The sequence below is a fragment of the Anomalospiza imberbis genome, chromosome 1 (assembly GCF_031753505.1).
Source record: "Anomalospiza imberbis isolate Cuckoo-Finch-1a 21T00152 chromosome 1, ASM3175350v1, whole genome shotgun sequence".
Lineage (NCBI taxonomy): Eukaryota > Metazoa > Chordata > Aves > Passeriformes > Viduidae > Anomalospiza > Anomalospiza imberbis.
Genome location: NC_089681.1, coordinates 29,496,180 through 29,568,268, shown reverse-complemented (window position 1 = coordinate 29,568,268; position 72,089 = coordinate 29,496,180). Strand labels below are relative to the sequence as shown.

The window sequence follows — 72,089 nt, the reverse complement described above, 5'->3', positions numbered from 1 at the left end:
CAACTGCACAGCACAGCAACAAAGCTACTGGTGAAAGGAAATTTAATCCTATATAACATTCACGATATATTGTATAGAAAGACTCTAACTACAACTCTTCACTGTCCCTGATACATTCACTGGACACAACACAAAGAATATAGAGAAGAATGTCAGTCACATCCAGACAGGTGTAAATTGTGGCCTTGCAAATATTAGCTGAATATAAGATTTAAATATGAAGACTTCATTGTATTTCCCTTTGCTAAGAAACCTTTTTTGAGTATCTAACAAAGATACAAACTTTTCAAAAACTTTGCCAGGAGCTTTTTTGATGTATTTGATGACAAAACTCAGTAGCCTAACATTTGGTGGTTATGCTCTACAAAAGAGCGATCCACCTCTGGAAGTGTCCAAGGCCAAGCTGGATGGAGCTTCTAAGCAACCCAGTCTAGTGGAAGGTTGGAATCTGCTGGAGCAGACAATCTTCAAGGTCCCTTCCAACCAAAACCTTTCTAAGGTTCCATGAATGTCTGTGGACAATTCAAGCACAAATTCAGTGGATCTTTTTGTAATAGTAGTCTCCATCTGAAAGAACTTTTTCTGGTAACAGCAGAAGTTACACAGGTATTGAGACACCATTGTCAAGGATCAGCTTCAGAGACAAAAATAGTTCTCTTTAAATAGTCTCAGAGTAAAAAGCCAAAGCCTCTAAAACAGAAGTCCAGAAGAGATTCCACAGAAGGAATTAGGGAGTAACTTTCTTTTTAAATCTGATGAAAAATTGTAAGTAAATCACATTTCAGTTTCACAGACAGGCAGATTCAGCCAATCCACCTGAAAATATCACAAGATTCTAAGAGCAGCTGGACAACTCTCACTGGTACTGAAAATCTGAGTTTCTAAAAGACTTTTCCAGTGAACAAAAGGAGATTTGCCCTTTAGTCTGACAAAACCAACAAGACTGACAACACCCCTACCAGCATAGATGTCACAACTTGTGTCTGGCTCTCAGCAGCCATGGGATGGAGGTTGGCCGGTCGCTGTCCCGCTTGTGGCCGCAGGGCCGACACGCGTGTGGCCGCCCCTGAGTCTCTGCCGAGACTGCTGTGGGTGGTGGTGATTGCTGCGGCGTGGGTAGCACAGCAGAGGCACAGGGCACGAGGAAACCGAGGCAGAGGAATAAGGGAGGGACACTTGTCTGAGTGTCCAAGGACTTAATTCCCGAAGTGGGGCAGAGCAAATGACACATGTGAATCTGAAGGGATGGGGGGAACACGGGGAGGACACAGCCTTTGACCAATAGCAGGGCATTAGGGGAGGGGTGCAGGGTAAGGGCTCCCCAATAGAAGCCAACATGGGGAGGAAGCAAACCTTACAATCCAATTCTTCTTTGAGGAAGGGATGAGAGACAGGGAACACTCCAGAACCAAAGGAGTGTGCTGTCTTTGACAGACAGTGCTGCATTTCCCTGTGGAATGGTATCACCCTCCTAAAAGACCCCTATAGCTGTGACTGTTAGAATGATCCTTACTTCCTCTTTGTACCCCATTGGCCCAGAGCCAGATAACCCAGACCTCTCAGACCCTAGATAAAAAACCCCACCGCCATTGTCCGTTCTCTTTTTCCTCCTTCTCCACAGAGAATAAATACTTGGAAACTGAACCTCTGCAACTATCTTGCCTAGTTTCTGAAGCTTTGTATCCCTGCAGGTCCCCCAAGGCTGGGCTAGCTTAGCAGTTTAGGGGGGCTGACAAAGGAGAAAGCTTCAAGACAGGGGTGAGACAAGGGAACAAGGGAGGTTTACAGGTGGATTGATATGAAGATTGACATGAGGATTGACATACATTTTGGCAGGGAAAACTGTGGTAAACAACTCAGGACTGAACCATTAGGGAAGCCAAATGGATACATAGAATGAAGCATTACAAACTTATAACAAGGAATATCAAAACATACTACAGAAGAATAAACTGGAAAATAACAGACTACCACAACAACTCACTTTAGAGTCGAGACTACAGGCAGATGTAATACTCTCATGAAATGCCATATGTTTTGGCCTATCTTGTTTTGCTAAAGTTTCATGATGAAGAAGTAGAGTCTTTAGCATTACCAAACATTGGAGCAATACAAGTGGTCAGGAAGTCACAGTCCACTTCTATTCAAATTCATTCTCTTTCTTCAAGACTCTTGATGGAAATGCCAGTAATATTACCAGTTTCAAAGAACACCTTCCTAAGTTGTTCAACAAGTTGACTTTTTCAGGGGACATATTTCCATTTTTCTAATGGCCTGCAGCATTGTGTGAAGCCAAATGGCAGATGGTCTCACAGTTATATTGTTGCTACATTCCCAAACTCACAGACCAGTTTTGTTTTAACCAAGATGTTTCTATTCTTTGCTCATTACAGCTATCTTGGGCTAGCTTTGCCTTAATATTCACATTTCATTCCCCTTATTCTTATACTGCCAGTGTAAAAGTCTGAGTGTGACTGTCAGTGAACTGCCTTCATGATTCATAATTTTGCACCTGCACACAGGACAGCATGAAGTCGGTGCCACATAGTGCATGGCAAAACCAAAATTTTGTCTTGCTCAATTTTCACGTGCATTTGGAAAGACTGTTCTCATCAAAATGTATTTCCTAGTTAAAATGTATTTTCCTAGTTTAGGAAATAAAAATGCTTAATTGTCACATCTTAATCATTCTAAAACTTTCTGTGATATAAATGTTTCTCTCGCAATAATTTGTCATGACATTTGGAATGATTTCGTGTATCAGAAAACAGCTGGAGGTAAGAGGTAAAATATCCCTTAATTTATACCTAAAGCAAAGCAAAAACATTAAGAATGTATTATTTTAAAAAGAAGTAAAAGTGCTTGTGTGTTTGAGACAAAGAAAAGGCACATCAGTGATCCCACCTTCTTGTCCAGATCTTCGTGATTCTTCCAAATGCTGCTTTTGTCAGGTTGTTTGTGCAGTGTGACAGGGACTCACTCCCTGCAGGGGCATTGGCAACCCTCAGCAGTCACCTGTTCTGTGTGAAGGGTGATGACAGCTAAATGTTGGTATCTGTGAAGGCTGGCAAGAGCTACAAAAGCCTAACCAGCAGGCAGTGTTGACTGACTTCCAAATTCTACCACTCCCCAGGGACTGCAAAATATGGGAAGTGCTATGAGGAGGTGAATCCTTTCATTCAAGGTTCTCAAACCTACACCATCTTCCAGCAGTTTTGCTCCAAGATCAAGGCAAAAATCACAGTTTATGGATTTAAAGATAAATAGCCATTATATAAAATGCAAAAGTCATCAAAGAAGCTAGCACTGAAATTCCATTCTGTTTTTAACCAGCCATGTCCTAATCATGGCCAAAGAACCTGATTTATTCTGGAAACTCAGAAAAAGTCCAGTGGTTTTATGAGGATCACCAAGAAGTTTGGATGTAGGTGCTGAATTTATGAACCATATTCTGATTATTTGAGAAAAATAAGAAAAAAAAATAAAGCCAAGATCTACATAGTTAGTTTAAAATTTATTATTAAAATGGGTCTAGTGACCTACTTTATGTGTTTGTGTTGCTGTGTCAGTGCTAAATGTTCTATATTCTTACTCATGCCACTTACCGATGCACAGTGTTATGCAGTGCATTGTCTGTTTTAATATGTTAGCTAATCATATGTGCAGACAACCAGAAACATTCTTGAAAGAATTTTGGCTCTTTGATTTTTTCCTCCAAATGAAAATTAAAATTTTTCCACTCCACTCACCTAGTCTTTTAAATGTTAAATTACATATAATGTTTCTCACAGGGACTGAGATGTTAGCTGGTATTCACAGGCTCCTAAAGCAGTTTCTGAGAGCTGCTGACGGTAAAGTGGAGTGTCCTTGTCTTGGTTTCATTCTAAATATTCACATTTAAATGCAAAAAATCCATCCTGCTGAACCCAGGCTCAGACATGGAAAGGAAGGAAGTGTCCCCAGCAGCAAAGCAGGAATTCTCCTGCAGCCCAGGGAGAAGACCATGGAGGAGCAGGTTGCTCCCCTGCAGCCCATAGAGGACCACGATGGAGCAGATATTCCCACTGCAGCCTATGGAGGATGCCATGGGTTCTTCAGCTTCTCTCACTTCTCCCTGGTTTACAGCCACACATGGATAGCCGCAAAACACCAAACTTCCCTTTCCACACAGCGCAATATTTTTTGATTATATTTTTGTCCTGATTATATTATTCAATTCTTCCACATTCTGTTTTCTTTTTCACTGTGGAAAGGATAAGAAATACAGGTATGTTGTATTCTCACAGGCATTTTTACAGGAACAAATGCCTTTATAATTTCTGTATTCATAAATTAATAATAAGTACTCAGGCACACTTCAGACTGCTGAGCTTTCTAGCACTAGTAACTGTATGTTGCTCTTTAGCACCAAAAATTATCATGTAGTTTACAAAAAAAATTCGATTTTAACAAAACCGTCTTTTTAGAATAAATTTTAACTTTTACAACAAGTTTCTGGATCTCAGATGAAGAAGTCTGTAGGAATCTGTGCAAAATTGAGACATTTGTCATGAAATTGCTATCAACTTTATCAATATAACCTTTCAGTAATCTTTCAATCATCAAAAGGATGCATTTAATCTGAGCAGTATTTGCAGAATGTTCAGATTTGTGAAGAGTCTTAAAATGGGTTTCATCCTAATTCAAGGTGGGTGGGAGCAAATTTCTGAAATTTCAGCATCTCCTATAGGGCAGGATTTCAGTACTTTGACCATGCTATTGACTTGACATTTCCCAGAAACTACAGTTCCAGCACTGTATTATAGTATGCATTGAGACTAAAGGCCATAAGCATTTGAAAAGTATTCAGGAAATGCCATTGCTCCTCTAGAATATATTTAGAATGTTTTTGTCAAAATTAAGTATTCCTACAAGCCAGTAAGTGACACTGTGTATTAGAGGCTAGAGAGAATGACAGTATGTGGGGTCTTCTATCTAAGAATGGTAATAACAGATTAGTAACAAAACCATAGAACAAGCTCTAGGATAAATTCTTTTGGGGAAGTTATTTGTGGTGATGTGATTCACATCAATGCAGTGACCCTCTCCATTGTCCTGGGTCTATAATGCATTTCAGCACAGAGTCATGAATGTGAATTCCATTCAAAATCAAGCATAAGTCTTAACCATATAGGAATCCAAAATTCAGGACAAAACCATGTTGCTAGGACCTCAGCAGAAATGGCTATGAATCCTGCTTCTGGGTAATGCCCCTGGAGCTGATCAGTTAAACTCCCTGCTTCATGAAATACGGCACAGGTCTGTCCTTCTAACAGAGACATTCAGAAAATTCGTGCAGATGGAAACTGATAGCACTTCCCAGCTACCTTCCCACTACAGCTCTCCAAGGATAAGGAGCTATGTGACTAGAGAACTGGGAGACAATATACCAAAGAAATAAATTACAAGCTGATTACACATGGCATCAGTTTCATGTCTGCTCATTTTACCACCAGGAGACTTGGACAACAACAGCAGATCTCAGTTCCTGCATCCATGGTTTCTGGTAACAGCTCCCATCATGCCATATTACAGTAGGAGTGCTTCAGTCTCTTTCTCTCTCTTTGTTTTTTAGTTTAAATATGACTATAGAAGCACTTGAAGCTGACCTAAAAAGTGGGGTTAATGAAAATCATGCAGATATTGAATGTCAGAAGAATGGGTTGAGGATTTGCATGGATCCTACTGGAGCCACTGCATACATTTCCATAACAGTAAGTGATGCATAATAAAACCTTCAAGTTTTATGTTTTTATCATGTCATCATCTCTAATTTAATATTCTTTTTGGTGCATTTTTTTCTTTCTTGCTCACAGTGCTCCTTCCTTCATTATTTAGTTCAAACGATAAGCCTTTTCTCCACCTTTTATTTGTATGTTTTTCCCTTCCTGATGCAAAATAGAAATATGCATTAAGAAGCCATCCCAGAGGTGATTAGAGTCATTCAAATGTAAAGTAAAAGGAGGACTCTCTGGGGAGGACTACTAAGCTGGTATCACTATTTAAATATTGCTTGTTTTTGTCTTTTTTTTCCACTATTTTGCATACCTCCTTCCTCCCCCACAAAAACAGAAAACCTCACACATGCCAAAAATTTATGGTGCTATTTGGTCAAGGTCTTAGAAAGTTGTTTTCTTTAGGGAACAGTGGTAGTTTTTGTTTTAGGTCTTACCAGGCAGATGGTCAGTCCTTGAGACAACCTGATCCTGTAGTTGCTGAGTGCTTGCAGAAGTGCTATTAAGTCTTAAGTCTGATCCTTTCACTCTGAACCCAAAGACAATGTTCACCTTTAATTTCAAAGCAAATAAAAACAACATTTATACTGGAGATTATTATCTCTGTTTTACAATTAAGATTGGTGTAATAAAGCCTCAGAATAGAACACTGCTGCCTACCTTGCTTTTGGACAAAATCTTACGTTCTCCTGTTAACCCCTGCAAAATGGAAACTGAAGGGGACCTGAACTGCCCTTAGCTATCACCTAGCTAGAGAGACATCAAAATTTCCTTCAGCAAGATGTTTCATTTTTTCTTTTTGTGGAACCTGAGACATTTTGCAGCAAATGTCATAAAAATGACTGTGGGACTTGGCCACTGTCAGCTTGCTTTAAGATTCTGAGTATAATGCAGGGATTCCCCAGGGTGCTTTGGGTGCTTATTTTTCTAACAGAAAAATCCTCCTGTTGTCTGGCTGTCTCTGACTAGGAACGCCTATGTGTCAGCGATATTGAATTATTTAATACCCAACCTTTATACCTGCTTATCTCTTAGCATAATTCAGACACTTTGTGCTCAGTTCCACTGTTGTAGCTATTTCCAATATATTTCCTTTGGTACTTACCTACTGGAACAGATCTGAGCAGAAAAAGAGAAACATTCAAATATTTTGAGTTAGACCAAAACTGTTTAAATGCAGCCTTACTGGAAGATTTTCAGTGCCCTTTAGAACACACCTTAGCCTTTGCAAACTTATTCTCTTATTTAATTCTCAGCACATTTAGATACCAATGTTGTGAAATCCTGAACAAGCTGTATTAGCCAAATGTGACTAATATATTTTCATGAGTTTTAAGCCTGTAGTTATGACAGCCTCCATCAAAGGCTAAGACAATTATGACAGATGCCAAATATAAAAACAACTGGAGACTAAAGAAAGAGAAAACTAATACATATTTTTATAAGTGACATTTGAATTATTTACACATTAGGAATTTATTTAATACATAATTTTACCTTCCTGAAGGTATCTTGATCAATCTACAAAATAAATAATTTAGACTTTTTCCTCTTTAAAACAGCTAAAAACGAAATTCCTTGCTGAAGTGTTCTGTTTGATATACTTGATCTGCTTAATGTTTATTTAAAAGCAAACAAAATACCCTAAAATGCTGTCAATTAGGAGTGACCTGAAATCTGGTAAGAAAATCACTGTAGAAGATCTATAGTCGTTTGCACTCCTTTTTTTTAATTGTAGCTTAAATGAAAATATAAGCAGAAAAATGAGAATAATATGCCAGAAATTAACTTTTTGCCCTGACCAGAGCGCAAAATTCTCATTGAGATTGGAATTTCAGCCCAGATGGCTCGGCCAAGAAACATATGACAATAGTGTGAACTGCACTGTATATGATTTCACATCTTGACATTTAGCAGACTTAGAAAAAAATTATTACAAGAGACATAGACACTTTAAGGATAAGCCTTACTAACACCACTATACCTATTTTCTGCTACTGTTCTCCTGGATTATGTGGCAGTGTGGAGGGCAGCTCAGGCTGTATGCAAAACAGCAAATTCACCAGCACTGCACCCTCTCTGGCACACTTTGCACAGTCTTGGGCATTTCTCAACCAGATAAGAATTAATCCAAGGTAAAAGCTCATGGAATGCATTCAGTGTGGACATCAGGTGGCATTTCACCATGCAGACCTTGCTCGCTCTGGACCACAGTCCTGGCTGGTGTAGACATGCTAGCAAGCACATCAGGAGAAACAAAAAGCCTTGGAGACCCTCAGGTGCTTCACCTAAGCATCTGAGCCATCTTGCAATTGGATTTCAAAGTACTAAATATTCATCACAATGAATTCAATCAATCAATGGTATACAGAAATGCAACTGAAAAGCAGTCTGCAGGCAATTTCTGAAAGCAATTTTTATTGAAGCTTCCATTACAACTGCAAATAGAAACTTGTTCTTAATCTTTTCATAGCAGTCTCCCACTTGAGCTATTATCATGAAGTGTGTCTTCTGTATTAAAGGACTGAGGACAGCATAGCACAGATGGGATGAGCCATATAAAATTATTTAGGAATTGGATCCTATTTCCAAACAGTTGCCATATTAAAAATTAGCAGAAAGGGTGTAAAAAGATTATTTTACATAGGATGCAGAGGAAGATTAATTATTTCTAATGAGATTTACCCACTTGTTTTTCCTTAGAGTTGAGACTTAAAACACCATAAAAATAATACATATTTTTTAATTACAGAGAAGACTTCTTTTATCATAGGGTTCTGTCAAACTTCAGGAGACACCAAATGGAGCTATCCAAAGATTTCTCTATAACACTCCATCAAACTTCAATTGAAAACATACTGTTATCTATCTAATGACCAAATTAATGATTGTTCTCCTCTCTGAAACATAATTTTTGAAGGAATTCCTAACATAATGTCCTTTTGCTTTCTAATGTTATTCATGAAGGGTGCTAGTTTAGGCTACAGCTGGCAAAATAATTAGTTGATTAGGCAGAGTAATTCTGGAACATTCACTGATCTGCTGCCTGTGATCTAAATAATGAAACATTTTGTCCCTCCAAATGAGAATGCCTTTCAAGCACATGCCAAAATTAAAAAACATGTGGTTCTGCTGTGGTAGTGTTCCAGAGATGCACCAATGCTTACAAGATGCACCTTGTACCTTGCACTGGCATGAAATTGGAGTTCAAATGATGATTCAGTACAAATTCTTCTGAATCAGAAAACAGTCTGCAGAAAAGGTATAAATATGCCTTACAGAACAAAAAGATCATCATACTATATTTTAGCAAAGGGTCACCATCCTCAGTGGAAACATATAAACCATAAAAATGTCATTGTAACTGGCAGAAAAAGAAATATCTCTTTGTTTTAATTCATATAATAATTTTATATTTTTGGTAGTAAAATTAAAGCAGCTGTGTATTTCCCCTCTCTCCTCTTGAATAGGGAATTGGTTCCCTGGAAATGCTAAGACAGAATTTTCTGCAAATACAAATTCTATCTGACAGATTCATTGGGAAAATTCATATTGGATATGATAAAGAAGACTATTTTTGTATCTGTTTTCTCTTTCTCCATCAGTGATAGTGAATAAATAAACTGAATAACATCTCTCAGCCCATCAGCAGTAACAAGAGTTACTGATTCTAACATTAAAAATTAAACTTTCTAAAATTAAAAATTTTCACTCCAGATAAAGTCTTTGCTTCATTATTAACAGTTCTAGAGAAATGCATTCAAGATTTTCTGGTTATCCATTGTTCTTATTTACTGATACATGAAAATTACTACAGATTTCTCCTCTGGGTTGTTCATTTACTTCTACTGTTAATGTGAAAAAAGTGCCTGCCTACATATCAGTCCACATGGTAAATAGTCAGTGTTCAATCAACAGTCCCTAATTAATATTCACAACATTTCTCTGAGGTTTTGTTTATTTCATCTTATCATCAAAAATTAATGCAAGATAGAAAAAAGAGAATGAATGGATCAAGATTTCATCACATTCATTACTAAAGCTTCAATTGTAAGCTGCACCTTCCTGCCACTCACCATATACAATTCTTCCAATGTCCAAGAGAGGTCCAAGAGCTATCACCTCCCTTCTTGTCAAATATCCCATGAAAAATCAAGGATGACCCCTAGAATCAGAAATTTTCTGTGTTGTTTTGGAAGAAGTAAGCATTTTCCCTTGTTTTCCTGCCTAGCTATGAAAGATTACCTGCACTCATTGCTCTACACAAGTAAACTTGAAGACTACTCCCAAAGTCCTTATACAGAGACATTTTTGACTAAAATGCATGGATATGAATCACGGAGGGAAATCAATTTTATGTCAGCAAGAAACTTCCTGACCTCCTACTATCTGGCAGCACCACATGTTCCCATTATGCAAAATGATTCAACAACCCCCTGGAAGCATAAGAACAGCCTTCCCCTGCAAAGGGAAATTAAGAAGGCAGAAGAACCTGGGTTGTTCTATAGAACTATGAAAATCAAGATCCAGTAGCAACAGTAAGAGAAAGTCTGAACACAGATGGAAGCTGAACCCGTAAAGAGTTAAGCCATATGAAATTATAATGTTATTGACATCAAATGGGGAGAAAAAAGAAAACAGAAAATCAGAAGTATTGATAAGCCTCTTGGAAATGTTTCATAAGAAGCTTGAAAGCAATCCTGAAAGCAATTTGCATAGATTACACATGGGAAATGTTCCAAAAATACATGTAAAATAATGAAAAATACTAAGAATACAAGCAGAATAAAGAAAAGATTTAATAAATGGGAAAGCGTAGCAGAAACCAAGCTAAAAACATCCAGCACACATGATGAGAACTCAGCTTTTACTCAATTCCTGCCTTACCAATTGCATTTTATCTGGTATTTGTGGACTTATTGCTATAAAATCCCATGTAACAACATATATCTACATTGCAGTTTGTGACTTACAGCTAAAGATCCCTCACCACAATGGTCTCAGAGGTGAGCCAAGACATCCTCTAAATGTATGAGGGCCTGGGAAGCATTTACACTGAAAATATTAATATGTTGACAGTGGGGAGGAATGCTTGGTATGCCTGAAGGGGTTTGAGCAGGGGGTCTGAGGAGGAAAGGAGAGACAGAAGTCATTCCTGAAAGACCTTGGATGGAAGGCAATATCCTGAAAATGCCACAATGTCTTTAGGAAGAACAGGGCTAATTTACTGATGGTTTAGTAATTCTCAGGTAATTGTTAGGCTCCAGTGAAAGCCACAGAAAACCTTTAAAATCCCTGTAAAAGGGGCCTGTTTTAAAGAGGTTGTCATTGCTGAAAAGAAAAATAATAGACTAATGGGGCTAATTCTAAACCCAGCAGGTCAGGAGCTGAGGCCTTGCAGAATAGAAAAGGAAAATAATCATGTCAGATGAAAGAGAACTTGTAAGGAGAGAATATTCTGCTGTGTACTGTCAAGCCAATTGAGGTCTAATGCACATCTCTCATTGCTGTCACTAATTTAAACAGGCTGAACATTCAATCACTATTATTGTGTTATCTTTTTAGCTGAAGGTCGAACAAATGGGCATTGAAACCTTATGACTTCTCCTGTACATGGAAAAAATCTCTGTGCCTACATTTGGTATGTGACATTGCATTTTGTAGCTGGAATTTTTACTTGTAAGTAGAAATGAAGGACGTATCTGAGAAAAAGCAAGAAGGAAATGCTTTGGTGGCAATCCCTACCCAATGAGTAGGGACAGGGATCAGCCAGGTAAGGAAAGGCATGCTCCCTTCTCACAGACTTTCCCAGTATGAGCACACAGATTTGGGATGCTGGGCCAGGGCTGTGGTCACCAGGGAGCAGTTCTTGTTATTGTGGGTCCTATGATTATTTCTCATAAAACTGTATGTGAAAAACAACATACCTTTACAGGGCTTCTCCTTTATTTATGCACTCCATGATGTAAATATTGGAGAAAAAAAATTACAAAGCAAATTACAAGAGTTATTAGCAGGAAATATTAGTCATAATTCTACAAAACAGGAGCTACCTCTGTCCTCTAAGTTTCTTAAAGAGTCATACAATAATTTAAGTTGGAAGGAATTTAGACCATCTAGGTGGACCTCCAAGAGCAGGGCCAGTTTCCAATTTAATGAAGTTGTTCAAGAGTATGTCCAAGAAAGTTTCAAGTGTGAACAAGGATGGCAACTCACGAAACTTGCTAGGCAAATATTCCAGTGTTTCACATCCTCATTGTGCAGAAATATCTTTTTTCTATCTATCAGGAAAGTTTAACATTTTTGTATTGAAAGCAAAAATTGCTAATTCTGGTCTTTTCAGTATGCCAAATAAAGATATATAAACAAACAAATGCCCAGCTCATTACTAGAACCTTCAGTGTAACCTGAAACACAATAATAAATTTTTAATACCATATGCCTTGCAAAAAAAATTTTAAAAGGGCAAAAAATTCAAGGACTCAGGATTTCTGAGTTATTACTCTCTCAAACTGAAAAGAGGGAACAGAGGTGAGATATCATAGCTTTCTATTCTCCTTTTTAAACTTAATAAATAAAAAAAAAAAAATAACCAGCCCACAAAACATTTTCTTTCAATTCTTCCAAGAGGAGGACTTTGATGCAGCTCTATCTCCACATAGTATACACTAGTACACATAGGACATACACCATACTTCATCAGGACTCACCAAACTGAAATAGATTCAGGTAATGTATAAGAAATTATTAAAGTTATAGTTACTTTTATATGTATCCTAGTGTTTTAAAAGACAGTTCTGCTATGGGCTATGCAGCACAAAATAACAGAAGAGTTTTTGTTAAATTTAAACAATAATACCTCCAATAGAACCCTCATAAGCACGGACTGGTCAAGACAGAAAACAGTAGGAAAGAGGAGCTCAGATCTTCACCTCCTGACTTCTGTCCCAGCATTGGTCTTTCCAAATCCCAGTCCCAGCTGCACTGGGTAGAGACCTGCAGCAGATGGAATGAAGACAGCAGCGTGGTGTGTCTCCTTATCCCACATTACAGCAGCACAGAGTGAAAGGACTCCCTCAACATGCACACACTGCGATCACCTTTCCCTCCTCCTCCCCTGCCACCCAAGCAGGGACTGTGGGGATCTCAGAGCCAGATGCCACTGGTGGACAACAAAATAGATGATAGGGCAGAGACAGCCCTGGCATTAGAAAGTGCTACACAGCAACCAATAACTATTGTGGTTACACAGAAATGTCCTTCTCTCTGTGACTGGTTTTAACTAAGCAAACTACCCATGCTCAAGTCACAATAGGGCAACACTACACAAGTCAATGCACAAAATGCCATTGTGCCTCTTGTCCAAAAACTGTGAGTGGTTTGACAACTGCCAAGCAAGCCAGTAGTGCTGGGATTAAGTAACACAAACTTCTTCTATGACTATAACTATTTTTGGAACTCTGTAAGTATAGATGCTCCCTAAATTAATTTACACTGACTTGTAAAAATGCCACTGACAGTAAAACCATTACAGCCTTTAAGAAAAAAAATGAGATGATTAGTAACCTCCATGGTTAAAAAAGTAAACCCTTTCATAGGCTGAAATACAGGAATCTTTCAGCTTCCAGTATGTTTTTACACCTGGATCTGCTAATATTATGGTCCCTTTATCAAACTTCTGTTCTTCACTTAAAAACACACTGAAGTCACTTTTTTCCTCCTCAGGGAGCTCAATGGATTAGTTGGCCTTATTTTTTAATGAATGGGTCCTGTCCTTACAGCGGTTGATGTTTTCACCACTCCATGTTTCCTCAAGGACATTTACATAACAGCTCTCTTGAACTGTGCTTGTTAGTCCAGCAGCTGAAGCAGGGCACGCCATGGTAACCAGCCCACAATCACCTCTATGGTCTCCAACAGTGCTGCAACAGCCCCTGCCATGTGAATGGGATGAACACACTTACTGACAATCTCAGGGAGAAACCTGCAAATGATGGTACAAACACACATCATGGTCTTCCATCCTAAATTCAAAACCATTCAAGACACTAATTGAATAAAGTATTTGTCATTTTCTTCACTGCTATGGTTATATGCATACATAAAGAAGTAATATGGTTCTATCTTGTAAAAAGAGTGATGCACAACAAGTCTAGGGCTACAATAGTGTAAGAAACAGACATATTCACCCTTAAACAGTACTCATTTTTCTTTTTCTCTCTCAGTCACACACAAATGCTGTTCGAAGACATGTTACAGAGTGAATCAATGCACCATTGTGGTACTGGTAGTGGGACTGGCACCTGAAAGCCTCATTTTGAAAAATATGGATTGCTCCCAACACTTCTGAAAGGTGTAATAACTCCCCATCCAAGGCTATGAAGATACTCGATGGTTCCAACTGCTATTACTTCAATGTGAGTCATTCCCAATGCTTCCACATTATAGAATTTATGAAGAATCTGCAGAAGGTTTCAAATTAACTCCAAATTTCAAAGTGATATCCAGGGGGTATTGCACTGAATTCATTAGGGTTTGCTTTGAAGCAAAGACCTTCAGGCATGAACTCCAGAACTTCCTAAGCCTGAGTGAAGCTTTCAGAAACCACTGCAAGCAGTTTAAAACAGAGATATGACAATGCTCTAACATAAAAGTAAAACAGCACTGTAAAGTGTAATCATTCATACAAATCCAGACGAAACCATGGAAATACGTCTGCTAATTGCAGCTGGTCAGAGGTGTCATAAATGGTTTTATGATATTTAGTGAGGGAACAAACTGCTTTTAAAAAACTACTGAGAAAGCAGTGGAGCTGCTAAGCATGACAATTGTTTCCACTTCAATGAGATGAGGGAAACAAACACAGGAGACCCATGGAAGACAAGCTTCGCATCCATCTTGGGAAGTTCAGCAGATAGCTTTTTGGAATGCTGCTGCCATAATCCTTCTGACACAAAATTCTTCAGAGATCAACTCTGCAAGCCTTGGCCAAGGAGGCTGTTTCCTCTACCTTCTGCTGGGAATCAGATAAAGTCCTGAGGGTTGGCAATTCTGCTCATCAACTGCAGTGAAAGAACTGTGGTGTAGCCAGTCCTCCCCTCCTCCCTGACCCCTGTTACTCTGCCTGAACTCCTGTTGGGACCAGGTCTGTTTCCAATTCCTCAGGAGAGCCCAGAAAGCCACTTTCCTCCAGCTAAGCAAATCATCCACATTCCCTGCCCAGGCCTTGGCTTTTCCCACCAATGTCTACAGCCAGCAGGACTGAGCCAAAGCTTGTTCACGGTGTGCAAGACTTTGGCTTGAAGGTTGGCACCCTAATGTGCAGAGGATTTCTGGCACATGCCAATGTGCATAGCAGAATCAGACTGCTATTCCGAGAAATTGGACCCATCTCATCTCATCTCGGCAAAGCTAGTGGTAATTTTCATAATTAATGAATTAGGAACAGTCCTCACGAACTATGCTGAAATGTAATTTTCCATTAGCCTCCACAGGGCGGCAGTTTTACAATGTGACAATTATTCAAATATCACTTCATTGTAAAAATTACAGATTTAAGCTGTGTCATGGGTTTTAACATTTGATAAATTCATGTTACTTTTTATTACATGTTCCTACTCAGGTGCTAATGTGCAAAATCTCATAAATGCAAAAAAAATACAATAAAATATCTGACTTAAGATATTAATTAGGTGATTAAACTGTCACACAAGATTTGTTTGGCCTTTATAAATTAGTAACTCAACCCTCACAATTTATAAGTAGAACAAATAATAAAACAAAAGGCTTGGTTGAGTAGAAAAACCACTAAGGTTTTGCACAAGGCCAAAGCAGCCATGGAAAATTGATTTTCCACGGCTTACTCGGTTTTGAATAGACACTGCTTTGTAAAAAAATTTTTATTGAGTGGAGCCAAAACTCATTATAGCTTAGACCATTAGAAACAGTGTGTGTTTGCACCATTATTTCTAATGTCATCAACATCACATTTTAATCTCATGTATTAAAGTGGAGAGAGCTCAAAAATGTAGTTGCAGGGTAAAAGAAGGGAATTGTGTGAGATCTTTAGTAAAATGTGGGCTGTTGTAAAAGGAAAATAATTATGCATTCTCAGAGGATGAACTGTGGGTAAAGGGCAGGTTCAAGGAAAAGTGAAGCAGCACATTGCTGAATAATCTACAATGTACCCCTGTGGAACTCATTGCCATTGAACCTAAGGACAGCCAACATAAAAACAGCACTGGACAAATTTGGAGAACACAACATTTCACACAGCATTCCAGGTGCTGCCTAAGAAATCTCTTGACCAGTGATCACTGGAAGCTGGGAAGCTCTGACCAGCATGGACTATCCTTTCTTCAGAATATGGCCTCACTGTGGGAAGCAGGTTGGACCACAGACCTCCTGGGGAAGTCCTCCAACTTGAATTACAATACATCCCTCTCTCCATGCCCTTGGCTTACACTGTTAACATCCCGGATGGTATCAGAAAATATGAGGGCTACATGGACATTTGATTTGAACTGGTATGGAAGACTTTATGCTGTGTAAATTAAAAAAAAAAAAAAAATGGTGTTACCTGATCCAAGATACATTTAAATCAGCAGTCTTCAGTAACTTCTCTAGTCATTGAACTGGTCTAGTTGATTTTGCCAGGATTATCATAAAGAAACTAATCTTTAGCATATTGTAACAGCTGAATAATAATTGCATAGGGCTGGGCAACCTGCATTTTACAATGGATACAATTTCTGATCCCTGCAAGAACCACCAGCTACTCACCCAGCTCTTGGTAGAAACCTGATCTCATGGAGTCAAAGAGTTTAAATCCAGAGTTGCCATTTGTGATCACCTAATCTGGACTACTTTTCACAGGCCATTACCTTTGTACTGAGCTCAGTAACTTTGTGTTTGACTTAAATACATCTTTCACCATGACATCTTGTCTTAATTTGAAAATGAGAGATGGGGAACTCATCTCTTCCCTTCATCATGTATTTCAATGATTAATCACTCTTTCTGTTAAAAACAGGCACAGAATTTCTAATTTTAATTTGGCTGGTGACAGCTTCCAGCCACTGCTTCTATAGTATTTGGAATTTTCTTACAGTGAATATGCTCACACATTTTAATGAGGTCACCTCTGAGTCTTGTTTTTAATTCACTGACATGCCAATTCCTTTATTTCTCATGGGATGAGGTATTTCTTACAGCTCATTAATCATTTCAGTAGTTTTTTCCCTTACTCTTTTAAACCTTTGAACCATTTTAAAAATAAGAATATGAACTCGATATAATATTCCATTTCTCTGCAGAGAAGTAAGACATCTCCACACTCCTATCAGGAATCTGTTTTTTAATGGGCATCCTGCCATTGACTGCAGCATCCAAAGTGAATTTGTTTGGATGAAATAAAGTCATATTAGAAGACTGACAGTTACTGTATGAGTGAACTTTCTCATATTCAAAGGTTTAGTTGAGCATCCAAATTCCTGAATAAAGATAGAAAATTTCTTAGTGAAACTTGTTGGCTGTCAAACTGTGACCTTTCAAAAGTCAGATTATCACCTGATCTCAGTTTCCATAACTATAAAATTGGAACAAAATCTTGTTAACCCTGGCACAAGAGGAAAAAAAAAATGGTTGCCGTAATACTGTCATAGCAATCCTGTTCTTCACCACTACAGAAATTTTTTAAGAATTATGCCACATTAATGGGATTGTTCAAACTGGAGAAAAGAAGGCTCCAGGGAAACATTACAGCAACCTTCCAGTACCTACAAAAGAACATGAGAAAGACTTTTTAAACAGGCATGACATGATAAGACAAGGTGAAATGGCTTAAAACTGAAGGACGGTAGGCTTAGATTAAGTATTTGACTGTAAGGGTGCTGAGGGTACTGAGGATGCTAAGAGAAGTAATGGATGTCCCACCCCTGGAAGTATCAAAGGCCAGGCTGGATGGAGCTCTGAGCAACCCGGTCTAGTGGAAGGTGTCCCTGTCCAGAAGAGGGAGGCTGGAGCTAGATCATCTTTCAGGTCTATTGCAGTCCAAACCATTCTCTGATTCTATGAAAAAATAATTTTATGAAACAGTTCTTTCTTCTCCATGGGCTATTCAAAGCAACTTCTTAGCCTGTAAAATCCCTATATCTGTAAGAAAAGCTTTTATCTTAGTGCTACAATGGTGAGATAGATGATTACTGAGGTAAAAAAAAAAAAGGGCATGGGCTGTACTGTTAGTTCAAACCTACTGAATTTTGCAAACTTTAGCTGACAATTCTCATTTTAGAATCACCGCTGCCATAACAGATGTTTAATAATGCCAATTTAAATGCATTACCAACTTGAAAAAAGAGCTCTGTAAATGTGCATTATTTACTTTAGAAATTATTCCTTTTTAGTGAGAGAGATACATGGTTTCTCAGAAGTGATGGCTGCTGCATTCCTTTTGCTGTTCAGGATTCTTATCATCCTTTCAGACAATTGAATTTCTTCCATTTGTAAAATCTATTACCAGCAAAAAGACTTCAAATAAAAACCAATGACTGGAATCAGAAAAGTTTTGGCAATACAGTGAATGAGTACTTCACTATTCCATATCAGTACCCAGGAATCCCATTTAAAAAATTTAAATGGTATTTACTTACACTTAGAATTCAAGCAATACCATGAAAACGCTCACAGGGGATAAGAATTCATTATATTCATACAACATATTTCTGTAAAATACACTTTAACTTGGATCAATTTGATTCTTTGATTTTTGGAATTGCACTAAATAAATACAACTACATTAAATGTCTAAAGGCTGATTAACCAGAGAAGAAAGCAATAGTAGGCTTAGCAACTTTATCCAAAGAGGTACTTTCTAGGTAGAATCTTCTTTAAATCAGATAGAAGAAGCATTTCTTAGCAATCTAAGTGGGACTATTAAACTGATGCTAGTAGATATGAAACTACAAAAAAATTGTGATTTCGTAAATAATCATTTGCAGAATGACTCAGAGAAAGCAACAGTCCTTTCCAGACTTAAAAAAAACTGATGACATTCTTTTGATTGGAGCATTTACTGCACTTTCAATAGGGCTAATTAACAAAACTGCTCACAAAATTAAACATAGTACTTAGCAGGATGACGCTATGGCCCAGCTCTTTGCAAACATCTCCACAGTCAAACACTTTCATCCTCATGGAGGGGCCTAAGGAGGAGCTGACTGCTTGTCCTAGTGAAGCCAGAGTGTTTCTCATTAACTTCAATTATTTATGCTTACCTACATATGAATATAAAGCTATCTAGAAGACACAAAAATTGCATGATCTGACCCTTGATGAAACAACACTGCTAAAACTCAGATGTAAAAGAATACATGGTTTGTTTCCTCTATCATTTAACATTAAATCGCTGCTATAGCACTGAATATGCGGGAAAATATTTTTTTTATTTTTCAAGTACTATCAATTTGAATTTTAGTATCTGCCAAGGCAAAGGTATAGATCCAGCAACAGGCAGTCTAACACAGCAGAGACCAATAACCTAGAAAGCAGAGTCTGAAAGGGATCTGCAGATCCCAGTGGAGAAATGGCATGAACTCTTCAAAGCAGCTATATTATGATAAGCTAATACAGTTTTTGAACATGTTAAAAGAAATGAGCAAAAACAGAGAGGCAGTTTTTGTTTGTTGATGATGTCAATTTAGAATAATATATTTCTACTACATTGTTTTTAAAGATGCTAAAAAAACAAGGACAGAAAGAGAATAAGAAGAGTCACAAAGCTAAGACTTAAGATAATACCTTAAATCAAAAATCTTCAGGGACCAAATCATCTTGGGTTTGCAGAAAAACAACTGAAAAGAGACTGAAAAGCAAAACAGAAGATAAAAACAGAAGACAGGTTTAGAAGGCAGAGAAATTCAGCTGCTGAACTGGGAGTTTTCACCTAATGTTTGGTTATTACAATGGCTATGTACCATGGAGCCATTGACAAAGATGGACAGTTTTTTCCCTTTTTTTTGCTTGTTCTGACTAAAGGTCTTACATGACTTGAATCTAATAACATTTGAGTGAACAGGAAATCAGATGTAAGTTAGGAATTTTTCAGTCCTAGAAAAAATAAAAGTGAGTTACAGCTTTAATTGGCCATTGAACTAGCTCATAAGAATAGTAGCTCACAGTCTTTTCAAGTTCTGTGGCTTAATAAGACTCCCTTTTATTTCTTTATCTGAAGATTTACTGGAAAATATTCATTTCTTCTGAACTTAGTGATTACATTCAAACTTCAGACATGAAAAAATAAATAGCTATGCAAACCAAAAAACACAAGTATCATAAGCTGCTGGGAACACAGGTTTTTTACTACCTTCTACATGTCTGCCACAGGACAAAAACTGACAGGGCACATTGTGACATGGGATTGCACCAGACAGGCTTTCCAGGGCTGCATATGAAAATAAGAAAAGACAAAAGGAGACATCCAGGTATGCACCAGACAGCAGAACCATCACCCATGTCACAGAGGTGGAACTCAGGTGGTACACTGGCTTTTGTAAGTTCAGAGCCAAACTTACAAACATAGGAGAAATTTTATGCCATTCAAAAACTAAATTCCTATTGAGCACCATACCTACAGTGCCCACAAACATGCACTAACAAAAGCCACCTTGTGTGAAACAATAATCAAAACAAAAGGTCAGTAAAGGAAACTGTTCTTTATTGTCTATCATGAGTTACTAAGCCTGTAACTCCCTACCTGCACAAACTCTTCCTAAAACACCATTTTCCTTGCAAACAGTAGCATTAAAGATATTTAGTTAATCTCTGACCAGTCACAAGTTGTTAATGCATTGTCATTATTTTCCATGACACAAATTAAATATCTACCTAAGTACTATTCATTCTTAGTGTATCTCATCACACTACTCAGAGGCAGTGACTCTATGGGACATATTTTAGAGTAAGTTTCCATGAGAGACAGGAACTCCAAAAAAAAAAAAAAAAAAAAACCAAAAAAATTCGAAAACTCCACTACGTTCTACCCTTAGCACAAAGTGCACTTATGAACCCTACATATTTAAAATAGGAGTATTGCCATTAAAGTACCCATCACAAACCTGAAACTCCATACTATCCAAACAAACAGCCCTGCCTACAGACAGAAGAAGCACATGGGTCATCAGTACACCTTTTAATCCCCCTCCTGGAAATCTACACTGTACAAGGGTAATAATAACTTCCTGTATCTATGTCACAGTCTTTAACTGCTATTTCTGCATATGACCACTATGCTATATTCATCAAACAGTTAATCAATACTTTGCTTTCACCTCATAATTCACTGTGTGGCCTGTGCTTTGTTCACTGCTCTTTATTCAACTGCCTTATGATACCAGAAATGTTAATTTCCTCCAGAGCTTCTCAGTGCTGCTCATCATTTCAACATCTGATTTTTTTTTTAATTTGCTGCACAAATTTAAAATAATTCACAAAAATTCACAGCAGCAAAGAAAAGGTACTACTGCTGTTTAAAATGCAGGGCAAAGAGGCACAAAATAATTAAAGGCAGAGGTATTCACTGATTTTAGATCTTATTTCTGAGGCATTACAGATGTAATTTTAAGTACTTAAAAACATTTCAAACACAGACATTGCAACATCATTTGCAGGTGTGATTGCTGAGGAAATTGGATTTAGGGCTCTAAAAGGGGTCATTAAAAATTAGATAATTAGAAACTATTACACCATTAGAGGTTCTACACAGAACTGGTTCAAGCATCTATATTAGCACTACATAGCAAAAGTATCTTTTGTGTAACAGGGCATTATTACAGTTGCATGACCTTTCTTTCCCCTCCCATTGTTCATTATTGTCTTCCCAGCTCAAGTAATAAATGAAGCAGGAGCCACACGGGCATCACTCGTCTCTCCTGCACAGCCCCAGTACATCCCCAGAGCAGGTCCATCCTGCAAAGAAACAGAAATCCTGCATAAAAACAGTATGTGATCACCCATGTATAATAAGGGGACCAAATTAAGGTTGCCAAGCAACCACCTCCCCACATTATGCCACAAATCCCTGTTCTTCATCTCTTCAGCAAACACATGCCAGGCCTGTCTCACAACCTGACTCTCCCTTGTCTGCTTCTGTGACCCTAATTACCCATTCTCCCAAAGGCTTCTTCATTGCAGAGTCTTTGTCCAGCCAGTGCCCATTTTCTCTCATTATTCCAGTTGTTACCCTGTCTTTCTGTTCTTCATAATTCGCATTTTTTTCATCCCATTTTCCTATTTCCCTGACCAGCTCTCAGTCCGCTGACATTGCTAAAAAAATAAGGGGCAAACAACACTAAAAATATCAGATTAAGATAATGAAGTCTGGTGAAGCCATAAGCAAAAACCGTTGTTCAATGAAATTTCCTGTAAACATTTTAATGTACTAAAAGCAAGACTAGAACTAAAAAAGTTCTTACACTTCATTCTCAAAGTGATTTTCTGCTACTGTTTCCTTCTAAGTGTGAATTTCACACTAAGATTTCAGCTAATATCTTCAAAGTCTGTTTTATCTAACCTCAGCATATTTTTACTTTACCATCATCTGTTGTTTTGCATGCTAAATCACTAAGTCAAAACAAATTTTAGTTGCAGAAAGAACAGATGATGTGCCTGGTATCAAGAACCTTATCTTTATTTGACAGCCAACAATATAACACTTATTGCCCAAAACACATATATCTATGAATGTGCCTGACTACATACAGAAAAATGGTCTAGAATCCACTTCAGGCAGCAAAAGGTCTGCTGGTCTTCTCCAAGGCGTGTGAGAAAAAGCCATGATGAAACAGCTGATAACCAGCCAATGGTAACAAGAAATCTTTATTCAAAGAGCAAAAGAAAGTTAAAATAGCTCAGCACTTTCTCACAGCAAGACAGAGAAAAGTGAATTAGGCACTTTAGAGCATAATTTTGTGGTTGACTTCACATAACATGAGGCATTTTGTTGTTCAGAAAATTACAATCCGGAAAGCAAATCACAGCCATGTCAGGATACACCTCATTTGGATAGAGCACTATGAGGACACTTTCCAACTAGGCCTCCTGGTCTTGAAGTGACTTGTGATTTAGGTCTGCTGAACATTGACATCTTCTGTTATTCTAGGGAAATTTCACTGTGAACCTCTGAAGTGCAACAGATGGTGTTGTTCCCCATCAGCCTAATCTAACTCCTTCTGTATCATCTATTTCTCCCATTTTAAAGGTATAGTTGGATCTGATATTCCTCCCTCCGTTAACTTTTACTTTAAAGAGGGAATGACCCTATGATTCTAGGGCTGAAAGAATAGTTGGTATCCTACATCAAGATAAACAAAACAGGTCTTGGTAGGACACATGCTCAATACAAACAAAAGAAGATGCTTCTTCACACAGCAAGGAGCTGCTCTGTGGAACAGAATTCCATGAGACACTGTGGATACCATAGAAGGAAAAAGATTGGGTCAAGGGTTACTGAGTATCAAAACTGCATTAAACTCAGTTATTCCTGAAACAGTCAGTGACTGGAATGATCCCTAGGGAAATTCTTCATGTGCTTTTCCTACTGTCAGCCTTCCCCCAGAGTTCACATGCAGCCAGTGATGATAAAGAGGAGCTGCACTAGAGGTAGGCAACTAAATGTCTAGAGATTACAGGAAGGCCTCAAAGTGCATATACTGGGAGAATAACAGGGGCTTGCCCTTCGCTGCTGCTCTGTGGCCTGTGCTTGTGGCTGCTTTTCCTATACATTTTCCCATTTCAAAGACAAGCTCATCCTGTTACAAAAGACAAAAATAAGACTTTACCTGTGAAGAGTGAACTGAAGAAGAACAATTATGGATTAAAAAAATATTTAAAATAAGAGAATACAGATGTGGAAACAAGAAGGCAGGGCAGAGTCAAAGAATTACAAATGTGAGGATTCTCATGGAGACATCAGGCTGAGTGGTGGCTAACACAAATACGGGTCAGGATGAGAAAACCAAAACTGTTCCACAGGCACAGAGATTTCCCTCCAAGCTGCCCTGTCCAAGAGCTGGTCATGTGGGGTTCATCTAAGTTGAGAATGTCACTGACTAGAAAATTCTGCTATCTGGCAGGGCCTTGGAAAGGGAGGATATGCAATTTACAGGCTACTGGATAGATGGCTCCTTGGTTTAATTCCACACAAGAGTTCTCAGGGTCTCATGCACATGCTATCCTCATTCAGAATGATGTAATTGCTTTCTACCTTAATACGCCCAGTCTTTGCCCACCAAGTCTATGGTTTTGGCACAGCACAGATATACCTGCAACCAAGTCACTCCCATCCTGTGGCCTTGCACAGCTCCAGCTCACATCTCATGGACAAGGCTGTTGAGGGAGATGTCATTATGTACAATACCCGTGCTAGCATTAAGCCATTGCTTACAGATTTCCATGAAAATTAAAAAAAAAAAAAAATCCACAAATGCCACAATACCATTATGCAGCTTCCCCACAGTGATCCTGAATGCTGCTGAAAGGAGCACCACGTGCAGCCGTGCAAGAATAAAATCCTGCATGAAACCAGGCGAGCGCTAAAGCTGCCTTGCTCCAACATGTGTGTGGAACAAGCAGCAACCAAAATCACTAATGGTGACATTGTTTGCAGCTGGCTTATCAAGTCACTATCAAGCTTCTTTACAAGATGATTTTTAAATAGGCTATGCTCAGCAAAAAAAGCGCAATTTCGGAAGCAGAGAAATGCTAATGGGAATGTAACAGTACTCTACTGCCTCAAACGCCATGGCAGGAGTGTTACATAGGGAAATGAAAGGATAAGAAAGCTACAATTCAAGAAGAAAATGGTCACCATGCTTCAGATACAAGACAGTCATACATACATATATATCTCTGCTCTTTCTTTCTCCCTGTGTTTTCAGTACACGGCTAATCTTTTCATCTGCTTGGTATATTTATACAGTTCTACAGAAAATTTCAGAAAAAGTTACCAAAAAACCCAAATGTTACAAAGATTATGAAAATCACACATGCATGTATTTGGAGTCCTCTCTCTCTAAATTTCACATAAAATATGCTTGCTTATCTACTTACTGAAACACAAACTATGCTAACACCTTCTAATCTGTGGTTAACCTGCTGTGAGAGTAAGGTAAAACAAAAGATTTTTTCACCCATGGTAGGAAATTATTCTGGCAAACATTCCTGCAAGAAAATCTTTATTGTATCCATGCTTTCAAGGGCACAGAGGACTGTGTCAAGGTTCTTTTTTATGTGAACAAAATGAAAATAAAATATCAAATAGTGCTCAAAAAGGGAGCACCATCCATCTTGTTATGTATGTAGAGAGAAAAACATAGCATGTGAGTGTATAATCTAAAACTCTATCATTATATAAATGCATTGGAAGAGTAATTAAGGTTGTATAGGCAACATTCTTCTTTAAGTTTTGAAGACTTCATTGTACAGTCTGAACTATATCTTTTATCATAAGTTTTGGTGAGGATGTGAAAGTAACAAGACGTAAATGAACTAATAATGAACTAATTACTACCTAATTTTCTAAAATTTCATAGACACAAAGAGAAACACTCTTGAAGGCCTAAAGAAAGAGTAGATGTGAACAAATAGGAAAAAAATCTGCTCCTCTAAATAGGGTCCATTACATTTCCTAATGACAAATGCTAAGTGTAAACAATTGTCCCAAAATTCAGTAGGAAAAAAGCTGACTTTTCAGGTTATTTAAGAAAACTAAATATGGTGGCAAAGCCACAGTCAGCCACATAGCACAGTCACAGAAAAAGAGATTCATGACCTATTCCCATCTCTGTGATTCACATTTCAGTGCCAATGCAGATCATTTACTTAGCAGCAATTGTCTTCAAAGTGCTGTGCAAACCTTTTTCTTTCCAGTACTACCTCCCTTTCTCCCTTGTCTGCAATAGGGTAAAAAGTAAAATCTTTCCTAACAAATGGAGAAAAGAACAAATGGGGAATATGAACAAAAGGTTTTCAATTATATGGTCATGGCCAGATAAATGTCCAGGAAAAAAAAAAAAAAAAAAAAAAAAGGATGAAAGCCACAGTTACACGCAACTGCTATTTAGAAGCAGTTCAGGGGTGTTTTGCCCAGTAGCACATGGCTACTACACACACACGGCACACAGGCTGTACAGCCACAGACCTGGAGGTAGTCTGGCCTGCAAACACATTTTATTGTTAATCAAGAAAAGGCACAAATGGTGAAAGAAAGTAAGTCTTAGCCTTGCTAGGACATGCTGGTGTTTAATTCATGCTCCCGTAAAATTTATGTGAAACAAAACATCAAAAAGTGGCAGTCAGTGGAACAGAAATGATGTATGAGGTGTCTGACAACTGCTCCTGTACGTGCCACGATTTGACATGACAGTGATTGCCAAGCAATTTCTTGCATCGCTTTCTCGGCACTCCCCGCCCCAGGAACTGTTTCCTGGGGGAGACCCGAACTGTCATCGTCGGCGTCCCACGTCCCCCAGGCCCGACAATCCGCGCCGGATCCCTCGCAAAGGACTGCGAGGAGTCCCGGCCCCGGCCTGGGGCACCCGGGCATCGGGCAGAGGCGGCGAAGGGAGCGGGGAAGCGCTGCTGCCACTGCGGCGGCAGCAGGGAAGCGGGAAGCGAGGTCCCTCCCGCCAGGGCAGGGGAGCCTTCCCACTCTGCCGGCCGCCCGTGCCGCTGCTTTAGCTCGGAGAACAGGAAAATCAACTAAATAGAAGAGACAGACGCCGGGGCGGGTCCGCTGCCTACTGGGCGTGCCGGGCGGGGGATGGGGAGCCGAGCAGAGATGCTCTGTGTCAGCGCAGCCCCGGTGTCACCTCCCTCCCCGGGCAACTGAGCCCCGGGGCCGAGCCAAGCCAAGCCGAGCGCCGGTGCCGGGAAGGCTTCAAGGCCACCGGGAGCGGCGGGGCCGGGCGGGGCCGGCAGCGAGACCGTCACCGCTCCCCGGGGCCGGGCTCAGCCGCACCGATCCCTGCTTGCCCCCTCCTCGTCCGTCCCTGCCCGGCCTGTCTCCCGCCTCCGTCCGACCCCCTCCCGGCTCCACCGTGCCTGCCCGTGCCCCATCCCGCCCACCGCCCCCTCGGGCTGCAGCGGCCCCGGGAGCGCCGCCACCTCCAGCACCACGGAGAGCGCCCGGGCACCCTCGGCCCGGCCCGCCCCGGCAGGGACCACCCCTGCCCAGGCACTGGGGGCTCGGCGGGTCCCGCCGCTGGGGCGAGGCCGTCCTTGTATGAGTAGCACTGCGCCGTTGCTCACCATTTCCTCTCGGGAATAAGCTCCTCTTACTACAGACATCCAGTCGCAATCCTGTCCCCTGCTCACCAACGCCCCTACGCAGCCACAGAACCGAAGGCCCAGAAGTGAAACACCCTAGAAAGCCACCGGGTGCCGGGGCCGCCTTCCTGCCTTCCCCGCGGGCACGGCCTCTCAGGAGGGTGGGTCGGCCTTGCCTCCCGGTACACCTGTTCTCATCCCCTCTGCCTGCACCTCGGCAAGGAGCCATCACGGCGGCTGCCCCACCTCAGCTCACATGCTGATGTCTGTGCATGGGGATGTTTCTCTCCCCAGACTCACTTCTAGACTTCACTATTCTCATTTAAAGGAAAAAAAAAAAAAAAAAAAAAAAAAAAAAAAAAAAAAAAAAAAAAAAAAAAAAAGTTTAGTTTTTAGTGTCCTCATTACTGTCTCAAAAGAGAAAGCTAGCCTTATGCCCATGCTCCAGGTGATGCTTCACTCAAAGACGCTCTTCACTGACTTCAAGGAAGCTTGAGAAGCATAATTGTGAGTTACCTGTTCCAGGGAAGCACACAGAGAGTGAGAGCATCACAGTTAGTGATGGCACACAGTGTGGTCTTTGCAGCTGCAAATAGCCCCACACAAGGAAGAACAACCATGACAATGCCCTGCTTTTCCCACCCACCCATACACATGCCATGAAACACATCTACAAGTAAGTGTCCTCCAAATTGCAAGTTGAAAATTTGCTCAGTGTCCTGTCTGTCTGGAAGCAGTGTGGGAGTCTGGTATCTCTGACAACTCTTAACAGTAAGGCTGGTGATCCCCTGGGAGAGGCAAATGAGCTTCCAGCTGGACAATGAGATGAGAAGGTAAAGGTGGAACATCCCTCTCTTTGTGCCGAGGTCTTGGATACTGGCTCCTCCAGCCCAGCAACTGCTTCCAGGCCTAGGAGGTGTACAAATAGGTCCCATCACTGCCTTGTTTCTAGCAATGTTTCAATTAACCTCTACCACATTTTTTTAGTGGCTGCCAGTTATGTCACTGACTTTCCTCTTGCCAGGGATAGAGAATTCTTAAAATTAGTGTAGGGAATTCTTAGAATGTGTCCATCCCTTTTCATGTAATGACCATATCAGATCCCATCCTGCACACTTTATCAAGGGAATCAAGCTCACATCTTCCCAATGACTCTTACCATAGTGCATCAGGGAAGTAGTTACTGACTTCTGTCCACATTTATCCTGTTCTGGGATTTCCAGAGCCCTTTGAGAGTGTAAACAGGTCCAGCTGCCATTTCCCAAGGTTAAGAAAAGTTTGAGATGACCAAGGTTAGGTCTGGGGACAGTTAACAGTAAAAAAGGTACTAAAATGCAGAAACATTCAGAATAAAACTATTGTATAGGATATCTGTGTACCCTTGCAGGAAGCAAAAATAATCTGAGCAGCTGTTTTACTGAAATGGTCTAGGAAATCCCTTGCAATGGTCTCTCTTCTTGTTGTATCTTTGGAATGAAATATGTTAAAATGAATTTGTGCATGTTTTAGAGGTAGCAACAGCAGAGCCCTCAACACCAATAGGCTTTTTTCATGTAAGACATAAAACATTTGACATGGAATGTACTATTAACACCAGACCGAGGGGGGAGAAGCATCCAAGGACTGATTTCCATTTCAAACTGCATTCTGGCACTTTGTACTCCAGCACCATTGGTGGATCAATATTTAATGCCCGGAGATTCTGGCTCTGCAGGAGTCATGTCAGGGGACCTCTCGAGCCAATCTGCTTGGGTAGAGGAGTGATAATTATTCATGGGCTCCTGCCTCTTGCTCCTTCTCTTGCACAGCCCCACTCTGCTGACTCAGTGCCTTATTCAGTCTTCTCTCCCTCTCTCCACTGCTGTAGCTGGACCCTTTGCCTTCACTGCCTCTGAGAGCTGCACATCCCAGCATGGCTAAAACAGCAATGGGTAAGAAAACGCCTCTCTTTTTCTTCAGCCAGTACTACAGCCACTGTCTCCTAGGTCTGCTACCTACACTGGGTGTTCTTCTCCCTCTCCCAAAAGTTTAGGGAAAAAAAAATCAAGAGAACACTGAACATATTTTTAATTTCATTGATCAGAGAAAAAAAGGAGAGGGTGGGTGGGACATGGGGCTGTTTTAGTATCCTAACCAGAGATCGGATTAATTATATACTGATGGGTGAGGTCGGCACAAAAGCACAGCATAATTTTTAAACGGTTTTCATTATTTTAAAGGTGAATATATATATATATATATATATATATATATATACACATATATATTATACAGATATAGATATTATATATGTGTATGTGCATGTGTATATATGTAAATATATACAAAAGAAAGAAAGAAAATAAAAACAAAAACGAACGGTAAAGTTATCCCTGTAGTCAGTATGCCTCCACCCATCCCCGCCGGCCGGAGTCAGCGCTCCCCTCTGCCTCTGAAACCGCGTGGGGAGAAGAAAAGAGGAACCGGGAAGAGGCACCGCCGCCCGAAAGGGGCTCGGCGCGGGTCGGGGGCTGCGGGCGGGGCCGGGCCGGGCCCGCGGTGCCGGGCGGGGGGGGCTGCGGCGGGGCGGACCCTGCCAGGCGCGCACTGCGGCCGGCCGCGCCCAGCCCAGCCCAGCCCAGCACGGCGCGGGGCTGCGGGAGGGGGCGAGAAGGAGCCGCCGCTCGGCGTTGCCCCGGCGCTGCCCGCACCTGCAGTCTGCCGGGGGGGGGGGGGGGGCGGGGGGCCGGCTGAAGTAGGTCACTGCATCACGGAGAGCTGGTCTGCGCTAGCAGTGCCCGCCCTGCTCTCTCTCCCGGGGGGCAGCTGCCGGGGCTGTTGTTACCTCGCGTTTTCCAGCGGCAGGGAGAGCATCCCCCTCCCCCGCAGGAGCCGCGCCCTGCCGCCGCGGCGCGCCGCCCGCGCCGCCCCAGCCCACCCCGCCGGGCCCCGGGGCGGCCGGGCGGGGCGCGGCTCCTCCGCCAGCCCCGACCCCGGGGGGCTCCCGGGTCTTGGGGAGCGCATTCCCGTCGGGGTCCTGCTGGTTCTGCTCGTCCTGGCAGGAGCGAAGGGCGGTAGCCCCGCATTGGCCCCTTTGTTCGAGGGAGGCTGCTGGGTAGGGTGGGTGAAAAAATCCCAGTGAGGGTGTGGAAGAAGGAGAGGGAGAACAGTCTTGGGGTCGGGCTGCTGAAAGCGTCCAGTCCCTTAACGCTCCTTAGGGATGGTTTTTGTTGGTTTGGGGTTTTTTGGGATTTCTTTTTTTCTTTTCTTTTTGAAGAGGAAAGAGGCTGGACCTGCATTTGACGCATTCAAATTCAAGTTTTCACAATCATTCACCATTAATGTCATGCACACGCAAATCCCACAAAATAAGGATGAAGTGCTCCTAATACAATTAGTGTCCTCCCCAAGAAGCAAATCCTGTTCAAATTTTTATTTGTGGATATTCTTGTTTTCACTCTTCATCGCACTGCACGAAGTTACACCAAACCCTTCTGGCACCGGCTGAAACCGATGCATTACACCAAAGCATTTATCTGAATGCTGATGTTCCGCTCCCAAGGAACAATTGGTGTGGATTGAAAGCATTCTAACCCGGCTGTGGCACCCTTGGGAACAAGCATGAGACAGCTGTAGATGCAAACAGAGGAGGGAAGTGAGGGTTGTGGGAGCCTGGCCAGCCCTGCAGTGCCGAGCACACCGTCCCCTCGCCACTGCAGCAATCCGGTAATCAGTATTGATAATTTGTAGTCGGTCGGGGACTTAGCGCTGCAGAAGGCCTATTAGGAATTCCGTCACAAGGGAAGGAAGGGCTCCTCAGCCTGGTGCTAATGATCTCTCATCACACAAGCACAAAGATTTCTGCGGCAAGAGTGATGCCAGGAATCATTAGGTTTACCCAGAGACAGAGGGACTGTGTGGCGCCTGTTTGTCTGTTAATCCCTCGTTAACGAGCCACCTATACCAGCTATAAAAAGCCGCGCAGCCACCTAGCTCCAGTTTCCAAGAATACTAATTACAGCAACATTCAACTAGAAAATTAAAGTTATTTTATTAAAAGCATCTTCCATCCTCACAATTTCTTTGAACCATATTCTTCCTTGTTATAGTTACAAATAGACAAAATTTGTATCTAGACAGCCTATAAGAATAAACCACTTTGTTTCAAGAGTTTTACAACAAAGCAACAAATTTTATCTTCATGTGGAAAAATAGATGCATTCTCAGTAATGCACATTTCCTGTTAGGGCTAAATGAGCTACATTTGTTCTGTACTCAAACTTTACCCAGTAGAACACTGAAAGAACTCAGAGTGCCTGATTTTTTTCCTGTTGAGCACCAGATTTTGCAAACTGGCAAAAAAGGCTAGGTCCTGCTACCATTGGAGCCAGCAAAACATTTCTAATCAGCTTAACCCAGCCCACTATTATGTTTCTGGCACTGGTCCAGCAAGGCACTTAATCAGATGTCTGAGCATGTGAATAGTCCTACTGGCTTTGGACAGAACTCTTCACATAACTTAGGTTAGGCAGATGCTAAATACCTTGAACAAGCCTATGTTTATATTCTGCCATAGAAAGCAAAATTAAGCCTAATTTTCTATTAAGCTGTGCAAAATAAAAGGTTTTCAGGGAAACCTCCTTTTACTTACATAGGAGTTTCAACAGCTGCAAGAACTTCTGGAGATCATTACACTCTGAATGCCCACAACATTCTTCTTTCTGTTTAGTTTACATAGTACATGAATGATGCATGCCATACCAGCATCTTTCTTTGAGTTTTCTTTAAGTGTGTCTTTTCTTGAAATTCCATGTAACTAACATGACTACAGAAATTCTGGGGGCTTTTAAACTTCATCCTCCCCCTGACACCATCTTCCACATGAATTATGTATTGGATAGAGGGATTCCTTCATGCCTTAAGCTCACAAGCAAACAGGATGTCTGTTACTTTGCCCTGATTTATGACCCTAAATCAGGGTCACTACAGACAATTAGGCCACATATCTGGTTTGATAAACTTACTTAGTGTAAGGTAAATAGATGGCAGTGTGAAGGTGAAGCAGTCTGTGATGCCACTGGAACTAAAAAAGTGTTTGAAACCATTATTTAATTTTTTCCTTGTGGGGTTTTATTTAAAGAATATTTATTGTTTATCTTCAGATGACCATCATACAGAAAATCTCAGTCCTGATTATGGTTCTGGTTTGTTTTATAGGAAGTTGTTTAACAGAAATACATGGGGTATGTGTTAATAGTGTGTTAGAAGTGATTTCATGTCAACTCCTTTGAGATAGCCAGGAACACTGTAAGGCGAGAAATGGGTGGGATTATGAGGATACAAGAATTGAGGCAGCCCCATGCTCCCTCTTTGTCAGATAAAACATATCTGAGTGAGACTGATTAAACCATTATAGAAGTGCTTCAGAGTTGCTCTTCTACTTCGTCATTCACATTTTAGTTATAAGCTCACACCTCCATTCTTAGCTCGATGGATGCAAGGCCACTGCTAAGTTTTTCTGTTATCTGAGTGCTACATTATTGTTTTATCTCGTATATAACATACATATGAAGTAATAAATAAGTGTATGGTTGTTGAGTTTAACTGGTTCCATTATTTTAGTAAGTAGCCTTTTTTTACTGCATAGGGGCAAGAGTCCTGCCTCTGATCTGCCACTACACTTAAAACAATGGCTTGATCGTCAACGATTGCACATGAGTAGTCATCTGAATATCAATGGCAATGGCAAGCTTCAAGTTAAACTACATATGGCTAAGTGCCAGGCTGAATTTGGACTGAACACGCTTCTTTCCAGATTATTCAGTTTTTAGCAGAAGGTTTTAAACTTCCCCTTAAAAAATAAATAAACACACATCAGCTCTGAATTATTTCCAACTGTCACAAAATTACATGTCTGTAAAAAGGAAGTTACTTTAAGAAAGAATGAACATAGGCAAGAGTTAGAAAGTTATTTATTGTATCATAATGTTGGCAGAAATGTGATTTGACTGATACCACTCTTCCAAATTTTTTGAAGAACTAGGAGAAGAAATCGCAGAATATGCTGAGTTGGAAGAGACCCATCAGGGTCACTGAGTCCAACTCCTGGCCCTGCACAGAACCATCCCCAAGAGTCACACCATGTGCCTGAGAGCATTGTCCAAACATTTCTTGAACTCTTGTCAGGCTGGTGCTGTGACCACTTCTCTGTGGAGCCTGTTCCAGTGCCCAACAACCCTCTGGGTGAAAAAACCTTTTCCTAATATAATTTTGATGTGATAAGGAAACTGAAGTGGTAATATTTCAGTTAGTTTATTTGTTCTGTGAACTTTTATTACTGAGCTAATATAAAAATGTTGGTAAGTAAAATTTACTAAAGAACTGAAGTTAACACCTATTCACATTCTTTTCTTGGTTTTTAAAGATTTGATTACTCTTCCTGCTATTGAGAATTAAGACAGGAATAATTTTAAAAACAGTCCATATGGCTAAGGATTTATATTGCCTCATAGCAGTTCTTTACTTACCCTGAGGTGTACAGGCAGGAGATATAGAATATCATCTACTTCATTTTCTTATGGAAGATATCCCATAACACACTGAGGAAATAAAAATAAACTTCAGCAGCTTGAACACTTCCAAAATGTTCTCTCACCTCCACCTCCATTAGCATCACCTCTTTGTCCCAGTATAAGCTCTAGTTAGGCTAAAAACTTCCCTGTTTAATAATGTAATCCTGTGGTTCATTCACATAGATTTTGTGAATTTGAATTTTCTTTAATTTATTATTCAAGACTGGAATTTTTTTTACTATTGGTATTTGTTCAGCAATAGTACATTTCTCTAGATCACATTTTGCACATCTATTTTTGACTATATATAGTGTGTAATCTAATCTTATGGTTAGATTTATCTCAGATGACATTTATATTAATTTCTTTAGAAAAGAACTCTCCATTTTCAAATTAATAACATTAATTTGGAAAAACAAAAAAAACCTCATTACAAAAGAGAGATGAGGCACTCATATCCAGCAATGTATTTAGATAGTGTTTTAGCCTTCAAAGACTATACAGCATTAACTAATTAATTCTCCTAATTGCTTGCAGTGAGAAGTCAGCATTATTCTGTAGTCTAAAATAATGGGAGAGCAGAAGGCTCCCATGACAGATCAGTCTGGGCAATACTTGACCCGTGCAGCATTTTCATGTAGGTCTAATTTAACAACCTTATTACAGGCAAAAGAGACAAAGAGATGCTCAGCACTCCTGAAAAATAACAAACCTTAGGAGTCCTAAAGTAGGCATCCAAAAATGGTGTCACACCACATAATTGATATAGTTGGAAAATTGACTCACTAAAAGCTTTGCTGAAGCTAGTAAAGCAAAAAAAGCTGAACATAAGGGACTGAGGGTGGCATCTGGCCCTGTGACCAGTGGGCAAAGAGAGGGAGTCTAAATTTGCCTTTCAGCTCAGGGTATCAGGCTTCAAAACCCTTAATCCTGGCACTCGCAGTAGTTCTGCCCAAAAGGACAAGCAAATGGTACATCATGAAGTGGCAGTGCTTGCTTACCTCTGCAGTAACTACCTTCAAAAAATCCACTGTCAGTTCTCCATATGAGTCACCTTTATAAGCAAAGAACTATTGCCGTCCTCAGGTGGCCTGTAGAGAACATGCCTTCTTCAGCATTTATCCATATAATGGATGGTAGATGAACCAACTTTGCAAATGAGTCTTGCCTCACTGGAGCTAATGGAGTACAGTACAGCCACTGGCCTCAGCACAACCAGCTGGTCTTTAGCCTATGGGGACGCAGAAACTGGCAGCTGTTTTGAAGGAATGGCTGCTATTCGCAATTCTTTCTAGGCTACACACAATCTTCACACTCTTCTATGGATACAGTCTGAGGTGGTGTTGGTTTTCATTCAGTTTAAAAGTACTGTTGATCCCACTTGGAAGGGTGGGTCCCCATGGGGAGTCTCAGCCAGCAATTCTACCGTGGACAGGTATCTCAGTCCTGCAAGGTGCTGGGTAGCCATGACTGCAGTGCAGACAGTACCTGTTCCTCTAGTTGCTCAGAACTTTTCAAAAATGGACAAAAACTGCTTTGGAGACCTCAATCCACGTGGACCTGCATCCTGAATAAAAAAAAAAAAAAAAAAAAAAAAAAAAAAAAAAAAAAAAAATTGATGGATGTGTAAATGCTGTCTTCCTGGGAGCTAAATACTTATGACATCATGTGTGTGACAAATACCAGCATACAAAGCTGATCTTAAATGATTTCATTTTATCTTCTGCTTATGTTTTTATTTTTCCTGTCTTCTAATACATAATTTAACCAATGAAGTAAATTTAAGCTATTTCTGCCAGGATGTGCAGTTAAATTGGTGCACAGCTTCTGCACAAAATATTAGGCTTTGTGAATATATTCAGAAATGTTATTTTTCTAAGTTATAGCTTCAAATCCAAGCAGTTAATAAATAAATTATGATTTATGCATTCATTCTAATGCACAAAACCTATCACTGTTGTAGCAGTTTATTGTGTGAACTTGTGATCCTTCACAGACACAACCACAAAACGGGATTGTTAGGAGTTTTTCATCAATTTTGCCTCAAGCAGTGTTTTAGTTTGGAGAGGTGACTGAGGATAGGGTTAGTAAATCACTTGTGGGGAGATACAGGCATGGCTGTACCTCCACAGCACACAGGGAGAGGTCAGCACCTCTGCCTATGGTCAAGGTCTGCCCAGAGCAAATGTACTCATAATTCCGTGACCCAGAGGAAAATGCCAGGAGGAATGGTGAGACTTCATCGGTCCCTTGGACTCTTCACACACAGCCTTAGAGAAGCCCTGTCTCAGTCTCTTCCATTGTGTTGGGTGGAGAAAAAGATGTGGCAATGAGTGCACTCCAGCCCCTGAGCCAAACAGCTGGTGGTTGGCCTGCAGGTGTGGTGCTGGGATGTGGTAGCTCTTGTCCCTGTGTGCCCTCCTTCCTCACAGAATGCCAGAGCCACCAAGCTGTGTCTTCTTTCCACTCCCATGGGAAGAACGTCATGCTGGAGAGAGGATAAGAGAGCACACAGGAGGGCAGATGACCTACACCTAGGAGCTGGGGATCCCAGGAGCATTGCTGGATTTTGCATGATATGGCAAAATAGAAACAGTTGTGGAAGCAGCAAATAGGACCTGAGCTCCTTTGGGTGACAGGATGCTTTGTCTTGAATGGAAATTTTGAGAGTTTGACCTCAGCTCTGTCATTTCCCTGTCAAAGATGTCACTGTAGGCAGTTGCTCCAACGGGCAGGAGTAAGACAGCCACAGCTACATTTTAAAACTGTGGCTTGCTCCTGTGTTTATGAAGAACCCTATGCTAGCTATGTGTGCCACACGCTCCCAGAAAACAGGCTACACAGATGTCTGCAGAGGACTGACTGGCTGTGAGCTGGAGGAACACGCAATTCCCAATGTTAATGGCTTAAACATTTCAAGTCTGAGCTATCCTTGCTCATCCAAAGTTTAGCACCCTACAATGCACACCAATTTAAAGAGCACAGATTGTGGCTTTCTGTATTCTCATGACCTCTCCTCATCTGTGTAGGAATTTCTAGGATCCAGATTCTTGATTTAGAAACCTGAGTTTTCTTAAGCATAATTTTAGGCACCTAGTTCCTTTATTGGATTTATAGGCTAATCATTTTATGACCTGACTTTCTTCTCTTTAAGATGGGGATAATTGGGTACTTACCTCTGAGCTGGGATGTGAGGTTATGTTCCATACTGCGTGAAAATGTGTAACCATGCTCTGATGTTATAGAAGTGCCAAAATCCATACTGATCAGATTAAGAAGCAGAGCAACTTACCTGCTAAAGCTGTATTAGCATTCTGTGCTATTGAGGTACTTTTTTATAATCCTTAGGGAATTTCTTAGGTAAATTAAAAATAATGATGTGTGTATTTTATGCTACTGAAGGCACAGAGTTCTACAAATATAGAATTTACCCTAAGCTAAGGTACACTCTACCTGAAGGTAGATGAAGTATCTTCTAATGCTTAAGGTTTTTACATTTAAGTATATTCACTAATTTCTAAGTAGCTATAACTTTTGATCTTGATGCTATTTTCAATGCTTTCAAAATTGCTGAAAACACTAATTGTCCTTTTGGACTAAGATTTCTGATATATACATACATGTTCAAATTCATTCTCTGGTTTCCAGTAGGATGACTCTATATGTCATTTTATTAGTAGAGCTCCCTGAAGTGACTAATATCACAATGGTTATTATTTTTGTTAAAAAAAGGCTGTGGAGACCACAGACATGTCAAAGATGCACAAAAATTTTTAGCAACATTGCTATATGAAAGTGTAGCAAAAATTACCTTTTTTGGTTTACTAGTATTTTTTGTACTGCAAATCCTCCAGTTACCTGAATGGAGCTGTAAGAAAAGTTGCATGTACCTAGAAAATATTAAAACAAATGCATGAATCAATATCCATAATTTTTCAAAGACATTTTTGGAAGTGAAATTCACTTCTGTAACTCATTTTATTAGTCTGTTAACTATTTTGATATATTTGTTGCTTACTTTATTAATGTGAAAAGAAGGGGTAGGCTATGTCACTCAAGTCATATTTATATCACTTGAATAGACCTTCTTTGTCTCCAGGTGCTGGTGTTTATTACATAGATGTAATACAAAAAGCTGTTTCTAAGCTGATATTTTTTTCTATGTGCTCAGATATTTTTTGATGCTGTCAGGACTGCAGTTAGGGGGCTTTCAATATTATATGCTGTAAGAAGGAATGAAGCCCTGATTCCTGATTTAAAAACCTAAATGTTTAATATTTGTCAACAAACCACTTGTTCTTAAGGCAAATAACTTCTTGCTGGGAAATGATGTTTTAAGTCTAAATATCATAATTTTCCAAGTAAAATATCAATAATGACTTCTTAAGAAAAGTAATAGTAAGGTATTTATTTTAAGCTGCACAGACAATTCAAGTTACTCTTTTTTTTTTTTTTTTTTTTTGCAGTGAAACATTAAGAAGGGAAATATCTTATTTAGGGAACCATACTGCATTTGATTAACAGTGTAAAGTATTTCATCTTCTTGTTGTGAGAGGCCTGAAAAACAGGAATAAACATGACAGAAGTACTTTCAAGTCCTCTGCAAAATTGTAATTATCAGTTTGCATCATTTGCCAGTGCTGTTCTAGAGGTCTCATCTCTGCTGGCATCCTGGTTTCTGCACAAAGATGCAACGGGTCTGTCAAGGGTAAAAATTGCAGTAAGAGCAAATACTGAACCCGTGCAGCAAAATGAAGGCATTTAGATAAGCAAACAGGCAATCTACAATACGAAGGTTGTAAAATTATATTTAGTGCACTTCTATGTAGTTATACAAACAGCATTTGCAAGATTTAAAAAAAAAATTAAGAAAAAGTATCGTGGAAACAGAATATTGTATCAGATGGACCCCAGTCTGTCCCTGAAGTGTGACTACTATTTTTATAGCCTTTTAATGTAATTTGTATGTAGGGGAAAGTCTGAGATAGCAGTTAGGAAAATTTCTATTTGATAAAACTCTCAATGTTCTTGTGAACAATCTACCATCCTAATCAGTTTCCCATCTACTCCATCCCCATGACCTACTGATTTCCAGTCTGATCCATTTCCTTGGCACCCTTTCCCTGTTTTTCTTAACCTAGTTTCATTATCCAGTCAGTCAAGTGTTACCCTCATTCTTGATCCAGTTTCAGTCATCCTATTCCCTGACTGACTTTTCCTGCTTGGATTTCCTTCTTTTTTTTTTTTTTTTTAATTTGTCTGCTCTTGGCAGTTACTTCCATGACGCAGATTCAGCTCTCGTCTCTTCACACAGTCGCTCCATTCTTGTAGTCCTTCACACTTCTGTGAGGTTGGAAGGGGAGGAATTGAGACCACAGGATAGTTGTTTCCTCTTTTATGTCCAGTTTCCAGTGCTTCTCTGGTCCATAACATCACTCTCAGCCCATGTGGAATCAGAATCCGGCACAAAGTGGCTTGAGAAACTGGCTGTAAAGCTTGGATTTGTGTCTCTCAGACAAGGCTGAAGGCTGAAATCTGATGTTTCACTGACTTATTCCATGGCCGGGCCTGGACAAAATTTTCATATGAAGAATGATTCACTGGTACAAAGCACTAGAACCTTTTAAACAAGTACAATAACCACTAGCTTACCCACACACATCTATTTTTCCGTAGTGATCATCACAGGAATAGTGAAATGTTTTTAGATAAAACCTTCTCCAAAATTCAGGAAGAAGCAGCCTTCCAGCCAAGAAAACTGTAGAGCAAATTGTAGTTTAGAAATGTGAGTTTCAGTGGAAGGACATGTTTTCTAATGCAGTGGGAGGAACAAAGTGGCACAAGGTGGGAAATAGCAATGGCTGACAGTGTTGCACATTTTAGTGGCTAAGATGTGCAAAGGCCGGGAACATCAGCCTTGACAGAATTAGATACTAAACCAGTAAAAGTCTGTGGGTGAAGTAGACTCATGTTGATTTACATCTGATGAACCTATTTTTCCCCCTTTGAAACTCCCACAGCATTAACTTAGGAGGAAACATCACCTTTATTATTTTTTAAAAATCATGTAAGAGCCAGCTACACTAAAAAAAACAGGAGAATTTTATTATTCAGAAAAAGAAACTTCTTTTTCTGAATAATAACTTTCTGAAACTTTCTTTTTCTGAAAAAGAACTTGATCGTATAATGAAAAAGACAGAATAGGCTGTTACTAATTGACATTTGGGGATGTCTAACTCCTGCTACTTTTAGAACATATTAAAAATTCTATGGACAATCCAGTTCTGGAAATTTGATAAGTCTGTTGTAAAGGACAAGCTGAACAACAAAGAAGTTCTGATTTGCTGTTAATGGCAGATTGTTGATGCTGGTGCACAGTGCCCTGAAAATCTTGCTATTGCAGGATCCTTTTTTTTTATTCTAAATGAGACAAACACCCTTACACCAACAATCAGTGGAGCATCTCTGCAGGGATCAGCTCCACATGTGGTTAATTTAATAGCAGAGCAGTGTCTCTGAATTCATCAAGATTTTCTTTTAAGTGGATGCTGGTATTGCAGAAAAAATAGAGAGGCACAGACAGAGACAGCTGCAGAGAGAGGGATAGACTGACAGAACAAATGTACTCTAGAAATTTTCAGTAATATTTTGGGATGAGAAAAATACCACTAAATTGAAAAACAGTAAAAAAGAGGGAAGGAGAAGAGAAAGATGAAAAAGAGAGGTGGGTCATGAAAGATTTAATTGGGAGCAGTCAAGTTCCCAAAAGTTCATATAAATTGCTTTAGCATAGACATTTATGCAATAATTTTACATCTTCAAAAATCAAAATGCTTTTATTATGCAAATCTGAGAAAAGCTACTTAAAACACAGGCCACTTCACTGCAAGCAGTAGTTTTTGTTCTAGTTTTATTGTAGCATCAATTGTAATAAAAATACCCCACCAGCAAATGTTCCCTCTCAGCCAATTTAATAAATTCTGAATAATATACTAATTTCTTTGCACCTTCAGTATGGTTTCCAAGAAGAGGCATCATTCTTTATCTTTCTTTTTTTTTTTTCTTGTTAATTTTATACATCTTTTGGTTAGCATACTCAATAATATTTATAATCTACACCCAGCCATGATAGAGTTTATATGCTGTTGAGAGCTATCATTATTTTCATTATGGAAGCAATCAGATGTTTGCATGTATGCATAAAGTCATGGCAGGATACAATAGTAGAAGCATAAATCTGGTAATTAGTAGTAATAACTGCACAGATTGTTTAGGCAAAGGTCACAGAGAAAACTCTTAAAGCCACAGAGTGACAGATGTGTGTCATATGGAATGGTTTGTTTCTGTCATTTCATGAATTTGAGCACCTCATATAGTGTGCTCACTACCTTAAGCCACCTATTTGCCCAGTTATCCCCCACCTTCCTGATATCCCGCCACTGGACTTTCACATGTTCCTCCCTGTCACTCTTAAATTGGGGGATCCAAAACTGGATGTAGAACCTCAGGTGCAGCTCCACAGCACCAAACACCTTCAATCAAAGGTGAACCCAACCCCTCCTGCTGATTCACGTACACCTCTGCTTCTTCTCTCTGTCTTCCAAACCTGGACATTTAAAAGAAAGATTGAAGTAATAGAAAAAAAAAAAAAAAAAAAAAAAAAAAAGAAAATAAAAAAAGAAAATTAAAAAAAAAAACCTCTCCTTTGTGAGACTTTTGGAGCCAACATACACATGTTGAATTTATTTCTGCAAACTTACTTATTTTTTATTATCCATTCCTATTTTGGTTCTTGCACTTCATCCTTCAGCATTGACAGTTATGGGTTTAGGAACCCATCATCTGAAGCCTCACTTGGGCATTTCTACTTTTTTTGGACTGTGGAGAAGACTAACAGAAAATTATCTTAGTCCTTTCAATGTTGTAAAAATAGATTTCCACACTAGCCCCAGCTTCTAGATTTGGTGACCTGCCAAAAGATACTTCTCCTAGTCATTCTGCTGCCCACTTGTTAGCAGAAAACACCAAGTGAAAAGATGAATTTTACAGAATCTGCTTTCTATCAACATGGTTGGTGAGGGAATTGCTGTCATTTTTGCTTACTCTGTGCAGTGCTTTCAAAGTCCTTCAAAACCTGAAGACATTATTTTTTGAATCAAAGGATTTCTCCAATGATAAACATGCCTTTGATAGGCTTTCTACATAGGGAGGCTGTTTTAAATTAGGTATGACATTTCTCTAAACCCAGAAATTTCATCCTTTGTAATATCTCATAATTAAATACAGCCTCTTACACCCACATATACTCACTGAGTAGACTTAAAATTGTATAAAAACATTTACATTCTGATAGTCTTTGTTATGAAAAAGGCGAATTAAGCCATACAACATAAAGCATCAGAGTAACACAGTTTCCATTATCACACCTCCTTGGGGTGGATTTAAAGCAAAATCATCCACAGTTATGAGTTATGTCAACAGGCAAAATCTAATATCAAACAGTTTTATATGGAAACTCAGAAGTTATTTACTAGGAGCTTATTTTGTTCTGGCATTCAAATTTAAAATACTACTGTTAATTAACACAATTATAATGTGTGTCCCATTGTATAATTGCAAGGATTGGGGTTCTTCCTTTGTAAGGAATCTACTTTCACATGTCATTTGCAATTGTGTGCAGAAAGCAAATTTTATAAAGAAAATGCCTTTGCTCAGACTGATGAGACATTCTTATTTTAAAATGTCCCACAAAATTAAAATTCCACTCAAAACCCAGAAGTAAATTGGATTTTCCAGACTGCCTCCTTTCACTGTCTTTTGCATTTTGACATTTGGTCGGTAATCATGGCAGCCATTAAGAATGATTGTGCAGCATAAAGATGCAGTTACACATATTTGGTTTTGGGTTAAGAACATTAAATACATGGGAATTGCTCAAAATCAACAAATAAACTTATACAAATCACGTTTTATATATATATATGTATATATACACACATATACACACATATATACTTTTTTATGCATAGATATATATAAACTAACTAATTAATGATTATATATGTTTTGTTTTCAGACCCTATAAAATTTGTTTTCTAGCCTATATGGAATTATTAGTTTTGAAAGATACTATCTACAGCACTCACAGTAGTATATTTTCTCTTAAATAGATTCTTTTGGTATTTGTGGTGTAAAAATAACTGCAATAGGTTTTGCACTCAGTGCAATGACTCAACAAGCAAGGAACACATTTAATTATTGGAATGCAAAGAATGAGAGTTCAACCCTACAAGAAATCGTAATTGCATTTATATCATATCATACAAACAAAAATTTTTACTTAGCTGATTGCCCTGCTTCTTTTTTTTTCTTTTTTTAGAGAATTTTTTTTAAAGGTACATTGCAATTTATTTGGCTTATTGTTCTGAGCCTCAAGACACAACTAAATATTATTTTGGCCTTCATCAGTTCAAAACAAAATTTTGAAAATGCTGGAAGACATTAAAGGTATCTGCACTTTGGAATGGTACAGGTTAATGATGTGTTTAAAAAAAGTATATGAGTTATAAAAAATGTCACATTTTATATCAGAGCTACAGTTCTGTTAAAACCATGTGCATAACTGAGCCAGAAAAATGGCAGGAACCAGCTTGTCTGATAATGGAAGCTGTCACCGTAGTAATCTATCTCTGGTCCCTTGATTGAGGTACTCCACAACAGCTGAATGATGAAAACAGAAAAAGTTGCATTCCTTATCCATTCTTTCCTAATTGCTTGCTTTTCCTGAACCATTTTGTGCCATTCCTTTCCTTGATGGTGTGTCAATGGCTTGCTTTCAAAACACGGGGGTAGTTCTGCTAAAATTTGCTTTCTGGAGAAGCTCGGTATGAACAATTTGTCTGTAATCTCAGCACAGAGGCAAGGAGAGGGATTTCATCATATAATACCAGGTAGAAGTCCAGAAAGGATCTGTGTCCAGATGAGAAGAAACAATAGCAGAACTCCGATTTCCATCGGAGATCGGCAGTATGCAAGGTTATGTCATTAGTCTCCAAACATGATAAAACAATAGACAGCTTGGAGTAAAATGACAATGTCAAGTGTCAGTGGGTGGTGGATGGCCAGGTGATGCATGACCAGGAAGTGTTTGTGGGGCTGACATAAAGGGATAAGGGTGATGCAAATTTAAGTCAGTGGAAGCTTCTGAAAACATCACAAGGAAAAACTAAATAAGTGCCTCTGTTCCAAATACACGTGGATGACAGTGAGATTCGGATAAATAAAATACTGGCAGCCAGCTCTCTCACACCCTGTTCTAGTAACCCAGTCTTATTGTGCTGGAACAGAACCCGTAGTGTGATTCATACCTTGGGAAGATGCTGTCTGATCATAGTAGGCTGCGTGACTAAACCATTGCCAGTCTATTTCATTATATTTGATTTGCATCCTCCCTCAAGAGGCTGTTTCACCAGACAGCACCTGCATTGCCTGCAGCACTTGCAATGAGGACTTGTCACTTATACAGAATTCAGGAGAGCTCTGTTCCCCAAGAAGCTTTCCTACAGAATAGGTCTGTGACTCAAGGCATTTATTTTTTCATATCTGTGACATTTTATCCCCCGGCATCCCTTGCCTCCCCTTCTCACACCATAAGCTCTTTGGCAAAGGGTGTTTGCATCTGACAAATTTTTACAGAAAGTAGCACAGATCTCAGCTGGGCCCCCGCATACTCCCACAAAGGGATGACGAGATGACCTTAAGAGCATGCTGGGAGGTAGCAGCCATCTCTGATAGCCTAGTCCTGGGTGTTCTGCTGGGTTCTCTGCTTGAGACGCCAGAGGAGTTTGGAGTGCTTAACACAAGGACAGTCCACATTCAGGAAAACTGTAACACTTCCCACCAGTGCTCGGTTCTACACCAAGCTGCAGACACGCTGCTGCTGTGGTGGCGAAGCCTGCATGCTGCTGAGGGAAAGTGGGCTTCTTACAGGCTTGGCAGCTTCCAATCTGTACCTCACTTCTCCCCACCCCGTACTTTAGAAAGACACTGAAGAAGTTCCAGCTCCTTTGCACATCCTTCCCTGGTGCTTCAGCCAGCATGGCCCCAGAACCAAGCCAAGCGCCACAGGAAACAGCTGGGCTCAGGGAGGTCCTGAGCACTACCTGTCCACTTCTGAGGGAAGGATCAGCAATCTGAGGTTGCCCCATTGCAGGGAGATCCTGAAGCAAACTCAACTATGCTGATGTTAGGGAAGGCAAGTACAGTTGGTAGCCCCCGTCACAGGAACGCTGAGACAAAATAACTTGCATACAGCAAGGCTGGCACGTTGAGAAGAGTCTTGGAAATCCTTCTACTTCCCTGGCCTTCACATATGTACATGAGGACTCCTGAAAACACTGCTTTTTAGCCTGGATGTAGATGGACATCCTGGTTCAGTGGTGCCTACCAGGAGGGATCTTCAAAGCCATGTTAATGGAAACTTTGGAGTGAAATATCTGGCTTTTTAAGCCATTTTATATGTAACCTGTCTCAGAAGTGTAAAAGAGATTAATGTCTGTGTCATGGTGAAAGGGTATGTCACAACCCTTCAGGCATACAATACAAAAGAAATACATTACACACCATGAGTACTAAATCATGGCAGGCAAATCCACCCATTCAAAAACTCCAGAGATCAAGGTTTTGTTTCTTAAATCATTCATATAAGACTCTAAGTGATAAATCAGAAGAGAGGGATTTTTCTTGAGAACAGGAAAATTAGTGATAGAATCAAGCCCAGAACAATGCATGGAGAATCCTTGCTACTTCTCTAGCAGGAATCCTCAGCTAAAAGTAAAACAGATTTTTCTGTAAGGCATGACAGAGCCAAACTTGCTACAATGCCAATCAAAAGAAGCTGTTTGCCCCAGGTGCAGGTATGTAACAAAACCAACAACAGTTCTTGAGCAGGTGAGGTGTGCCAAATAAGGAAGGTTATTTCCTCCTGGTCTTGCTGCTTTCCTCCTGGTGCTTGCTAAAAGCCTATTCACTTTTTTTTCATCCAGTCCACATTCAGGAAAATTATTTTGGTTCAAATCATCCCATAGCTGAATTTCCACAGACTTTTTTGCTTCCAATGAATACAGGAGACAGTGGATAGCAGAATGGCTCCTGGTTGGGGCTGCCTTAAAAATTTTCAGATTTTGATGTTTGTGTGACTTTCACACTTACATGATAATCAGAAATTATCTGTGTCTCTGGCAGCCTCTTATGAAGGTAGGTGTAAGATCAGCATCTTAAACATCAGTATCCTGCCAAATCATCTGAATAACAGGGTTTGAACTTCTGACTGCACAAAAATTAAACAGTCATGTTCAGTTAACGAGCAGGAAATAAAGCTTAGGACTACTGTAGCCTTTAAGTTCATTCTTCACTCTTCATCCTCCCCATTGTCTTCAGAGTCTGTTTTAGTAACTTATATCCTTTCCTACACAGAAAGCTCTGTCGGAAGAAGAGAGAAAACTGGGGGAAGACTGATGGGATGTAGAGGTACAGAGGGAAATATGGTGAAGAGATGCCTTATAAAGGCAATGCAGACCTTAAAGAAGGCTGTGTTTTCCCCTTGTGGAAAAAAAAAATCTCTGGACTTTTTGTTTTCACCTTGAAGTTTTCTTAAGTTCAAACAAATTTCAAGAGGGCCACAGTCCTCTATATTAGTACTGGCTCCTTGGCCTTCCCCGCAGTCCCAGAGGACTTTTGGAACTGAACTGCCAAGGGCTTCTTCATGCCAGCATGATGCATGGGCTCTGCAAAGGGGTGGCTCAGAAGAGAGTGCAGCATCTGGCTCTGCCACGGCCATGGACCAGTTTCTGCAGAGTTGAAGAAGGAGGAGCTAGGCCATGGCTTTCTTGTCTTGTCTTCCCATGTTTCTGCCAGCACAAAGTGTGGTGAGGCTGTGGGGCCCCGAGTGCACCAACAGGCTCTGAACAGGCACATGTCTGCTGTATTCCTTCCACACTAGAAGGAAATGTGTGTGTTTTCATTTCAGTGACTAGAAAGCACAATGTAACTGCAACAAAGCATCTGCATCAGTGTTTGTTTTGAGTAATCATGATAAAGTTGTTTTTTTCAAATTCAAAAAACCCCCTTACATCAAAATCTCATTTTGGAAATGGGTTTGCATTAGCTCAACAAAGAAGTCCCATTAACTCATGTCACAGATGACTGTAGTAGTTAGGGTTCAGTGAATAGGCTTTCTCACTGTTTCAGCAGTGAAAATTACATGAATTGAAATAATACAAAATAGTAACTTTACATCTTAACATTCTGACATCATAAAGCAAGCAAAGACGTTTGGCTCTACCCACGCACAGTAAGTAACAACCAAAGACATGGTACCTGAAGTAGTCCAAAAAGCTAGTCATGACCAGTGATAGATTAGGTTGTAAAATTAGGAGCAATTTTTAATGAGACTTGTGCCACTCTTCAATCTGCATGTTTGCATGCATTTGTATCCCTGCACTAGAGGTTCAAGAAAACCATTACTGGACAGTCTTTCCATAAGCAAACAGCTTCTTGTGTATTCCACGGGATGGGTTTTCCAGCCAGATCCTGTGCTGTAACCTGAATTATGCTGTGGAAATGGTATGCCAGGCCTTGCACTCGATGACAGGGCTCATTGGTAGAATCTGACACAGTCTTAAGAAGAAGCTGAAGGTCAGATCTGTTGCTTGCATTAGGTTTTTTTGTGTATTTGAAGAACTGATGCTACAGTGATCCCTGATTTCATGGCCACTCTTTTCTTTTATGGATGACACTAATGTTTGAGTCCCTCCCAAAGCATTATAAAGACTTTTGCTAAAAGGGTCTCATGTTGGAGAGAATAAACTGGATTATATTTCTGCCAAAACCCAGGAACATTAATGAGGGTTACAGAAATTAATGCCTAAAACTATTTTTTCAAACTCCCAGTTGCCACAAAGGCAGATTAGAGCTGTCCCAAGTTCTTCCTATCTTGTTTTCTGGGCATATTGTAGGAAATTCTAGAGTCACCGTTGACAGAGAAAACTCACTGGTTAGCTCTTTTTTTTTTTCCTTGTTTTCTGTTTCTTGTTACTTTTTCATAGTACCTGCTTATTCTTTTTTCTAGATATAGAAATATCAAAAAAATCAGGGACAGAGGAGATAACCAAAACTCTATTCTTATCTCTATGTTAAGCTGCATTGCAGTATATTAAGAGTGCAATTTTAAGGACTTGGTCCCCAAAGAATGGCCCCAGGTGAGTGGGAGTCTTGTGCCACCTTTCCCTGCAGTGAAGCAGGTGAGCACTGTAGGGCATTAAAGCTGTAAAGTAACTTTATTTTTGTTGGGGAAACTGGAAATGCACACATATACATAAGGTTGTGAGATGGACCTAATATTCTAGTGGGCAGCGTTTGCATTCAGAGAGTAACAAAATGAGCCCCACCTATGTGAACCACCAAAATGAGATGTCACTCATGGCTGAGCATAAGGGATGGACAAGATATATTTAGTGCAGCGCCTTTTGCTTTCATTCTCTTCATCACTGGTGACTCCATAAGCTTATAAACATCCTTAGGCTTCCTGACAGTAAAGATTTGCTGGTCTTAAGACAACCTAATTTGTTTAACTTAAGACATCTGAATGGGGCCATCGTTCTCTGGTAGTGCTAATCTCTCCCTTGACTAAATAATAAGCTTTCATGATTTCTGCAAGGTAGCTCTCTTAAATAATGGCCAGCATTAATTAAAGTGAATTCCAGGCTAATATATCTCAGACATGCTAAAAACTAAATGATACCTAGAATCTGTACTACTTGTGCTCCATCTTGAATTTTAATTCTCCCAGTCCCATGTGCTTGTCCCAGTACTAGCCACCATTTTAGCAGCACTCATCATGTAACTTTCTTCAAATAGCCCACCAGCTATGGGGAAACAATACAGCTGGGATTGTATAATGTCATCTTGTTTGGCAGAAAAAGATGCAGCACATTATTAAAAAGGATTAGTAACAATAAAATTGTAAATTACTGGCTAACAGAGTGTGGCTGTTGGTGTTCACAAAATTACATGACTTCAAGCATTGCCTTGACAAACCAAAAGCTCTAGCACCCCAGAGGGAGCATTACCAAAATGACATTTGTAAAAAACCACATTGTCAGTAACATCCATCTGAATTCCCTGTGAAGGATGGGTATGATAGGTCTTCTCTATCTGCATGTCATGCTTAATCTTACCTCTTAATGCTTCTGCCAGAGGAGAAAACTAAGCAGAATTTCAGTTCAGTCTCAGAAAGGCAACTGTCACGTAGGTTCCTGCAAAGGGAGCACAGGGCTGAGCTGTGTTATGGGTTGCGCACTCTGACCATGGGCAATGTGCCAGTTTCCTTTTCCTTCCAGGTATGCAGAACTTCAAGAACTAGTTGGCAAGTGGTACTTGAAATGTCAAAATACAGTAACATTACAAATCAATGTATGTGATGGATACATATTAATGTGTGTGATTAATATTTATACATATTAATGTGTGTATAAAATACGTTTCTTACATGCAGACCAGATTCAATAAGGCAAAAATAATCAACACATTTGCCTACATCAGATGTTAATTATAAGTAACATTAACACTTTTCTCTCCCCCTTCATGTGTTAAAAATAGTCTTGCTTATGAATAATGGTCTCTCCTGTGACACAGCAATCTGTCTGAGTTGTGCTTTGCCAAGAAATAAAATGTGACCCAAATTGCCCATGGCCCGTCAGTCAGGACAGATTTTTATTTTACAGTGTAAACTGTAAAAAATTCCTTATAGCTATTGGATAACAGATGAGAACAGACAGGAAGGGTTTAGCAGTGCTTTCCTTAACCTTCCTATTTCTCCCAGCAGTAAATGTAAATAAGTGGTTGCTGATTTCGAATGGCAGCCATAGCACTCCACCTTAGCAGCTTCATTCATTGGGCAAGTGAGCTGTAGGACTGGCAATGGATGTGGCACTTTTCTGTCATTAGCAGAAACATATAGGTTATATCTGAATAAACATATTATTGGAGATCAGTAGAGCATTTTGAAAGAGGATTATCAAAACACACCAGCTGACCACACTTTGGGTCACCCATCAAAGCAATCTTGGAGCATAAACAAGTTTAGTTGATAGGTATAGAAACTGGAAGGGGTGTATTAGCAGTATGTCTACTGTGCCCCAGCCTCTAATAGTTATTCAGACCATGGGACCAGACTAGCCTCAAGAAAAGATCTCCAAAATTATACAACATGGGCATGAAATCCTTAGAGTTGTTTCCCTCTAGAGGTCCGGTCCTGCTGTCCTTCCCTTCTTGCTCGTGCAGTTGTAGAACTGGAGCCCTTAAAAGGCTCCTGAAGACCTTACCCAGATGAGCAAGTAGAGCCCAAAAAGAAAAAGCAGGGATGTTCACCCAGCAGAGGGAGTAGTTTCGCAGTTTCTAAATACAGCTGTTGAAAATAACCCCAGAAGTTTGAGAAAAGAGTGAGGTTAGCTTAAAACAATAATATTAAGGTACCTTTGGGACCTTTTCAGAAAAAAAAAATCATGCATTCTTTATTTTCGAAGCCATCTGAGTTAATTCTTTTCTGAAGCTACCAAACATTTAGGGGCATTTGATAGCATTTCTAAGGTTTTCTCTGCAGCTCTGAATATGAGGAGTTTATTCTTAAAAAGTAGATGAGGTTCTGGAATAATCACAAAGTTTCAGAATTTAAGATCTATGAATACTAGTATATCCACAGCAAAACTGTAAGAAATGCTAATACTGAATTGTCTTCTGGTTTTAGCAAAAATTAATGTTCTTAATGCATATAAACATTTAGATCTTGCTGCATGTAACTAAAAAGATTCTGTTACCATCTTTTATCAACATTGTTCTTGCCTAGCAATTTCCCTATCAAAGCTTTTGTAGTACTATGATTACCATTCTTTACTCTCCTTCATTTAACTTGCATCAATGGAATGATATGTAGCCTACATGACTGCACAAGGAGGAATATAATTAGCAAGCCAGTGGAAACACATTTGGAAAATAAATTTCGTTGCAATCACTGCTGGTCTTCAAGGGTTTTTAAAAGCTCCACTATGAGGCAGGTAATTTTTGTGCCTCTTTCAGGTTACACAAGAGGTCCTGTGCAGATTGCACAAATGCTCGGGCCTTGGTTGTGTGGTCTACGTGTGCTGCTTTCTTAACAGAAAATCTTCTTGAAATAACAGGCTTCCATTGCTAAAACACTAACCCCTGAGATTTGGGAAAGTACAGTTACCTCCCTGTCTAATCTGTGTGACATGGGCCAACAACTTTAATTAGACCACCAACTGGGCTAACATTACTGCTTTCAGCTTTTTAAATATGTTTTAAGGAAATGTTTAAGCAAAGGAGAGCTGAACAAAGCAGGGCTTCTGCTCAGAGCTGAGCCTGATCAAGGGGGATAGATCATCACAATGTTGATGCTGGACACCAGAGGAGGCGTGTGTCTCTTCAGGTCCTTTGACACCCTCAGCCCTTAAGTCTGCAACAGGCAAAGCAGTGTTTGCCACCATGGAAGGCTATTTGGTTCCCAGGGCTGCAGAAGCCTCCAGCAGGACCTCTGTGAGTATTCAGCCAAGATCCAGCTATGGTTGAAGGAATCTCTAGGGCAAGTGCAGACTAAATCAATATCACAAAAAACCAAAAAGTAATTCTTGTGAAGGATGGAAAGTCATCCTAATTCTGCCAGTGGCCAGAATGAACTAAGACAATTATTTTGCCTGAATGCTTTCAGTGCAGCTATTGCACTGGAGGAAAGAGTTCTTATCTTTCTCCTGCTGTGTTTTGCAGATGGCAAGCTGGAAAAAAAAAAAAAAACACCTTTCTCTAATCATTTAAAATGCTGTTAGGAAGCAAAATATATTCAATGCCAAACAAAGAGAAAAAATATTAACAAACGCCCCAAAAGGCAAGATTCCTAGGATGCTGCTTTGCATGCCTTTTTCTACAGAGATATTTCAAGGTATACATTTTAGCAGTGATTCAGCAGATCTTGTACAAGATTCTGCTTGTATCATCAATGGCCACATATTTAACACACTTTAGCCCAGTGTCTGTTTTCTCTATGCTTAGCAACCTGCCAGGGTTTGATGTGCAGCCACTCCACAACCTTACTGCTGGGAAGAATGCAATTCCAGTGGTAGGGGTAGCTGGCTAGGCAAGCCGTTCTCAGGGAATGGTCTGGAAAACCACACCTGTGTGCTTGCTGGATGAAGGTCTAAGTGAACAATTCATTATGTTTATCATTATTCATAATTCAACATACATCAGATGGACAAGATTTTTCTCTTCAGAAGATTTTTGAGTTATTCCTTGCAAGTTGGTACTTAGTTTTCAAACCAAAATCTTGTCAAGACCAAGCTTCCATGACAGCCTATGTTCACTGAAAGCAAAATCTTCAGTACACTCTTAGCCTCAAATCCTGTCCTTTACCAATGGTTTCTGAAAAGCTGTATCTCCTTTAGGTGAGTTATTCAAGGTACATGATTAGAGACCCTTGTGCAAAACTTAATTAAATTAACTAATCCTTTACTAGCAGCTGGAAGTTTTTTCTTGAACTGTGGATTATTCAAATACCACCATACTGAGTAGCGCCCAAAGGCTCTCAAGCCCTCATCAATCTCAGGTTTCTTTCTGAGTAGGAAAAGCAAAATCAAAAGCCAAAAGAGCATCCATGAGAAAGGCTGATTGAGAATTTCATTTGTATCCACAGTTTGAAGATCAAAGGACCATCTGATTTTCCTTTATCAACAACAAGGGCTAATTTGGTCTAAACTGTTAAATCTTTGAGTCATACATATTTTAAGCCATGTTTTCACATGCTGGCAGCAAATGAGTGTCTGCCTCTGTAGATATGATTTTGATAATAGCAGGGATTTGTGTGTGCCAAGATGAATTTTGAAGCACCCTGCCTTAACATCCATGTGTTATGGGCTGTGGACAGTGGGCAGGGTATTGCCCCAGGACCCAGGAGAGCCAGCTCTAGTCTGGGCTCTGTCATTGGCTTGCCAAGTGACCAAGTACAAGACTGTTTTCTTACTTAACAAGCAATTAGGAAGGGTGAGCCGAGCACAAAGCATCATGATTATGTATTAGTTTGACCATTTTTAGACCAGTGCCTCCTCAGTTCATGATTGGGTCCATGCCTGGGATACAGGCATTATAAAGCCAGCAAAGATAGCACCATAAAGGTAAATTACAAGGGCATTAATGGCATCAGATAATATAGACTAGACCTGAGTATGAAAGCCACATATTTTGGCCAGTAAGTGGGGAAGGAGAAGCTTTGTTTCAGGTAGTTAAGCATATTAAGGACCTTATGCAATTGATTTGATGAATGTATCCTCATTTCTGGTTTTATTTTTAATTTTCTGGATGACATTTTCACTTGTAAAATAATGTCTTTAGCCTATGGCGATATATGCCCAGCTTTTCATAGTTGGTCTCAATTGCACTTGGATATGTCAGAGAAACTTTAAGAGCTTCATGTCTCTCCACCTGCCAGGGGAGAGTGGAGTCATGGCACTCTTCCAATGCTAAATGCATTTCCTGGTAGCCAGATTCACTTTCTATAAACCAGAGAGGACTGCCTGCATTATGCCCAAGGCTGAGGTCATGTAGAGGACCAGAAGCCCGTTCTAAGGATCTCATTTGTGATTTGATAAAGGTTCAATGTTGAGAAGAAATAGCTGAAAATAAATATTCTGGAGAAATCTGCCAGGTGGGTGATGGAGTAGACTTTCTGGTCCCCAGCCACTCATCTCAGCCCAAGATTCACAGAAGAGGAGCTGGGGAAGTGAAGCATGCTAACAATATCTCTCCTTTCAGCTTACAAGGAAAAGATGAAGGAGCTGTCCATGCTGTCGCTGATCTGCTCCTGTTTTTACCCAGAACCTCGCAACATGAACATCTATAAATATGATGGTGAGTGATGTTTACTGGAAATCATCCTGCATGTCATAAAATGTGCTAGTGCTGGGAAACAACTCAGTTCTCCCTGTCCATAGTGTTAGTAAGTGAATATTTTGCTGATTTAATAATTTAATTGCTGGTTTGGGCTGTTACTTTCTATGGAGTATACAGTACCCATGATGCTGGATATTGTTCCTGATAGGAGCTCTCTAAACTTTTTCTCATACTGAGCTGTTCTTTCCCTACTCCCCGTTTGAGAATTACAGCTCTTCATAGCTGGCATAATTCCCAAGAAACTAAAGAAAATATGAAAGCATGCCTAAAAAATTAACCAGCTTGAGCATTGCTTGCAGGGGGTGTGAAATGGCATAGAACCCCAGTAAGCTTCCAAAATTGCTGTAAATTTTTATGAGATTAAGGTATAATTAAGCTATTACAGATAAAATGGAATGTACTCCTGAGAACATTTTTCAGCCCATAATTTGCCATTGCATTTAAAATGCCCAAGGCAAAGATGCTAAATCATTTGTCTGTGCTTCTGATCTTACTCTGGTATCAGTGCTGCTTCTCTCCTCAATACTGCTGGTGTATTGAAGGACTTACAATTTCCCCCCTTATTGTGCAGACATGGAAGTGAAACAAATCAACAAACGTGCCTCAGGCCAGGCTTTTGAGCTGATCCTAAAGCCACCATCTCCAGTCTCAGAAGCACCACGAACTTTAGCTTCTCCAAAGAAGAAAGAACTCTCTCTTGAGGAGATCCAGAAAAAGCTGGAGGCTGCAGAGGAGAGGAGAAAGGTATCTTTCCTTAAAAAAAAAAAGCTAGTAATTAGGCATGATTTAGTGTACAGTACAGCAGTCAAGTTTCTTGTCTATGTGCTTTCCATTGCCATCACTGACTCATGGTGCCTGCATAGACAAAAATCATCAATATGTTTATAGAAATGAATGAGTTCATTGTCTTTCAGCAGCTTGCAAACAAGCATCACTGGTTTCAATGCTGGGGAAGCATGCATCACAAAATAGACATAGCTTCAGACAGGGGCCAAATGGGCTCAAATGTGCTTGTTTACAGTGTGAACATAACTAATGGTTCATTCAAGACATCTGCAATAGTTGCTCAAAAGAGTGAAGTTATTGTGTCTGAGTTTAAGAGATAGATCTGCAATTCAAGCACGTGCTTTCTGCACTACCAGATCTTGACTCCTCATAGTGTCCATGGAAATTATTCACAGGGTCTGCATAAGGCAGCTAAAATGTCTTATTTATGCAATATAGAGGAACACCCTGAATAGAGTAAGTTTGGGATCATTCATACACGCTTGAATGAAGACACTAGCATAGCACAGATGCTAAGTGGCATTTCTAGCAGTTTCAGTAGTGATGGAAATTGGCTTTCTAGGGTTTTCCACAGACTAAGTCTTCCCCTCTTTATGATCCCACTCATAATGGTAAAACTCTGTTTCATAATCACTAAGTTTGTCACACAGCATTTGGAAGAGTTGTTAACAACTTTTCACAAAGTTTGGCACAAAGACTGGCACAAAGGCAGCTGGAAATATCCTTTCTTTTTACAAAGAGAAAAAGACAAACTCCAGATCAGATTAAGTCAGAAGATGACAATGAGACACTCACCATAACCAGCCTGAATTGCCAGTCTGAAAATTATCAGTGCTCTGTATATGCCCAGCATTTGTGCTGTGTTGCACCATTTCAGAAGAGTCGTGACTGGCTGCAATGACCACAGAAAAATTAAAATTGGTAATCTATTGTCCTGATTAATTCATGTTTCTTTTTGATGATACACAAAAGGAGAGCCACAGAAGCTTTAGGATCTTAGGGCTTTCTATGTCCTTCACCCAGGAGAGCGATGTTATTTTGTGGCAAATCAGCTTGTACAGTTGCTATTGCACAGGCATTAGAAACCCCTTCTACCTGCCCATGGAGTCCCTTGTAGAGGGTTTCTGAAAATGAAACAAGCTTATATGTCTCTTAATTCTTTATCTTTTAAAAAATGTGATTTCTTGCTAAAACTGCTGTTAACAGAACTTTTCCTGATGTCATCAAAAATGTATACAGAAGTTCAGGTACAGCATCTATGCCACAGAGAGCACATGGATCAGATCCAGGAAAAGTAATTCCATTCTCTTTCATTCCTGTCAGGCTAGATCAGGATCACTGCCAAGAACTTCAAGGGAATGGTTTTTCTGGTGTGTGTTTTGTTATGTGTCTGCTGAAGTCAGTATATCTGGATTACTGACAGGTCTTTAAAACCTGGTAATTAGTTTGAATTTGCAGTGAAAACTGACTATTCTGGACCTCATTAATTTGAACAATTAATCTAGATGATAACTGCAGTGTTGCTACTTTTGTCATTTTTGCTGGCTTGCTAACAATGACGCTGTGGTTCTAGCACACGCTCATTAGCACTATGGCTTCTTTCAAACAAATATTTCTGCCGGAGCATTCATTTCAGTGAGAGGACATGACTGTATATCAAAGGAATTTCCATTTGCACTAGCACCTCCTGAGAGGGGTGAGCTCTCACTCATCCAAGTTATGATAATCCCCAAAAACTCAGTCCGTGAAGTTCCTCTGTGCTGAGTACAAATGCTTGAGTAAAGATACAGACACAGAATGAAATAAAAGCAATAAAAGGCCTGATATTATGCATATACTTGGTGGAAAATACAAATCGAATATTTCAGAGATTTCATTCCATTGATTTCATTACTGTTCATTTCTTCCTAAAGAAAAACTCATCATGCAATAGATTGGTAATCAGTGATAGCAGTACAGACACCTGCCATTCCTTCCCCTTGATACTATATTCATTTTGAATGAACATATAACTGAATTATTTTAATAGACAAGATCCTCCACATTAGCATTGCAGCAGAAATTGCCGGGAAAGGAACAAAGAACAGAGCAAAATGTTTCTTTACATCACTGTTAAAATCCCTGGTGTTCTCACATCTTAACTATTGACTTCATTTTTGCCCCCTAAAAAAGCATAGTGCAGAGAAGAATAAAAAAGCAATTAGAGGAACAGAAAATCTTCCATAAGAAGATAAATTAAACAGTCCACTTTTGAGCTTGGAAACAGACTACAGATGAAAGATAAAATCGAAATCTACAAAGTCGTGAATGGTAATGAGAAGATGAATAGGAACAATTATATTCTGTTTCACACAATCCAAAGGGAACAAAACATTCAAAGAAATTATCAGACAGCAATTTCAAAAAGGAATCATGTTTTCATGTATTGTTTATTCAAGGTATATTTGTTATCACAGACTGTTTAGAGGTTATTAAAATATTATTTAGTTCAAAAATATAATAGCAAAATTGATAGAACACTACCTTGTAGGAAATTATGTGAATGGAACTTGTGACTCAGAAAATATGGAACTTGCTGACTGATGAAAGCTAGAGAGATTTGCCCACCTTCATCTAGAGTTTCCCTCGGCATCTTCTTCCACTTTCTGCTGCTAGACAAACCAGGCAGACTTCTTCTAAAAGCCAGCATGGCTGTTATTTCCATACTTTTCAATCTATGTACAGAGCTGTCAGGCATGGCCATTCTAGGTCCTGTCCTTCCAGCACAATTCTAACTCAAATGAATGAGAATTGCCTTTTTGGAAAACAAGTTGCTAACGAATTTTACGCTGCTTAGGAGTTAGGTTCTGCTCTGTTAATTAGGCAGTGTTCATTAATAAATTTTCAAACTCATGAGACCATCTAGAGCAATACATGCACTTCAGTAGTCTCCCGCTTAGGCTTTTTCCAGTTTGTCATTCTTGTTTATTTCCTTGTAAGCTTTTACAGGACTCCGTTTCTTCCCTTTTTTCTCTTCCTTACCTGACAGTCATGACCATTTGGTCTAGTTACAGATTAGTCCTTTCCACTTATAGAATGATCTACAGCATGACACTATTATCTTTTTCTTTTTGGCAAATGTGTGCTATATTTTCCTACCTTGGTGGATAATCAGGAAACTCTTTTCATCCTTCTGAGTTAAGAAATTAGAGCACTGTGACATTGTATGCAGCAGAAGTTTTACTTACAGAATATTTAACATTTATCAGTTTTTACCCATTGGCCTTGAATGTTCAGCTGTTATTATTAGTGGTGTACAGACTTCAAGGGGCATATGTCAAATTATTTTTTTTATTGCCTATGTTCAATTTACTTAGTAACATAAAAAAAGAAACACTAAAGGGTTGTGCATTTCTTCTAGACTTTGGATTATAGAAGAGAAAATGTATGTAATTAAATCCTTTTATTGGCTTTGTATTGGGATGAAACTGAATCAAGTTTATCCCTAGAGCTTAGTGTGACAAAGAATGCAGGAAAACAGTCTTTATTTTTTTTTTTTTTTTACTTTCATGCTGTTGGATATAGACTTAAAGCTTCCTGGGTTTTTAATGCCATTGCAATGAAATGCCACGAGACAAGCCTGCTGTGCAGCCTGGTCTGGGCCAGGCTCGCTGTGCTCCCCACAGCAGCATCCAGCCCAGGGCACCTCTGCCAGCATCAGGACCACACTCAGTGCTGGACTTCAGCATCCAACTCACTGCTCCTTTGAGCCAGCCCCACAGCCTGCCCAGAGGCAGCTCTTGATACTCTTAATCCATCTCTGCTCTGGCCATCCATGCTTTACTGCTCTGTACAGGAGGTTGATGGGGGAAGGGCTTTGCCAAGGCAGGGAAGGTGGTAGAACTGGGGGACAGATGTTCCTCCCTGGATATTGCATGGCACCTACAGAATTGCTGCTCCAGATGACAGACAGAGAAGGGAACGCTCCTTCCCCGTCAAAAGTCGAGCTTTCTTCTTCCACCTCATTTCTGTTACCCTTTCCCACCAAATTGTAAGGTGAGAAGGATGGGCATGAGGATGGGCAGTGCCTGAGACATATGTCTCCTGCCTTGCCCATCCACTGATCTCCCTTTCTATTGCTGCTGGCCCTCAGCTGAGCTTCTGTGGAGAAGTAACACAGCATGGAGCATTTTTCCATGTAAAGGTTCCAGTAATAGGTATAATCAGCACCAGAAACAGATGTTTCTGTCATATTTTGATTTACACCATAGTGTGTCTATACACAGTGGTTACTGTAAGTAACCACTATCCAAGTAACCACTGTTCTAAGTAACCAAAGATAGCCAAAACTCCAAGAAACTTCACAAGGTTCCTCATCCAAAACCACACGTTAGCCTATGGAATATGGGCCTGTAGGGAGATGTTTGCTACCAACAAGGAGAGGATTTGGTGTTAGGCGCCACGGTCTGTCTCAGAGCAAATGGAGCCATGAGCATACATCCCAATGCTGGCAAACATTCTCTCCCCACTCTGCCACGGGCTCTGCCACTAATGAACAACCATAAGACAATTTGACATTGATCTTCATTAACTTCATAATGCCAGGCCTCCAACTGCAGCAGGAGGACCATGAGGACAGAGGCTCAGGTGTATTCTTACATTCCCCCAACACACCTTGTTCACCCCCGCAGGTCACAACCATGAGAGCAGCAGTTTTGTACCAGTTGAGGAAGGGAAAGTAAGTTTTCTTGAATCACAACATGGATGAGCTCTTTTTTTTTTATACTTCATATCTCAAAGGTTGTACAAAAATAAATTTTTAAAAGAGTTCTTCACCAAACTTTAAGCAAATTTTTTCATCATCTAGCTTCACTAGAAGCAGAGCTTCACCCATACTTACAGATCACATGTCTCTGACTCTCCTGCCAAGTAGGTCTTTCTGAGAGAAGTCTAATTTGAGACCATTCCCATGCTTTTACATGGAAAAATTCCAGCCTCAGTTCCTTCCCCTGAAAACATCAGTACTTCAAGTCACCATACCAGGGCATCACCTTGGCATTTACATTGCAGTAGGAGCCTTTCCTCCTGTCTTCACAATCTGCTCCATTAATAGTATCTCTTAGATACACAGTGTATTGAGGAACACCAAGATTATTGCAGCTTCTTCTGAACAACTGCATTGTAAAAAAAAAAAAAAAAAAACCAGTCAGTGAACAAATGTGTTTTGAAAGAGGAACACTCATGACTGATGGTGTCTCAGACACCCTAGTAACTAAGGATACTGGTATCTGAGGTTGAATGCATTCAAGCTGAAATTTCCAGCTTAAAAGCAGTTGTGTGAACACATTTCTTGTTTAAAAGCAATAAAGGATTAATTTTATGTCCATATCAATTACTTCAATATTTGGATATATCTGTCAAACAAAGATAGTTGTGAGAAAATAAAGCATCTCTTACTCAGATAATGAGAATTTTCTTCATGGGAGTAATAATTAAACAATGTATCTCCAAAGCCAATTTCCATCACTAATTTTGCTAATGAAGTGAGCGTGTAGTAGTCTGCATCTATCTCCAGCCATCTAGGTACCAGATGTAGATTTTCTTTTGAACCACTCATCTCTGAAAACTGAAGATGCACATGATCCCTTAAAAACATGAACATCATAGGAGTTTGCCTGCATTTTTAGTACATCAGTATGTTTCTTGGAGCAAAGGACTATCTATACCAGAACTATTCTCCAATATTTTTATTCCTCCATATTTAATTATTAACAAATAAATATTTTTGCTTCTCCACTTTATTTTGTGGCCTTTTAGTACCTTAAGGGGGCTTGTAAAATTGAGGGAAAGTGATTTTTTCCAAGCACAGATAGTGATCGAACAAGGAAGAATGGTTTTAAACTAAAAGAGGGGTGATTTATATTAGATGGTAGGAGAAAGTTTTTCAATATGTGGGCAGTGAGGCAGTGACAGGTTGCTCAGAGAATCTCTGAGTGCCCCATGCCTCGAAGTGCCCCAGATCAGGTTGGATGGGGCTGTGCACAACCTGGTCTAGTGGAAGATGTACCTGCCTATGACAGGGGGTTAGAACTGGATGATCTTTAAAGTCCATTCCGGTCCAAGACAGTCTATGATGCTTTGATTCTATGATGTAACATTAGATGCTGCTGCTGGAGCTGCAATGGTTATGCCTTGTTATATTTAAGAAGTCTTCCGACTAGTCCCCCTTGAATATTGCTTTTTGTTTTCTCCACCATTCCATATTTTTCTCTCCTTATTAATCTTCTTTATCTTTCATCCTGTTTACAGCATTTTTTTTTCATTTTCTTATCACATCTGTTTAAGAAACACCATAAGCAGTATACAACTGCGTTAGAACTATCAAAAATTTGAAAATATCCTTTCCAGCTCTTCAAACAGTGTTGAAAATAAACTTGAAATAAAAACCTCCTATGTATGTTGGAATCCTGCATCACTGTGGAACTGTGTGAGTCCAAACACAGCCATTTAAAAGCCAACACAAACAACAAAGGGAGTCTATTAATCCCAGCTCCCCTGGGTATCCGTGGTCATTCATTTACCCATTTCTGGGTGTGTAGTAGACTTTGAACAGATAGGGTGGCCAAGTTATTTTGCCAAATGGGTTGGAAACAGAAAATCATTTGACAATCCAGTACAAACACATAGCAGGCGCCTTCCAGAATTGTCGTAAGGGGATTTCAGAATGGTCTGAGCACCAGGGAATCAGGCAGACTGACAGCTGGGGTACAACGCCATTAGAGAAGGGACATCAGTCTAAATGAGATTCTACCCTGTGGATGTTTTGTGGCAGGGAGGGGACTTCCTTTATTTTTAAGCAGTCCTGGGTACCAGTGATTTTCCTGTTTCAAAATTCATCACAATATGCCATTAAAGACATATTGTAAAGGAAAATCACATTAGGGGTTTGCAGTCAGTTCCTGAGGCCTGGCTCAGCTTTCAAGCAGTGTTTTTCTGGTGCCAATGCAATTTGCATCCAGTTTATACTGAATTAGAGTATAAGGATTTTCTTCATCATCCTGAATTACAGGACAAATTAATTTTGAATATACTGTCTGCTAGCACAGCATCCAGAAATGTGTGTACTTTGACATGAAGCTCTAATTTTTCACTGTTCTCCAGGATTTATGGTAAAAAGTCTTTCCAGAAGGCAAAGGATTTGAATGGAAGAAAAGAAATCTTGAAAAATGGGCAAGTGCCTCAAAATCGCAAAGGCATTTTGCTACCTCCATTGAAAGCAAATGCTCTTTTAAAAAATGCTTCTTATTTGCACAGTCCAAATCTTACTTTTTATTAGTGCATGGCTATGTTCTTGAAAATTGTTTTCCAAATCTGAAAAGGTCCGATTGTATAACACATTATATATGCATATTTAAACACCATGAAATGTTAACCTTTCAGATGAACGAGTCAATTCTGAAATGTTTCATGGGAAAGGACATTACAATTAGTCCGATGGTGTCTTTTCTATTCAAACTCACAACAGGAAGAGAAATGCATTCTCAGACTATCCATTACTTTTATATCATTTAAGCAAAGTGTTCACAAAATTCATATCAGCAAACAAAATTTAATGATTGTAACTTTTCCAAAAGTAGATGAGAGATTGCTGTTGAGTAGTAAATTAAACAGAAAATGCAGAATAACTTCACAAGCTATAATCAAACCGGGCCACTTCGGTTTATCCACAAGGGGGAAAGAGAGATGAAAATATTTAATTATTTCAGTTTTACATTGCATCAGATCTCTTAAAATAACTTTTTTACATAGTAAAATAACCTACATTTAAGAACTGTTAAATGCTAAGTATCCGAAATCAAACATTTTGTTTCAAAATAAACTACTTTTATTATATTATTATTAATTTTTTTTATATTTTTACTGAATTTTTGGGGCTTTTATGATTTTTTAATCACTCTACAAAATTCCTTCTTTGCCCAGCTCTACTTGTCTTTGACTCATCCTTCTTCCATATTCCACCAGTGAAATTTCCTTTACTTTTGGCTTCATCTAGCTGAGGGGCTTTGTTCCCACTTGCAACATCTTTCACCTGGCACAACAGAGTCAAAGACATAAAAAATGCTTGTTCTATTACTCTGTTCAGCATATACTGTAAGTGAGAGAAGAGCAAGGAAGAGTCTCAAGGAGGTACCTTTCCAGGATTCCTACCAGCAGGTGCTCCAGAGATCAGTTTGAGAAATGAGCCTGTACCTGCAGCCAGGCCAGAGGTGAAACTCATTAAGTGATAAGAATGGATGGAAGTGGCTTTCTCCTATGATCCCAAGCAGGCCATTACAGCCTTTCAAAGCCAGATGTGTTTTACTCTAACATCTTGCTGCAAGATGTTCTGGCCTTAGCAGCCTTTTCTAGAATCTGCTTTATTTGCCCTGTCAGTGCATTTGGTTTTCTGCATATCTTACTTCCATTAAAATATTTGTTTTCTCCTAGTTGAGTCTTGCTCATATAAAAGAATTGCAGCATTTTTCAGTCCATTTAAAGCCACATGGTAGAATTTAAAAGATTTCATTACCATTAATTGTAATTAATGGTTAAAACCCTTAATTTAGGCCATAAACTAACTCATTTTTATGGATCACAATGGGAACAGTTCCTTGGAATCAGCACTGAAATACGCATTTAGCCTCCCAGCGCCCTATTTCATTCTCTGTTTTTCTGTTTCTTCTCATGCTGCCTCTCATTTATTTTATCCAGAAGTGTATGATGTTCATTTTTACCAGCTAACTGTATTTCAACTAGACTTGCCTGGAGAATGGGCCCATTGCTGCAAGTTTTTTGGCTTCCTTCCTAGGATTAGTGGTTTCCTGTTAGAAATTTGATTTAATATGAATAGCAAAGCTTATGCTTCTGAGAAGTGAGTTTACAAGGAAGAATACAATATTAAGCATAGACTGCATCTGTTTCATTCCTACTCACAGTTTTCATCTTCCTTGAAAAAGAAAAACTTTTAACTAAAAATCTTTGCTGTTGTCTATGCAGTAAAACACTTCATTCCCCTTCTCAATCAGTTAGATTAATCCGAATATGAATGTAATGGGAAAAAACATTGTCTGAATTGATGCTGCCTGTCTTTCATGTCAATAAACAGTTATTAACTATTCAAGCTCATTAAAGAAGAGTCCAACCTGGGTGAAAATTGCACCTGTCCTGGATCAGCAATCTCCCTTTTAACTCTGTACATTTCTTCAACCCCAGGTCCCTATCTCTAAAGATAAAAGGCCTGTGGCTAAGAGACTGCAGCTGTCAGAGGTTGAGCAACCACTGCAGTAATCCAGGCGAGCCAGGGCAGCAGCACATCAGCATTTCTTGTTAACAGAAGTGCTTTGGACATTTCTGTGCTGCTGTCTCAGGCATGTACCCCACATTTAGCCAGTGCTTCTAAACCCATGGTTTCGAGGCTAATCCGGTTCAGTCACAAAGTGACCTTTCTAAAAAAGGCAGCAAGACTTACACAGGTTCCACGCTCAGGGAACTGTTGCCCTGTGGCAAGGTACTGTGCTTCCTGGCAACATGGCAACATGCTTTACTCCTCACAAGTATTTGTTCTCAACCTGTGTCTCTGTTTCCAGTCCCAGGAGGCCCAGGTGCTGAAACATCTGGCAGAGAAGAGAGAACATGAGCGAGAAGTGCTTCAAAAAGCTTTGGAGGAGAACAATAACTTCAGCAAAATGGCAGAGGAAAAGCTGATACTGAAAATGGAACAGATCAAAGAAAACCGTGAAGCTAATTTAGCTGCTCTTATTGAACGCCTCCAAGAGAAGGTAACCACACCATCGCTCCTCACCTTAGACTAGAGAGGAAAAGCTAATCAATATTTTGCAGAGATGTTGCGCATAGTCCTTATCTCAGTTGCTACACTTGAGCTACTGAGAGACTGAGAGATGCTCCTTAGTCCTCATGGCCATTTGCTGGACTGTCTGTAGAGAAAGGTTGGTTTTCTAGCTTTTAAGAAATTCTGTGAACAAATGAAAGGTCACTTGTGTTTAGATTTCAGCTTCTAAGAAAAGTCATTGATCAAATCAAACAACTGTCCTATGTCTGTAATTCTTGGTTTCTCAGAGGAGAAAGATGAAAAATTATGGGGAAAAATTCTTTCATATACAGCAAAAGAGGTCTGTCTTTCCACAAGTCTTCAAGGAAGAGAGTAAATTTTCCTATGGAGATCTTTGGTATAGCCAGAGGAAACAGGGACTCACAAACCCTAGATGCAGGATGAAGTATGCCCTTCTTTAACAAAAACTTCACACAAGGGAGAGAAACATGTAAATAAAGATTTAGAAGCATTAAGAAAAAAATTAATTAGTTCTGCATGAGTGATCACTTGTTTCCCTCAATAATGAACTTCCTAATATATTAGTAATTTGGCTAAAGAAAATAGCTTTCAGAAGTTTTCAAGGAGATCTTCATAAGTACCTCTACATCTTTGATGGAGAAAAAAGTCTTTGAGAGTAGGAAAGAAACAACAGAATCTGAAGGATGATGTTACAAGTAACTACACAAACAGGATAATTCTTGAGTTTAAGAACCATACCCAGATTGCTTGACATTTTTGCATTAGCTTCATTTGCAGGTACATACCCAGACCTTATGAAAATGAAGAGAAAAGCAAATTAGTTATCCTTGAGGTCCAAGAGGAAGTGGGAAGGACAGCTGATGCATCTCTCTGTCCTAGGTTAATGTTAACAGACTGTTAAACCCTGTTTCCACATAAATATGATGGTATATATGCATGAAACCCGAGAAAGACTTCTGAGGAAAGATGACAGTAACTTACTTGGAAACATTTGCGCTGACCAGTAATGAAAAAATACAATTTTGCCAACACTAAAACATCAAAAACAAACATAAATGGATCCTTAATATATAAAAAAAGAAGTGAGATATCTGGTTCCAAGTACTCTAAAGTTACACAGCTCTGTGGGTGCCCCAAGGTATTCGTGTCTAGAAGCTACTGCAGAAATAACTTATGTATACTGCAGTTAAAAGGAACACCAAGCAACAAATCCCTTATAAAATCTAGCATTCAGTTAGTGCAATAGGTGATATTTTTCATCATAGCCAGAGAAAGAATCAAGAGGAGAGGTAGCTTCAGTGTCCAGACCAAGGAGATGTTTGAGATGTTCAGATTGACTTGTTGAGACTAAATTTTTGGATCTTTATTACAGTTCCTAAATACTACAGACAACAGAGTAACTAACATACAATGTGCAGGCAATTAATTCCTCACTCATCCTTCCCTATATTTAGTTTAATATCCAGGAATTCAAAGGGCAAATGTGATCATGTGGCACATTTTATGCTGCAAGCAGCACCTCTCTATGTGGCCCTTTTAAATGAAACTCTGTGAGGTGCTGAGGATTATAAGACCATATCAGATAAAAGACTGAGCCTCCAGAGCAGGAATAGAAAGTAAATACAAAACGTGCCTCAGGCTGGTCTTGTGGATGACACCTCTCCTGTGTTGCTTCTTTTAAAGATGGTTGTGCTGTGAAACAAGTTTTGCACAAGCATCAGATGCATGACCTAAACAGGTTGTCAGCATGAAGCTCCGTGGGCAGGTGGAATGAGAAAAAGACTGAACTTTTCCCTTCTTGATGTTTTCCAGGAGAGGCATGCTGCAGAGGTCCGTAGAAACAAGGAGCTCCAGGTGGAACTGTCTGGCTGAAAACAGCAATGGTGGATGTGACCCATCCCCACCATTAGTAAACTCCCCCTGCCTATATTATTATGGATCATGCGATATAAGTATGGGAAATGTATGACGTGGTTTAAAAAAAAAAGATAAAAATCAAGAACTCAATAAAAAACTTTAAAAAGAAACAAAAAAATAAAAACAAAAACAATGCGGTCTCTTTGCAGAATGATTTGCTTGATGTTTAAAAAACTTGGATCTTATTTTGTAAATACTTACATTTTTGTTAAAAAATACAATTATTGCATTATGCAAGTTATTTCATAATCTTACGTGTCCTGTAACAGGCTTCTGATGTTGTCTATTTCCACTCGGTTGAATTTGCTGGGTCTGTTCATTTGAAGCACCTCATGTCTAATTCCATTCCCTGCGACTTCTCGTTCCAACCCACCATGAGGTCAGTAGTAGTTCTATGGTGCTAGAGGCCAGTCATTGCCTAATAACCTAGACTGCTTTGCCATCTATAAGCTTTCTTGAAACAGTGACTAGATCACAGGTATTGTGACTTCACATTCAGCTGTCCAAGAAAAAAAGGCTCTTAAAATGGTTTTTCAAATGCAACTTATGCTGCAGGACTCTGTACTGTGCTGTACAATTGAGGTTGAATTGCCACGTAGAGTGTTTGTTGCTTCTGCTTTTTGAGATGAGAGGCAACAAAACCAGCTGTGCAACAGAATGAAATCAAGCAAGATCAGTTTGAGACAAATTTAAGAGGCACGTTGTAACCATCAAGCTATGACAAGTTTTGGATGATGCCAAACAGCCATAAAAATGCTAATTGTAAAGTGAGCTTAATTCACCACTTCAAAATTTATTGATGGAGCAACTAATAGATAGCATCAAGTGGCTTTATCTGTAGGTGCCATGATCTATGATACTTATCTGATGCTACCACATTACATGTGTAATAGTACAAGAGGCTACCAAATATTTCACCTGGAACCCATGAGCCAGTTTTTACTGTTTTTTTATGACACTGCTGACTTCCATTCATCATGACCTTTACTCTTCAGTGTTAGCCAACCCTACCTAGTGACAGACATCTAGGACTAAGAGGGCTGAAGCAGGACGAATGACTAGACAGGGTGCTTGTGCCAAGTACAATATCACCAAACCTAACACATCATCCCCAAAATAGCTGCAGTTTTGAAGTTGTCCCTACCCCCTGGAGGTTGCTGCCTGCATATTCTACTCTTCATTAGTGCTATTTTCCTGTATGTCATTGTGAGCAAGCTGTGATTAATAAAGAATTGGGGTTCTGTGAACTGAAAAAGGGCTTGTTTCTTCTCTCGCTCCATTACGCCTCTGGCAGGTGCCCATGTAAGGGGAAAACCTAATGTAGTCATAAAAGCATGGAAATGAGACTTAAACAATTATTAATAAACCAAGCCTATTTCTCTGCTAATATGGGACTAATCCCTGCTATGCATTTTCCAGTGCTTAGGCTGTCTGTTTTTAAAGATTACCATATAAACTGAGCCTGTAAATGTGACCTCTAGCACTGAGTTTATTAAAAAAGGAGTAGCTATATACACATGCACATGCACTCCTTAATCCTGACTCAACACTGGGGGAAAAATGGAATTTGGAAAAGTAAATAATCTATCTCTGGGTACATACATCAATAACTACAACAAGATTCTGGGTGTTAACACACTGGTTTTCAGGGTAGAAAACATTAATTTATAGGACTTAGTGAAGAACAGAATCACTTTGGTTTCTGCTGAGCTCCAGAGCTGAGATGTAAAATTGAATCAGACCCCATTTGGAATTGGACAAGTGATAAAGAATTACCTTTAGGATTAGTAGAAAATTAAACTAATTATTTGAAGTCATCAAAGTCACATCATTTACTTTTCTTTCAGAGAGATGTACTTTATGCTCCAGGTCTGCAACAGTCAGCTTTTTATTTTAGCAGACTATTTTATTTTGAAGACAAAAAATGTCCTGCAGTCAAAAAGCAGCAGAAGTTGAACATGGAGAAAGGCTGTGAGCTCAACTCTGTGCAGTGAACTCAGTACCACAGAATGAAATGAGTATTCCAACTTGTTACAGCAGCTGAGTCTTCTTGCCTAAATTACTTATCTTTCTCATGAAATTATCAAAAGTAAACCTGGCATGGAAGACAGATAGCAGATGTAGAGTCTGGAAGACATGAACTTCAATGTTGCCAAGCTCGTAAAGTTTGTATCTTGCTTTAAGCCCCAGTAAAAAAAGGACATTATTGCAATTAAACTTAAGGTCCAGGATCTTAGCTTGAGGGCTTGTGGATTCTGTTTTCATTTCCCAATGGCAAGCCATTTGCAGTTTTCCCTGTCCATTGATTTAACAAATTCTGGAAGTACTTCAAGCCCTTTTCCTGTTTGTCTTTCTGGCTGTGGTTGCTTAGAGAACAAATCTGTCTGAGCCAAGCACGGCAACCTGCATCACTTCCATGGGGTTCAACTCCCTTCCTCCACAAAAAAGGGTGTCCATACCCAAAATGCTAACTGGGATGGTCTCCAGCACACTCTCAACTGCTGCAGAACTGGGCTTTGCCTGGTAAGTGCTTCTCAACAGGTACCAAGGCTGCACCAGGGAAAAGAGTGAAGAACCAGACAGTGGGAGCACTGCTGCCCCAGGTCACAAACCATGCTCTGCTCCTGCTCACTTGGCTCTTTGAACAGTGAAGGGTCTGCAGTTCATTTTATTAATGTATAACTATGTTTTGAAAGCCTGTTTGTAAATATACTGCCTATTTAATCTCTAATAGCAAAAAGAAATATCTGGAGACCTGCAGCATAGCCATTTCCTTCTTTACTCCTGTTTCCTTACATTTCCTTATATTTTGCTTCAGTTCAGTCTTTCTAGCTCCTCCCTGCTTGTGCTAGCAAAAGTGTATTGTTGCCATGGGTCTCTCTTCATGTGTAGCTACAGATAAAGGATCTTCTTGGAAAGTAATAAAATATAAGTATAAAGAACCTGGTTTTTAAAGTATTGCCATTTTGGTAAGACAGGGCTTTTTTAATTCAACAGCAACCAGGGGGTTCAGGGCTTTTAGATCAAAAATATTAAGCAGTTTCTTTGATTAACTGTAGATGCCCAAGTCCATGCCATGAACTGTGAATAGCTGCTGCTGAACTGCAGAACATTTTCCATAGGCTGCCTGAAACCCCCCACAGGACGGGAGGGAGGCTGGAGTGCTGGCATTGCACCACACAGATGTTTCCTCCTTTCACTAGGCTGTATGATGGCTCAGAAGCAGGGCAGCACATCTAGAGAGGCACTTCTGCCTCTGACCTCTGCAGGTCCAAGGACTGCCACTCCAGGCGTGGGTAGGTTTTGATTTCCTCTTGGTTAACTCATCAGTTGTGTCAAAGCTGGCACAAGGCAACAGCCTGAGTAATCAAACAGCAATGGCTCAAACCTGTCACACTTCTCGTGGTCCTACTGAAGCCACAAAATTTATGCACAAACCAATTCATAGAATCCTAGAATCATTTAGGTTGGAAGAGACATTTAAGATCATTGGGTCCTGGTATCATTAACCTGGCACTGCCAACTCCACCACTAAACCACGTCCCTAAGTGTTGTGTCTACACATCTTTTAAATACCTTCAGGGATGGCAACTCAGCCACTTCTGTTCCAGTGCTTGATAACCCTGTTGGTGAAGAAATTTTTCCTAATATCAGAATCACAGAATCATTTATGTAGGAAAAGACCATTTAATCTAACCTGTGACCAAACATCACCATGTCAACTAGACCATGGCACTAAGTCCATGTCCAGTCTTTCCTTAAACACATCCAAGGATGGTGACTCCATCACATCCCTGGGTAGCCCACTGCAATATCTAATTACCCTTTCTGTGAAGAATTCCTTCCTAATGTCCAATCTGAACCGCCCTTGGCACAACTTTAGGCCATTTCCTCTTGTGCAGTCACTTTTTACCTGGGAGAAGAGACCAACCCTGCTACAGCCTCCCAATATTCCCAGAGTCAGGAGGTATGGATGTATGGTTTAAAACCACCACCAGTTCAGAACTTGAAAACAATGCCTTTTCTTTCCCCTTTGTTAACACGCCTCTTGTCACATGCAGGGGTTTTTGTTGCTTTGTTTTTGAATGACTGGAAGAAAATCCTAACCCTTCTATAACCAAATAGCAATGTCTGCCTATTCCCTCTCTCCAGAATCCCCAAATATGTGACTGATGTACAGCAGCATTGTACACACACTCAGAGCTGCCTGCCTGACTGCTATCCAGCAGCCCTGACAGGGAGATGGGCTCTGTGATCAGCACAGGAAAGAGTTTTACTCCCAGCACCTAAATTATGCAGAGAAGAGAAGTATTTCTCTCCTCTCTCCCAGAAGGAGCGATACAATAGGGCAGCATGAACATCTTTCTCATCCCACTGTTGCCAGATCCCATCATGTCAAATCAAACCCTCCCATCAGGTTTTGATGGAGAGAAGCAAAGACTGCACAGGAACAGGCAGGCCCCACATCCATTTTGCACCACATGCCCTATTCTGAGCATATTCTAATGGCGGGAGAGAAGACATTCACTCAGCAGAAGGGATATTACCAGGGTGATATTGGGATAATTTTAGGCAACTTTACCAGCGCCTCAGGACTGGTAACACAGTGCTGTTGGTGCAATACTGCCACGCAGTGGTCAGAGTTTACAAGGGGGAGCATGTCTAAACACAGCAGGGATTGATTGCAAGGATTTCCTCTGAAGAATATCCATTCCATCTGCTGTGCAGTTTACACTTTACATGAGGGTCTTTATATAAGGTAGATGGTGGGTTTGAAATCTGAAGCCTGAGTCCAGACTTTTTCAGGTTTAACTCCTCTGTAACAGGAGTGACATGACCATCAATAACTGTAAGTCCAAAGAAAGGACTGATATTTTTGTGTGGAATGTGGAGCAGCCAGAATTACAATTATTGCACCACCACCATCAGAAGCACTCCTGACAATGATAATTCCTGCATTACTGAAACTTCAACTATGTCTAGAAAGCAACATAGTGCACAGCAGCCAGATCAGAAGAAAGACTGAGAAAATTATTAAAGCAATGTCTGGAGTACAGGGAAGGGCAAAAGAAGCTACATCAGAAACCATCACCAGATTAGGGGCTAAATGAACTATGAAACAAATGTGATGTTTGAAAAGTAGTTTTCATCTCCCAGTGAAGGAGAGAGCATAGTCATTCTTGAAGCTGTCTTCCTTGGAAAACACTGAATTCTTTCTCCATCCCCACACCAATTCTTGGAAACAGGGCACAAGACAGAGGAACCTAAAAACCCAGACAAATGTGATATAAGGAAACAGCCAAGCTACAACTTAAATTTCTTTTAGCTATTGTAGTTGCAATGGGTTTTAAAACAAACTTTGAAAAATAGGTTCACCCTATCAAAATACATTTTTAAAACATTAGCTCTTAAAAGACACAGGTTTCCAAGAAGTCATTTAGATAATAATTTCTACATATTCACAAAAGTTGGCAAATATCCCCATGTACAACTGCTTCTAGCCAGAAGATGGCAATCTCTTAATATTTAATAGGCAACTACAGATGGTAAATTTTATTTTGAAGAGCCTTTAAACCTCTGCAGAATCCTGAAATCCTGCTATGTGGAGTCTGATGTTCTATATTTACCCTGAAATATGGGCTTGGGTTTATATAAAACATAAAATATAACACTTTTCGCTTGGGCAAAATTCATTGCTTTTGCTACATTTCCTTAAAAATACAGCATTGGGCAGACATTTAAAAGAAACTGAAGGATAAGGTAGTCATATGAATAAACAGGTTAATATTACGTGTTCCTTAGTCTGGAGCTTAGAGGCTGATTCCTGCTCTTAGCAAGTCTGAACCAGCTCTCCCGAGTGCTGGACAGAAGCAGGAAAACATCACTGCTCTTCAGACA

General features: G+C 39.8%; 1 protein-coding gene and 1 long non-coding RNA gene across 2 annotated transcripts; one reads left to right on the top strand and one right to left on the bottom strand.

Annotated features, from left to right (window-relative positions):
- Positions 1 to 28,774: 28,774 nt before the first annotated feature.
- On the top strand, positions 28,775 to 67,446 carry STMN2 (stathmin 2). The gene is made up of 5 exons (XM_068186288.1): positions 28,775 to 29,026; positions 53,522 to 53,617; positions 54,231 to 54,403; positions 64,051 to 64,242; positions 66,087 to 67,446. The coding sequence occupies exons 1-5, from the start codon at positions 29,008 to 29,010 to the stop codon at positions 66,144 to 66,146; spliced, it is 540 nt and encodes a 179-aa protein (XP_068042389.1). The 5' UTR covers positions 28,775 to 29,007; the 3' UTR covers positions 66,147 to 67,446.
- Positions 42,335 to 44,248, bottom strand: LOC137476874 (uncharacterized). Its single transcript, XR_011000684.1, has 2 exons — positions 43,901 to 44,248; positions 42,335 to 43,615 (listed from the first exon to the last, which is right to left on the bottom strand). It is a non-coding gene; the product is annotated as an uncharacterized lncRNA (long non-coding RNA).
- Positions 67,447 to 72,089: the final 4,643 nt, after the last annotated feature.

Coding starts and splice junctions, on each gene's coding strand:
- STMN2 (XM_068186288.1), top strand. Junction 53,618..54,230: donor GAACATCTATAAATATGATG/GTGAGTGATGTT, acceptor CTTATTGTGCAG/ACATGGAAGTGAAACAAATC. Junction 64,243..66,086: donor TTGAACGCCTCCAAGAGAAG/GTAACCACACCA, acceptor GATGTTTTCCAG/GAGAGGCATGCTGCAGAGGT.